Below are 69822 nucleotides of genomic sequence, written 5' to 3' on the forward strand. Positions count from 1 at the left end.
CAATAGCACCAGGAATATGCCATTGCTTCGCATGGACTTGGAGAGAATCATCAATGGCACACCTTGTAAAAAGAAGGGGCATTGCCTTGACTACAAGAAGAAAGAAGCAAAAAATCTGGGCATTTGGAATTTTTTGTTCAAAGATATTTATTTTCTTCCAAGTTTTATTTGTATGGATATACAAATGTAGGGCTATTGTTTATTGAGGTATCTTATCTTCCAAACTTGTTTGTTTGGTCCCAAAATCCCCCTCTGCAAAACAAGCATTTGAAAAAAAGAACCAAGGGCGCCAAATTGAACACTACTCTGAATTTGTTTAATCTCATCAATGGCTTCCACTTCAACTTCTTCAACAATTTATTTGCAAACCAATGCTCAAAAACTATCTTTCCCCTCAAAGCCGGCAACCAAAACATCCCACACAAACCTTAGCTTTCCGTACTCATTGCGATTCGCTACTAAATTTGTACGTGTGAAGTCTTCTAGCACTGCCTACAATGAAGTTGTGGATGAAGAGATGGACAGAATCAGAAGGCTCCAGAACGGGTCTGATGTTCGCGGGGTAGCCTTGGAAGGCGAGAAGGGGCGGATTGTGGACCTAACACCACCGGCTGTGGAGGCCATTGCGGAGAGTTTTGGTGAGTGGGTTATCGACGGCTTGGAGATGGAGCAAGGACAACTTGTGGAGAAAGTTAGGGTGTCCCTTGGCAAGGACCCAAGGATTTCAGGACCAAATTTGAGTGTAGCTGTATTTTCGGGACTAGGTCGTGCAGGTTGTTTGGTATTCGATATGGGACTTGCAACTACACCGGCCTGCTTCATGAGTACAATTTTGCCTCCATTTTCCTACGACGCTTCAATCATGGTATAATATATTCAGCAACATCTACAAACCGGCACTGTTTGCACTAGTAAAATGTAAAGTTAGACTAGGACTTATGAGGCATTTCCTAATTTATTGGGACGGGACCGTAAGTCTCCTTTCCTTTGGGAGTCAAGGGTGGATGCTTATTTCTTGTGACCTTAAGAGCTCATCTCCCCTAATTCTCTACTTAGAAACAAATCGAAGCATGTTAAATGTGAGGTTGAAATCACAGTTCCTTCAAGTCAATTCTCATATCACATAAGATGTAAAACAATTACTATGATCATTTGATTTCGAACGTTGTACTGCAGATGACCGCATCTCACTTACCCTACACCCGAAATGGTCTCAAATTTTTCACCAAGAAAGGAGGACTAAGCTCGCCAGAAGTCGAAGACATATGCAATAGAGCAGCCCGAAAGTATGCCAATAGGCTCGCCAAAGTGTCAACATTGCTCAATGTCCCTCCATCAAGAGTTGATTTCATGAGCTCGTACGCAAAGCACCTCCGAGACATTATCAAGGAGAGAGTGAACCATCCGTTGCATTACGAAACTCCACTCCAAGGATTCCAGGTTCGGAATTGAATTAGCTCTTGGGAAATGAATTCTGCACACGTCTTTTCTCCTACTGTGCACACCAATTTATTTATATCTCTTGATTCTTCATTGATTTATTCACTCGAAATGATGACTAATTGCTTTTTAATTAATGCAGATAATAGTGAATGCAGGTAATGGATCAGGAGGCTTTTTCACATGGGATGTGTTGGATAAACTTGGGGCAGACACCTTTGGCTCTCTATACCTTAATCCAGACGGAATGTTTCCGAACCACATTCCCAACCCTGAGGACAAAACCGCTATGGCGGTAACCAGAGCTGCAGTGCTAGAAAACTCTGCTGATCTTGGGATTGTATTTGACACTGATGTGGATCGCAGCGGCATTGTGGATAAAAAGGGCAACCCCATCAATGGCGACAAGCTCATTGCTTTGATTTCTGCTATCGTATTGAGGGAACACCCTGGAACCACCATAGTGACCGATGCGCGTACAAGTATGGCGCTTACAAGATTCATCACGAATCGGGGGGGTCATCATTGCTTATATCGTGTTGGTTATCGAAATGTGATTGATAAGGGAGTGCAGCTTAACAATGAAGGCATTGAAACTCATCTCATGATGGAAACATCTGGACACGGTGCTCTTAAAGAGAACCATTTCCTTGATGATGGTAATTAGCACTGTTGTTTTTGCATGTTCTGTTTTCTACTTCCTTAATTTTGTTCTAATTTAAATTCTTATGTAGCTTATTTATCGTGCTCAAATTAAATAATTGTTCGTAGGAGCTTACATGGTGGTAAAGATCATCATCGATATGGTGCGAATGAAGCTTGCAGGATCAGACGAAGGGGTTGGAAACATCATAAAAGACCTTGAAGAACCGTCAGAGTCCATAGAGCTGAGGATGAATGTAATTTCTGAGCCTAGATATGCAAAAGAAAAGGCAGTGGAGGCCATTGAAACGTTCCGAGAGTACGTTGAGGTAATTGTTTTGAGCAACTCCTTATTAGTTCATGCAAAGTTCCTATGACTTTCGCGCATTCAACAACTCTTCACATCCTTACCTTGTTTGATACGAAACACACATTGACTTTTAGGAGGGGCGGCTTGAAGGGTGGGAGTTAGATTCGTGCGGAGATTGTTGGGTCAGCGAGGGCTGTTTGGTAGACTCAAATGATGCGTCAGCTGCTGCCGTTGACGCACACATGTACAGGTGCTGTACTAAATACATTTGAATTTGACGATTGTTTGAATTTAATCATAGCTACATTTCTTCAAATTTTAATTAAAACTTGTATGTTTCAGAGCAAAAGTATCAGATGAGGAACATGGACAGCATGGTTGGGTGCACATTAGGCAGAGCATTCACAACCCGAATATTGCAGTGAACATGCAATCAACTGCGCCTGGCTGTTGCCGAACAATGACAAGAGTTCTTCTAGATAAGTAAGTCATGTTGCTCCAAATTGACGTTCGCCCTGCTACGTATGCAAATTCATAGAATGGTAAATAGTAATGTTCTAGAATGATTGATTCAATTGACGATATGTTTCGTTGCAGATTTCTCATAGCAAGCGGAATGGATAGAATTCTTGACATTAACCAGATTGATAAGTATGCCAAGAGTGGAATTGTAGGCTGAGCTGCTATAATCTACGGTGAAGTTGCTAGCTAGGTATACAAACAGATGGATTACGTCACAAAACTTATGTATAATGTATAAATCTGCGACTTATAACGTGTGCCATGTTGAGTTATTTTTCGTATCCACAAACAATATGGATGCCAATCTCATCATGCCAAAAACATCATACAACAAAATCAAGCAGTTATTTGTGAAGGTTTTGGTTTCCCCCACGATATTGACTTGTATCCGTTTAAAGATGATGGCGATTTAACTGCAGGACGCAAGTACTCTTGTCTATTGTAATCTGTTGAGATTCGTATTTCTTGCTGGTCGTCTTCATCTTGTGTGGACAAGGAGTTTGCGTTACTGCTACGCGATGAAGTCGAGCCAGTAAACATACTGTCATCAATCACTTCCTTTCCCTTCCATATGATCTTAATATTGCAGCTGGTGTCGGGCGCATTTCGTAGAATCTGACTGGCTATTCCACTTCCTTTCTTGGACCTCAGTTTCCTCAGATTTGATTCGATGGTTCCAACTACTAGGTTTCTTATGTTTTGAGTCGGAATAAGGTCTAGGATTGCCTTGGCAACTGTATCGCTCTCAATGAGCATAATTTCAGTCTTAACCTGTTCGGTTAACGTCATATTCATCAACATACAGAGGCTAATCAGTACTAATAAACTTGTAATTAAATAGCTATAGAGGGCCTGTATTTTGGAAATCTGATAATACCTTAGCAGATGAGCAGGCATCAACGTATCTGTCAAGGAGCTTCCTCCTCCTGTCTCTTTCTAGGGCCATGCAATTGTTCACCATCTTTGGACTCACTGTATTTTTTGGAAGCATTCCTACTGCATGTCAGAAAAACCAAGACAGAAATATCTCTTACTAATCATCAATTAAATGTTAAAAAATCAGTTAATTAATTAAATGCAGTCATAACCCTATGGTTAATTAGTCGCCTTTACAGCTTGAAAATCTGTGTAATCTGAAACTTGTGTTGAACTCCTGTAGTGTAAGACTTTGATGGATTCAACTCGAATCAGTAACTTGTGCAATACACACACGCCAGATATGTCAACCCTTGTATCACTCTCAACTTTGAAATTTAGTAATCAACTAAATTATAAAAAGAATAAAAAATATATGTGATAATATAGATCAAATGTATGAATCATGACATCTGAGTCATCTGACTATACAGCATGCATGTTCATCGTATTAGGCTCTTACAATTTGGGATTGCTTTAGGAAAGGTTAAAACCGCTTTATGACAACCAAAAGAAGTTTTAACTGTGATTAATAGAAAAACGTAAAAGTGTTTCAAGATCTTAGCTAGAAGCCTAGAAGCGCTTTCTAAAAATTGAGGACGTGAACATTTACTAACAATAATTGACGTGTTTTTAATTGAAGAACACTTTTAGCAAACACGCTAATGAACTTACAAACAAGCCTTCCTCATCTGACCTCCCTCCAACTGACCGCCGGGCGGCGACATGCACACGCAAACACACAGAGACATGGTTCATGCCTTCATGGACACAGAGATGCACGTGAATGCAATTGACGATGATGAGAAGATGAATTAGATAACTGAACTTACAAGGAGAAGGAACAAATCGCATCGGTGGGAAGACATGGACGATGACTATTACTGGTGATCGATCATGATCATGTGTCACTGCGGCGTGACTCAGTGTCCAGAGAAGCGCATCCATGCTAGACTCGCTCTTCTGGCCCCCAACTGCTACATAGTATTGATAAGGACCGACCTCTTCCTCTCCCTTGGAATTATTCTTAAAGTTAAAATTAAAATCAATGGAAAACAGGCTTTCATCATCATCGTCCTCCTCATCATAAGCAGCTTCTAATTCTTCTTCGATGGACGTCAAGGCCAAAGGCAAAGGCAAGGGCATCCTCGTCTCTTCCTTTGTCATCGTCGTGCTTATAATAAAAGCGCCGTTAAACTGCTGGCGACCGACGTCGTATGCACCGGCAACCAAGCCCAATTGTTCCGACTCCGATATAATTGGATCTTTTGAAAGAGGCAGCAGAAAAAAACTAGAAAGTGAAGCAGCCTAGCTAGCCAGCTTGCCGTGTTTTGTTCGCACCGTAAGCGTAAAAAACTTTGATTTGTACCCTTAATTTTTAATTTCGATATATACCTTAATTTTAAATTTAATTTATAGCCACGATTTTTTTTTTTTTACATAAGTATGTCAATTACATGTCACTTAATACTACAGTATAATGATATTCTTTTCACTTAATATGGCTCGCTCATTAAGAAGTTTAGCCCACTCCATCACCCTTAGTGTAGCGAATATTGCTTCTTCTTCTTCTTCTTAAACGAAAGGGAATTGTTATTAGCACTCCAAAAATCTTATTTGACACTCCAAATTTTCTATAATTAGAAAGACAAATACACTTGTGAGGAGTGTAGAATGAGATTTTTAAAGTGTTAATAACAGTTCCTAAAAGAAAAGCCAATTATCTATTTATTTATGTTTTAAATTACTATGTGAAGAATAATAATAGGGTTTAAATAATCTTTTTTGTTCAATAATATTACTCTCTTATAGATTTTTAAGTAATTCCTAAATTTTAAAATATTATTTACTCTTATTTGAATTTGTTTAAATGTATAATTTATAGCACGTAGAAAGAGTTATCTTAAATAATGACAAGAATTTCGATCAAAATATTAAACAAATATGATTTCAATCCAACGATTAAGTTGACCAAGGACTGAAACTAAAATCACCGTTAATTCTATGTACTATTGGTTTCAGTCTAAACTTTTCATGCCGTTTTGTCTTTTGCGTGTACGCCGGCATCTAGGAATTTACCGTGTACTTTGTTGTGGTGAGGTCTCTCACTTCATTTCTGTTTGTTATTTGCTTTGCAAGAGATTTTTTCCTTCAAATATACAAAAGAAAAGGACTGAAATAGAATAGAAAACGGATCCAAATGGTAGCTCTGAGTATATTCATATGAAATTATGAATTATAACGTACTTAGCACAATTTTTTTTATATATTATTATTAGAGGAAACAAGAGTTTGAAACTATTATAATAAATTAGGAGAGGAAGAAGTTTCGAACTGGAAAGTAAGCCAACACTTCTATCTACTAGGATATTGTACCACATAAGTAGTATCAATTGGAATCTATAAATATATTCATTATAACACGGTATAACTAATTCACATGATGCTCTCCTAATGTTCTTATTTTGAGAACTTATGAGGGTGAAATGCATATTAGCCACAAAATTATATTAGGTTAGATAAAAAGGATTATAATACTAAAAATAATATTGGTATAAATTAAAAAAAGGGATACAAATTATAAGCAGAAATATATGGAAAAAAAAATACTAAAAATATATATATTTAAAAATGATTAATAAGTTTTTTATTTTTAAAATTGCCATATAATGACTTGTAAAAAATCTAACATTCCAATCATGACATGGGGAAACGTCAAGAAACTTTTATCAAAAATGAAAACAGAATAAAGTTTTAATTAATGAGAAAGAAAAATGATAAATAAGAACCTAATTTATCTTATGAAAATGGTAATAAGAGAAACATTTTTGGTATAGTAAGAGAGTAAATTATTAAACTAATATTAATACACTTATGGATGAAACAAAGGGATTTGGATCCTCTCTTAAGCTTAGCCTGCTGAGCATCTTGAGCAAATCATACAGACCGTTGGATTTTGATCCAACGACTATAAACAGGGGATCTCTCTAAAAGTTATAATAATTGTAGTCGTTGAATTAAATTCCAACGACCCTTATGATTTGCTCAGGAGGCTCAGTAGGCTGAGCTCAGGAGATGATTCAAATCCGAAACAAAGACAAGTTGGGGTAATTAATGGGTGGGACAGTCGATCACCTGACATTCTCAGTTTCTTAGTTTTATATTGAAATATGAGGGTAAAAATTGGAAGGGGATCCTCTCAGGATCCCTTCCTTCTAATCTACTAAGTCCGGGAATTCGGGTCATTAAAATTTGATTTAACGGCTAAAATTATTATAACTTTTAAAGTGAACCCCTATTTGTAGCTTTTGGATTAGATCAAATTTCAATAGTCCAAATCTCTGAACTTGGTAGATTAGGAGGAAGGGATCCGGAGAGGATCATTTTCCGTAAAAATTGCTTTCTGATTAGGATCAGACAATTATTAAGGATCGACCTGCTGCGCGCAATATATAATTTAAGAATTTGGTGTTACAATCATCTTAAACAAATCTTGCTTTATGTCCCCCACTTGTGCTTTTATTCAATCTGGAAAACCACAGTACAATATGCACTTTAGGGTCTATGACTAGATTTCCTGTCTGTCGTGTTCCCTTTTTTCTTTCCTGATTATATGATCACTATCGTATTTGAGGCTCATTAGTTCTTGATGTACTTTAGTCTTAAGAACCTTAAACATCTAATTAAAACATATCATCATTTTTTAAGGCACGCTTTTCTTTCCTCTGGTTCTGATACATATACATATATTTTGTTGGTTTATTTACCACTGGTACGAATTTTTTAAACTGGACTTTTGGTTGGAAATTTATATTTGATCATCAATGGATATTGGAAATTCAAGTCATAATTTCACATACAATAGTACTAGTTGTACTGAAAGCTTGGAAATTAGAAATATCGATATCCATTACCATTAATACATAGAAGAAGCAAGAAATTAAAAGGAAATGCTAAAGCTTCCCACCAGCACCCTGGCCAGCTTTTATATACGTACCATACTATATGACTATTTTTCTTCTTATTCACACCTCCTCGTGATTTTGGTCCTTGCTGTATATATATATTTTTGTGATTACTAAAAGAGTATGCCAGAAATAAAAAATAGTGTACATAAATCGTCTTCTAATTAATTAATTTATTATTGAGAAGGTGGGCATCAATACTGTTAGTCAGAAGGACCAAAAAGTCCATGTACTTCTGAGGAACCGGAACACCCTCCGTCAACTTCTCATACTCGACGGTCCATTTCACTGATGAGCTGCTGCATCCCCCACTAACCTTTGGTGTGACTTGAACCGTAGCCTTGAAACTCTTGTAGTATTTCGTCAACTGTCCTCCTACTGTTCGGAAAGTCACTGATTTGTTTTTCTCATCTATGGCTTCAATTGTCTCTCTAGAAACCTCAGAAACATTGCCTATCATGCAGGTATATAATTAATTAAGAAAATATCAGATCGCTGGGTCCAGGTTAGGTAATATAGTCGAACGAGTAGTATATATATAAAATATTTTAAGTTGGCATGCATAAATTTTTTTCCATTAATTGTTAGTGTTACCTGCAGCAAAGTAAGTCCATTGCTTGACTGAGCCCACAGAGCCCCAGTCACCTTGGATGACCTGAAGGTCCTTTATGACATTAGGGCACATCTTGGGCAACAGGTACCCTTTGCTAAGAAAGATTTCGTAGAACTTGTCGGCACTGGCTTTAATCTCAGCCTGGACCTCCATCTTTGCTATTTGAGCCATAGCGTTCGATCTTTTTAACTTTGTAATTTGTATGAAATTAGCTAGCTAGAGTCTGGTGAAAAAATGACTCCCCCTTGGTCTTTATATAGAAGAAATAAAATAGCTAGATAAAGTATAATATGCCTTCACTTCGAGCCAATTGCAAATGTGGATCGGAATTGGGGTGGTTTTTCTGACAAATTTAATTTAGGTTTGGAGTTCTGTTTGCTGGTCCCTCGCTAGCTAGGGCAACTGGGCAAGTAGATTTCTGTTTTAGCACTGTCGTGTTAATTTGATGCTCATGGCCACTATCTTACGGTGGATCAGATGAGGATTCTATTCTATCTTTTTCATAAAGAGATTATATACTTTCCTAAATTATACTGTTCTTTTCCTTTTTGTTGTTCCTGTGTTTCTATCAAAAAAGGAAAATACGGACAAGGCACTTAGTACTATAGTTAAGTAATATTTCTCTTAAGTATCAATTTATTATTTTCATCCCTTAGTGTAAAATGTGTAAATATATCGTTGTATCAACAAACAAAAAAATTATTTGAAAAGGGCAAAGCCAAAAGCATTTTGCCTTTGTTTTTTCTCCCACTAGCCTTTAATGCCGAAAAATCGAGTTTGTTTCCAATTTTATGTAAATCAAGCTCTTACAGTGGGCTGTAGACTTTGTGTTCTTTGAGAGTGGATCCAATTCTTGAGTTTAATATATGAAACTCATGAGTTAGAAAATTACAACAAAATTCTCCACCACACCTGTCATTTTTCAGGAATAAACGATTGAGATGATATTTAGTTAAATATCAACCATTTGCCTTTGTCCTTTCATGAGCATTAGGCCAAAATTCGTATACGATAGGTGACCAATCATTTAGGAGTGAATAAAGGGAATAACCCACCATAAAATAGGAAAAATAAAAAATAGGTGAGTCCTACCGCAGTAAACAGTAGAACTCAAGACAAACTCTGAAACTCACACGGTTGTAGTAATCAAACTGAAGATGTTTCTTATATAAGAAATTACACAGAAGATGTTTCTTATATAAGAAATTAAACAGATACAAATACAAATGTTGTTGCATGATGAGTCCATATTATACCATATATTTTACCCTTATCTTAGTATTAATATATTAGTTATTTTGGTAGAATTTTAATAATTTGTTATACATTTTTAATGTAAAATATTCAACGTCATTTGGAGCAAAAAGTGATCAAACAGATGAATTTTGGAGTGATTCCAATTGGAGGATGTTCATGAGTTTTTCAAGATAACTGTATCAAAATTCCAGATTTTTCTACCAAGCTGTTTGATCGTGGCGATGAAATAAAGGCCCAACACGTAACTTTCCCAGATTGACGTTTCTGGATGTTTTGGATATTTTGGAGGTCAAAATGGCATATTTTGAGAAAGATTCATTCTGAGGATTTGTAGGGGACATCTCCAACTTTCAAAAGAGACATTTTGAGACCAAATCAGAGTTGATTTGGTCGGTAAAATTCTGATTTTCTAAAAAGTCCTAATTTCAGTTTAAATAGGAAACCTTTTATTTTCTGTTTTATTATTTTATTATGTTTCCTAGTTTTATTCTAAGACTGTTTAGGGTTTTATTTTTTAGTAGTATAAATAAGACTTTTTAGCTGTTACGGTTAGAAGGGAAGGAGAGGAGGAAACGCACGCACACTTTAGAGAGTTTTTCAAGTTTATTTTCTAGGTGTTTTCTATCCTTATTCTCAAAAATATTTTGTTTTATGATTGTTTGTAGCTAATTTCTTTTGCTAGGGTGAAGCCACAAGCCTTAGCATGAATATGTGATTTTATTAATTTGCTTATGAATAGATGCATGCTTGCTTTGAATTATTAATCACCGTGATTAAACTATTTAATTGTCATAGTGATTCGCGGTCATTAGGGTTTTTAGACAAGTAATTTGATGCAATTTCTGTTGGAACATCACCCTAAAATTGAAGAGGGCTTATTGATGCAATTTCTTTTAGGTTATGTGCCCAATCCTCTATCTGTTGTGGTGAATTTTATTGGTAGTTATGCCTTTTCAAACTTTTGGTGTTAAGAGCACAATGCTAAATATTTTAATGTCACATAAATATTCCAAGTCGTCAATTTTTTGGATGAAATTCCAACTGCTAATCTCTTTATCATTAGACAATTGGACTCACAATGCGTTAGGGCCAGTTTAGCTATTAGTATAGTTAGCTAACTCTAGAAATGAATCAGGGTTAGAGATTTTTTCTAGTGTTTGTAAACTTCTAACGCTTCGTGTATCATTGCTTCCCCTTCGCTTTAGATTTCAACTAACTATTAACCAAGTATCTATTAAAATTAGTGACCATGGCTTCTTCTATGAGACGCTTAACTTGTATTGAACCCGAGTTCTTGTGTTATTTATTCTAGAGAGATTGTTAGGCCACTTTGTATTGAAACATTCTTCTGTTTTGAGAAAATTTCTACCATTTTATCATTGGGAAGTCGATTTCACTTTGTCTCTGGGGGGTATATGTCCACTACCATGCATATAGTGATACCATTTTGAACAATTAGATTGAAGTCTAAAGCGAAATGGAGGTTTTAATTGATTGTGGTTATGTGTGTAGGTTAGTATTATGTACGTTCAGTTCAAGGAGGAAGAACATGCTCAAGATGCGCTTCAGAATCTCACTGGGAGGTTCTATGCAGGTTAGTTCCCTTCTTTTTCTTATCTTGATATGTTACGAACAACGTGATCGATAGTTGCGATGGTATGATGGTTTTATCGTCGCTGTAATATATTTCGCCGAAGTCACTTTCCTGTCTTTTGATTGATTCGTGATTGGTAGATGTATTGTGCTACATGACAGTTCAGTGTTAATGGTTGATAGTTGTATGGTTTTTCCATATGTTAATTGGGGTTCAGACTTCACTACGATCACTTCGAATTTCGTCCAATTTTCTCTTATCCTCTGTTTGGTTCTTGAGAAACTGTATTGTGCTGGATTTACTTCATTTAGCAGTTTACATGTTTTCTTATATTTATTTATTTCTTTTCTTTTGCTGCAGCCATGTCTGTCGAAGAAGATAGAATGTGAAACATTGTGAGGGCCAGTTCCTTGGATTTCAATGCCTGGACTTCTTTAATTGAAGAGACAGAGGGTTGTAGAGGTGCGTTAACTGGATTTTTGTGTCATTAGATGAATTGTTTGGGTGAGTGTGAATCATCTAAGGTTGCAAAAGATAAGGTTTTGCCAGAGAAATTGTTGTTATTTAAATGTGAATAATATGAGGTTGCAAAACTATGAACTTCATTGTACTTTCTACATGTTCTTAGATATTTCTGTGATTGTCAGTTGCCTTAGCATACCATGGTCTGCCCATGGTTTCGCATTAGTGATTGCATGCTACATTTTCTAAATAAGATTTTTCTTATCATTATCTATTCGAGAGGCTGTTTTTTGGCAAGAGATGTGACTATGATTTATTGTATAGGATATTATCATCACATGGATGCTTGAAGGCACATAACAGTTACCTTGACCTCTAAGAATATATGTATGGCAAATGAGCGTTGCTTAATCAAACTTACTGCTATATGCTTGATATTATTAATACATGAGTACATGCTTTATCATCGAAGAAATGAAATTCAATTATGATATAAGTACATACTTTCTTGTTGACAAATTGGTTAAGATTCATGGCGACAATTTGATTATGGATTAATGATGCTTTTGTTTGTGGAACTGATTTTTATTCTATTTGCAGAATTAGGCGGGTAGTTGTCATCACACAAAAGTTCGTCTTTGAGGTCGTAACTGATGCTCTTCACTAGGCCACTAAATTATTCTCCTATTTTCCTCTTGCCTCGTGGCACACTCCTTTTCTAATTTTTCTGTCACTTACTAGCTAAATGTATTGTGATCTTACAGGCTTGAGAATTAGCACAACACTTAAAGACTTGCTTTGTATTTTGTTGGTATGGTGCTTTTTTGTGATCAAATTGGTTGCCCTATGGATACAGAGGATGTGCTTGGGAGATTACTTTGTGTTTTTTGGTATGATTTTATTTTGTAGTCATCATTAGGTACCTTTGTCAACTTTAGGATGTGCATCAATTGTAAGAGCAACAAAACAATTCAAATTTTTTGTTTGTGCCAAAACTTCCAATTGTATTGTAATTGACAATATTTACTAATTAATCTAAGTATTTGGAGTTTAATGTGTTTATGATGATTATTGTTATCTTTCTATTGTATTCTTTTCAATATTAATTTAGATGTTATGAAATGAGGTCTGTCTAAAATGAATTGTTAAAATAAAAATTAAAATAAATGTAAACTACGGCATGCAAAATCAACATTAACTGTTGATGGTAGTATTCTTTTAGGATGTACGACGTATGCCGTAATTGCCTTTACAGTGTTACGACACTTAATAAACGCCGTATCTAATATAAATTACAGCATATATGTATGCTGTAATTGGTTTTGCAGTATTACGACTCTCCATTAACGCCGTATCTAATACCAATTAAGGCTCACAATGCACGTCTTAAAGATCGTTTATGATGTGTTTTGCTTAAATTATTCACGACTACTAGAGTACGTCGTATTTGACAAAACATCTTTTATGACATGGGCTTTTATTGCTTGGGGGCTCACGCCGTGAGTAACCGTTTACGGCGCTCTTTATGCGCCGTAAAAGACCAGTTCTGTTGTAGTGCATAAATAAAACTTCCAGTATTGAGATAAATTGACTCTGAATTCTCTTCCCAATTCCAGGCAACTTCTTCATCAAATACAATGTCTCTTGATAATACTAGTTTCTTGGATAGTGGATCAAATACCCTATACCCCTTTTCACAAGTTGCACATCCCACAAATACTCATTTGAAGCTTTTAGGCTCAAGCTTATGTCTGTGTTCACTTGGAACATGAACATAGCATAGTGAACCAAATACTCTCAGGTGTGTTATTCCTGGTTTCCTCCCAGAATAAGTTTCAAAAGGTGTGATGTTGTTCAAAGTCCTTATGGGACATCTGTTTAGAATATACACTGATGTGTGAACTGCTTCTGCCTAGAGAAAGTATGGCATTCTCTTCTTATGCAACATGGATTTAGCCATCTCAATCACAGTTCTGCTCTTCCTCTTCACTACTCCATTTTGTTGTGCAGTATATGCAAGAGTGAACTGTCTTTGTATTCTTTTTTTTTTTCACAGAATAGATCGAATTCAAATGACTTGAACTCCCCTCCTCTATCACTTCTCAGACATTTAACCTTGAATCCACTTTGTAACTCTGCCATAACTTTGAATTTTTTAAAATAATTGAATGTTTCAGACTTGTATCTTAGAAAATAGACCTAAGTTATTCTGGTGAGATCATCTATTAACAGCATGAAATACTTATTTCTAGCAATTGAATCATTCTTCATAGGTCTACACATATCAACATGAATTAGTTCAAGTGGAGCAGTTGCTTTTTGCACTTAATTTCTTGGAAACTCTTTTATGTGTTGTTTTCCAAATTGGTAACCTTCACAGATTGTAGTCTTCAAGCTGAGGCAAACCATGCACCATTTCTTTGTCTCTCAATTGTTTGAGACCATTAAAGTGTAAGTGCCCAAATGTCCTGTGCCAAGTCTCAGTAGAGCGAGTGACACTAGCTTTCAAAGCCACCTGATTCTCAGATAATAAAGTCAATGAATAACACTTATTCACTTTCTTCTTCACTTTCACAACCAAGTATTCTAGTGATGGACCATCAAACACATTGCACATTCCACCACCAAACACCAAGAAATATCCATGCTCATCCATTTGACCAACACTTAGCAAGTTTTCTTTTAAGCTAGATGGGTACATTACTTCTCTAACATACTTTCTGCCTTTGTTTGTATCAATCACCAATGAACCCATTCCTGCAACATTCACAAGGTCTCCAGTTGGCATTTGAACTTTGCCATCTATGTTGGTTCTCACATCAACAAGCAATTCCACATTTCCTATCATGTGGTTGCTACAACCACTATCAATGTACCACTCTTCATTCACCTTTGGTTCTGTGACTGTGATATTTGCATAAAACAGATTTCCTGTCATCTCTCCACTTGATTAGCATTGTTTGCCTTTTGCACTATTTTAGCCGCATTACATTCTCCAGCCCAATGTCCAAATTTATCACAATTGAAGCATTTTGGCTTCCCTTTGTATCTACACTCACCAAAATGGTACTTAGAACACACCTTGCACCGAGGCTTTGCAACCTTTTGACTCATTGACTGAGATACATTCATATTTTGATAAGTATTCATGGGAGATTTCTGCTGAAACTTAGGTTTTGATTCCCATTTCTTTCCTTTAGAATTCCAGTTTCTCTGAAATCTGGATGAACCAGAATGAGCACCACCTTTGTTTTGTTCCTTTGGATTCACAGAGAGTGAAACAAAGGCTCTCTCAGTGGTATCAACACTGTGCAAATCGAAACGTTGTTCTTGGCTTTTCAAAATTGCCACAACCTCCTGTAATTCTACAGTCTTCAAACACTTTGTATTCTCAATGACTAGACATATGGGATCATATGGTTTAATAAGGCTAATTAGAACTTTTTGTACAAGTTTTTCATTAGACAAAATTTCACCAAACGTTTTCATCTGATTAATCAAGTCATTTAGCCTAGTAAGATAACCAGATAGAGTTTCATCATCACGCATTATAGCATATTCGAATTCAGGTCTCAGATTTTGCAATTTCACAGACCTTACCTGATCACCACCATGGTACTCACCATACAATAAATCCCATGTCATCTTTGCTGATTTTGCATTGGCGATTCGTGGGAAGATTTGATTTGAAACTACATTTTGTATGATTCCCAAAGCCTTTGGGTCTTTCATCAACACAACAGCCATTTCTTCATCTCCATCATCCTCCGATGATCCTTCAACCTTCTTCTTATTTGAATCAGAAGTTTTAACTCCATTCTCCACCAGATTCCATAACCTAAGTGATTTGAAAATTGTCACCATCTTGATTCTCCAGAACTCGGAGTTCTCACCTAAGAAAATTGGAGTTCTCACTTCTGAGTCTCCAGATCCAGACATCTTTGGCCCGAATGGGTTGATTTCTCTTCTCAGATGATAACTGGACTCTAGTGACCTTCACTGAGCTTCAAGTAAGCTTCGATTCAGCTCAGTGGATTCACAAATCTATGCCCAGGCTCAGATGATTGAACTTGGCTCTGATGCCATGTTGGGTTTTTAGATCACTAGGCCTGCCCTACTCTAACGACATTGATACTGTCCCCAACTTAACCACCTGCCCAATCCGTCAGGTGTGGGGTTTTACCATAAAATGCCTCGATATTAGTTAGAGTGGCGTAATACTATTTAAACCCCTTGGTTTCTTTTCACCCCACCGATGTGGGACTTTAACAAGTTATCGCAGAAATAGTTGGCGACTATAATGCTTTCCTTTTTAGATCATCCCTGTACGTAGGGCCTTTATGAACTTCTATGGCAAGAAATATGCTTGATCGTTGTTGATAAATTAGAATCATCAAAATATTTCCTCGCTGAAAGTTCGTCATTTTGTCGGTAAAAGTTGCTCCTTGCTGTTAGACAGAGGAAAATAGAAAAAATTCTGAAAACATTGTGAGGAAATTAGGATCTATTTATTGATTTGCAAAAACTCCCCTCCAAACTTGTACAAAGCTAGCAATTTTTTTCTTTAAAATTTAATATTAACCGATTAACTCTCTAAATTATTATAAATAGCCAATTTCTCCTATGCATTTAGATTTTGAATTTTTTTTCATCCAAGTTTTCATCATCGTGGTCACTCAGACATACATGGCAAATGTATAAGGGCAAATTGGGCAAAAAGCCATTATTTTGCAGCTGCTAATTGGACTCTCGGGGCTAATTCAAACATAAGTACGAAGTCAACTAGCAAAAAAGAAGACAAGAAAAAATAATCCGTTGTACACATTAGGAATAAAATTACTTGATTGCCCCCAAACATTTTCCGTGTGACCAAAAGTGATTAGAAAATTGGATGGAAAATTTCAAAATCTAATGTTAGGGGAAAATTGGTTAATTATAAACTTCAAGGAGGTAGGTGGCTAAAACTTAAGTTCAGAGGAAAACTAGCAATTCCGTACAAGTTCGCAGGGGTGGAGGCCCCGGGAAAGGAGGCGGAGGGGGGAGGGGAATTGACAAATACCTCTTGTTGTTATTGTGGGCCGTTTGAATAATTTTTTTTTTTATATTTTAAAGAAGCCACTTCCTAAATTAATCCCTTAAAAAAGTTTGTACAACCCAAATATGTAATGTTTAAACAAAAATACTACTCTTACGACATTTTTTTTTATCTCAATTGTACCACCTCTAATAGAGATGAAACCCACTTATGTGGTGAACCCAATCTCTATTAAAGAGATGATACAAATATGATAAATGTATCATTACTCTTAAATATTAAGCTTTGTGCACGATGAAATTTTTTTTTTTGGATGATTAACCATTGGGGATATATGAGTGAGGGGAATGCAGGTTTCAGCGATAAAACAAATTTTTTTTTTTTTTTCAATTTGATCGATATAGATAGTAAATTTTTTATTTTTTATTTTTGAACAAATATAGATAGTAAATCATTTAACTAATAATATACGGATCGATGAAGGAAACAAAAAGGTTTGGGTGGGTGGCTGAATCTCTTTTCTCACTAATTTATGGAGTGACAAGCTTCTATTGGATGACGGTTTTTTAGTTTGATGCATGTAAATAGTAAATTATTTAACTAATAATACATGGTTTTTTCGATGAAGAAAAAAAAGAGAGAGAGAGAGGTTTGGGCTGTGTGGCTGGGTCTGTGAATCTCTTTCTCACTAATTTATGGCTTGTGGCAAGCGTTTGGATGGTGGTTGGACCCATTGATAAAATGTGCTTGAAAGTCCACCCATGGATGGCAAGGGCGAAGGCTTGAAACATGCTCTCCAACCCAAAAACCCTCATCCAGCAGGCCAAGAAGAAGAGGGCAGCGTGAGCAACTTATGCTCAGCCCTTAAGCTAGCGGGCAAGGCTAGTGTCAACATGATGTCAGTCATGTTGTTTATTTTTATTTTTTTTATTATTTTTTTTATTTTTTTGTGTCTGGCGTGTGCAATGAACACATGAACTCGGCAAGTGAGCCAACAACTTCGGTTGTCATGGGGCCCACTGCATAATCTAACAGCCACCACCAACGACTCTATGACATGGCAATTTGTAAGTCATTAAATTTTAAACAGCCTGATGGTCTGGACTATTGGATTTCCAACAGTAAAAAATCGAAAAACTTATCATTTTGACATGTGTCACGTTCTAATGCATATGATTTTAGATCTGTTTGGAAATGAATGGCCATGATTAATCCAACAGTTCAAAATTATTAAAAAAAGGGGATATTTTTTTTTATTATTCTATAAATACTAAACCATCTTTTGCATTTCTCTCATCACAACTCCATATTTATTTTTACTCCAATCTTCTAAATTTGTTTTCAACTTTTCAAATCCTTTTATTACTAAAAAAATGAATGAGAAGGTACTTTGTTCAGTTGAGGAAGATGTTGCTTTGCTTTGTTTTTCACTTTCCAAATCCTTTTATTACTAAGAATAACATTGTTTCAATATCGTAGTTGGTTATCTTAGTATGCTATGCTTTTGCCTTGCATTTGAAATAAATTATTGAAATTAGACAATCGTTTTATTTAAAAAAAATAAACTTACCAAGTTCACACTTAAACATACTTGCACAAACTTACAAAGTTCAGCACACTTGCAAATAACACAATTAAAATTAAACACACCAACAAACATGGATTACACTTACAAGGCCAAACAAAGCATACATACATACATACATACATACATACATATATATATATATATATGTGTGTGTGTGTGTGTATTATATTTATGAACAGTATTTTCCTTACTCTTGTCTTTGCCCAACGGGTAGAGTTGCACAAAGACAAGTATTGTTCATGGTAAAAAGTACGGGCAAGCCAGCTGCCTTGTTCTTACACTTGCGCTCACCAAACGGGTGAAACTGCTATTATGATCGGTCTGAAGTAGACGCGCTTATTCTTGGGTGAGGAAATTATCAGTCTCCTTAACAAGAATAACAGCCAACTGGAGCTGAAGTTGTGGATCCGGAACCCCATCATGTAGCTTTTCATATTGTAGGACCAAATTCACCACGCTGCCCTCATCATGAACTCCTAATTTTGGAGTAACTTGTAAAGTGATCTTAAAGCTCTTGTATCGATCTAGAGGGTTTCCTTCAAGCACTGTGAAAGTCACCGAATGATTTACATCGTCTATGGCTTCAGTTAACTCCTTGGAAAAAGTTGGTTTCCCATCTGCTAACATTTAATCACAAAATCAATTACTTGCTTCATCCACAAAAAAACATGTCGACATATATAGTAAGTGTAGAAAAAGGTATGTAGGCTAAAAATTATATTTGTTATTGATACATGAATGTGGAAAAATGGAAGAGAATGCAAATGGAAGAGAATGCTTATGGAAGAGAATGCAAATGGAAGAGAATGCTTAATTTTTTCTCATTGTGTTTCTCTACAAGATTACAAGGATATATATACATGATACAAGTGTGTAGGTAGGACAAGGTAGCCGTCCTAGTGTGTAGGTAGGACGGCTGTAGAGGACAAGGTAGCCGTCCTAGTGTGTAGGTAGGACAAGGTAGGACGGCTGTAGGACGGCTTGACGGCTGTAGGACGGCTTATTCTTCCAATAATAATATTATATACAATTACACAAGGACTCCAACCATATTCCTTATTTGTCTAACACTCCCCCTCAAGTTGGAGAGTGGATGTCAAGAACTCCCAACTTGCGTAACATACCCGAAAACTTTTCTTTCCCAAGAGGTTTGGTAAACAAGTCTGCCAACTGTTGTGCCGTACCCACATGCTTGGTCTCTATTGTGCCATCTACAATCTTATCTCGTATAAAGTGACAATCCATCTCAATGTGACGAGTTCGTTCATGAAAAACAGGATTGGCAGCTATATGTAACGCTGCTTGATTATCACAAAATAAAATGGAAGGACCATCCAAAGGAATGTTCAAATCCTTCAACAAAAAACGAAGCCAAACTATCTCGCAACAAGCACCTGCCATGGCCCTATATTCTGCCTCTGCTGAAGAGAGCGAAACGGTTTTCTGTCGTTTCGTCCGCCAAGAAATCAAAGAACCGCCCAAGAATACACAATACCCAGTAGTCGAACGGCGAGTGATAGGGCAACCTGCCCAATCAGAATCACAAAACGCAGTTAACTTGGTCTGGTTGTTAGAACGAAATAATAAACCTTGACCTAGAGTAGCCTTCAAATAACGAACAATACGAAGCGCAGCATCCATATGAGATATCCTTGGCTCGTACATAAAACGGCTTAGAACATGCACAGAATAGGTGATATCCGGCCGAGTGATAGTGAGATATATTAACCGACCTACTAATCGTCGATACTTTTCAGGATCCTTGAGAAGTTCTCCTTTATCAGATAATTTTGTGTCATCCATAGGAAAAGCAATGGGTCGTGCTCCCAAAAAACCATAGTCCTTGAGAATCTCTAATGCATACTTGCGTTGAGAAATATAAATCCCTTGTTTGGAACGAGAAACCTCAATACCCAAAAAATATTTTAAATCACCAAGGTCTTTTATCCGAAAATGATCACGGAGAAAAGACTTCAGAGAATTAATGGCACTAGCATCATTGCCTGTAATCACAATATCATCCACAATGGTTAAGAAATAATGAGCACCAGAAAGAGAAGATTGACGATTCGGGCCCCAAATATCACAATGAATTAAAGCAAAAGGGAAAGTTGATGAAATTGAACTCAAAAGAAAAGGTTGACGAGTTTGTTTTGCCAACGGACAAACATCACAAATATGACTAGAATCAAAAGTACAATTAAGAGAGCTAGACGCTAAAGCTTGCAAACGAGTGGAGGAGGGGTGACCTAGACGCCTATGCCAGAGGGAGGAGGGGATGGTAATGATGTTGCAAAGAGGTTGACGGGTGGGGAGAGAAGAGGTAAGGGCCACAAGGTAATACAGATCGCCACGTCGCTTACCCACACCAATCATCGCCTTCGAAACCAAGTCCTGCAAAACACACCAAGAAGGAAAGAAGGTTATGGAACACGATAATCCATCTGTAAGTTTACCAACCGATAAAAGGTCCACTCGGAAATTAGGGACACATAAAACATCCTTCAAAGTAACTGATGAATTTAAAGGAAGAGTGCCGGTAAAAGTAATGGGAGCGGAAGCACCACTAGGCAAAGAAACAGGTGGCAAATGTGAAGGAGAACGATTAACCAAACATGAAGCGGAAGAAGTAATATGATCCGTAGCACCACTGTCAAGAATCCATTGACCATGACGAGAGGTGACAGGTAACAAACCTTGGGCAAAATCAGTAGTGAGCACGACATTGGCCTGAGGAGGGGTGGTGGTGTCACGTAGAGCAGCTAGAACACGGGAGTGCTGCTCGGCAGAGAGGTCAGGCATGGCAAGCTGCAAGTCATGCAAAGTGGGCTGGGCCCCGTGCACTTGGTGGGTCGCTGGAGTAGAAGAGGAGGCGGGGGCCTGGGTGCCTTGCACGTGATGGGCCTGGGTGAAATTATGGGGCCGGGAAGCAGAAAACCGTGGCTGCCGGGGAGGACTGGAAGGTGCATGGCTGCGGGAAGAACTGGAAGCAGTGGCACGGCACGGTGGTCGCCACGGTTGGCCATGGAGGGGATGGCCAACGGGATAGCCATGAAGTTTATGGCAGGTGTCTCGGGTATGATAATCAAAATTGCAGTAGGTGCAGTGGAGGGGAGGACGAGCAGAGGAGGGACGGGACAGGCCACGAACAGCTATGGCAGCAGGTTGATCGACAGAGCGGAGGACGCCCAGGGAGCGTTGTTTTTCAGCTTGAGACACCGAGGAACAGGCCTGACGAACAGTGGGAAGGGGATTCATTAAAAGAATCTAGTCACGAACAGCAGCAAAGGATTCGTTGAGGCCCATTAAAAATTGCATGAGTTGTTGACGGTCATGCTTGGCGTTGCAAGAGCACGTGCAGCCATCATTATAAGAAGCATTATTAACATCAAGCTGATGAAGAGACCAAGACTGACTAGCAGCAAGAGCAAGAAGACAACGCACCGTAATCATCTTAGCAGTAGGAGAAAAAGTGTCATGATAATCAATACCTTCAGCCTGAGTGAAGCCTTTAGCAACCAAACGAGCTTTGTAGCGGTCAATAGAGCCGTCGGAATTGTGCTTGAGTTTGTACACCCACTTGCAACCAATGGGAATTTTGCCAGGGGGCAAGGAAGTTAAAGTCCAAGTACCATTAGCATGTAAAGCTTGAAGCTCCTCAGTCATAGCACGTTGCCAATTGGGGTCAGTGGCAGCCTCGGCAAAGGAGGAAGGCTCCACAGTCCGACTGACAGAGTTAATGTAAGAAAAATGCCTGGGAGAGTAACGGTGATAAGAGAGAAAATTATAAAGTGGATATCGCGTACCTTGTGTAGAACCGGGTTGCGAAGTCGAAGATGGGTGGGATGGCAGAATCACCTGCGAGCAAACGTAGTCTTTTAAATAGGATGGAGGTTTATGGGCACGGGAAGAGGTGCGGGGAAGGGGAGGAACGGGTAATGGGGCAGCAAGGGAATCTGTGGGAGGCGTGGAAGGGGAGGAAGGTGGAGGAGGGTGAGGCGTCGGGGCAGGAAGGGGTGGGTTATATGTAAAGTCCAGAGGGGGTGGGATGGGTAGGGTAGGCGAAGAGGAAGGGATAGGAGGGTGAGAAACGGCATAAGGGAAAGTAGTTTCGTGAAAGATGACGTCTCGACTAGTGAAAATGCGGTGATTGTCGAGATCGTAAAGGGTATAGGCCTTTTGTCCATGAGGATAACCGAGAAAAATGCAACGATGAGCCCGAGGGGAAAATTTGGTGGTGGGAGTGACAGAGGTGGCATATACCAGACAACCAAAGACGCGGAAGTGGTCATAAGATGGGGTTTTCGAAAAGAGAACCTCAAATGGGGATTTATGATGGAGAAGACGGGTAGGGAGACGATTGATGAGATAAGTAGCGGTAAGAACACATTCCCCCCAAAACTTGATAGGAAGATGAGATTGAAAACGAAGGGCGCGAGCGGTTTCAAGAAGATGACGATGTTTTCTTTCAACAACGCCATTTTGTTGGGGGGTATAAACACAAGAAGTTTGTAAAAGCACCCCATGATCAGAGAAAAAACTACGAAGAGATAAAAATTCACCACCATTGTCAGTACGAATGCATTGGATGGTACTGTGGAATTGGGTAGTGACATAAGCAAAAAAATCCTTAATTAATTGTTGAGTGTCAGATTTATGTTTCATGAGGAAGACCCACATAAAGCGAGAAAAATCATCCCATACAGCTTGGACAGAGGTGGAAAAAAGCACAGATTCTTGAAGGTCAGGTTCCAAGGAATGCAGAAGCCAAGAGAGAATCATGTCATTGCAACGACGCCAAGCCGCGTGAGCATCAGGGTCGTCGGAGGAAGAAGGTTCTTGGATATCGCCAGTGATGAAACCAAGTTTATTCTTGGCACTCAAGGAAAGCTGCATGCCACGGGCCCAGGATGTGTAGTTATCACCATTCAACTTCTTGGATACAAGGACAAGATTCGGGTGGTCGGAATGATGAAGGGAAAAAACACCATCGGAAGAAGAAGAGTCAGCCATGGGAACGGCAGAGAAAGCTGCCGAAAAAAAAAATTAGGGCTAGGGTTATAAACCTGCTCTGTATACCATGTAGAAAAAGGTATGTAGGCTAAAAATTATATTTGTTATTGATACATGAATGTGGAAAAATGGAAGAGAATGCAAATGGAAGAGAATGCTTATGGAAGAGAATGCAAATGGAAGAGAATGCTTAATTTTTTCTCATTGTGTTTCTCTACAAGATTACAAGGATATATATACATGATACAAGTGTATAGGTAGGACAAGGTAGCCGTCCTAGTGTGTAGGTAGGACGGCTGTAGAAGACAAGGTAGCCGTCCTAGTGTGTAGGTAGGACAAGGTAGGACGGCTGTAGGACGGCTTGACGGCTGTAGGACGGCTTATTCTTCCAATAATAATATTATATACAATTACACAAGGACTCCAACCATATTCCTTATTTGTCTAACAGTAAGAGAACGATCTTTGAGCCACACTTACCTTCAATATAATCCCACAAGAAGACACAACCCACTTTACCCCATTCACCTTCAAGTAATTTATGACTCGGAACTTTGTCGGGGCTGATGTTGCATATTTCGTACGGTGTTCGTGCGAAGAATTCATGGAACCTGTTTGCTTCAGACTTGATTTCAACACTCGTCTCCACCTTGCTAGAATTTGACATTTTCCACCAGTACCAGAGTTGAAGGAAAAACAACTTTGGCCCTTACACTTATATAGAAGAAAAGAGGGAAACAAAAACTTTACAAGAACCTAACAATTTGCCCATGCCATCAGACATGGATGTATTTATTCACTAAAAAAAAATGCGTTAGTTGTATTATTTTACTAGAACCGAACAATTTGCCCAGTAGACATGGATGGTGGAATATCTTGATCAATATTATTCCTCGTTTGCTCTCGTCGTTTCTAAGAAAACAATGTTTTCTGGTTTTATTATATAACTGGACACAAAATGTTTTGATCTTGTTCGTTTCTCTGTTTGTATGCTTTTATACATGTTATTTCTAAACAATTTGTTTGTTTTATGGTGGGCATCTTTAAAAGTAAGATACCCATTTGTTTTTAGAGAAATGTTGTTATCACCTAAAAGTTTAAGTGTGTATTTGTAATTATTTATATTTAAAAAGAAAAATATTTTTACAATGAATGCACAATTAGATTTTTGTAGTGTAAATTTTCTGCCTTCAATTTCGACTACTCGAAATATATGATCCGATTGACCCCCTAACATTGAGGTTTAAATATTTACGGCTAGGGAAGACGAATTCACCCAAACCACGAACTCCTTTTCTTAGGAAATAAATTGAAAGTTATAATCTAAGGCCAAATTCAAACCGAAACAACAACATTCTATTCTATAATTTCTCCTAGTCCTGATCGGTTAGGGATTCTAGTTAGTTCGTTTACAAACTACGTTGGCTAATATATTTCAGTTACAACTTCATATATAAATGCATTCTTCGTCGAATTAACAAATAATCAGTTTGTGTAATTAATTAAGAACAAGAGGACTCGAACAGAAGCAGCAAAACATGACCATGACCAACATCGACAACGTTTTGGAGCGGCCCATCAATTTCTCGATGGTGGATGAGGGCGTATTCCGATCAGGCTTCCCGCAGCCGTCAAACTTCCCATTCCTCCAATCCCTTCAACTCCGTTCCATTATCTATCTCTGCCCCGAGCCCTACCCGGAGGAGAGTTTGGAGTTTCTTCGGTCGCAAGGCATTCGGCTCTTCCAGTTCGGAATCGAGGGCAAGAAGGAGCGGTCTACGTCTCCGCTGATTCCAGCAGAGACCATCTCCGAGGCACTGAAAGTTTTGGTTGATGTTGAGAATCATCCGGTGTTGATCCACTGCAAACGCGGCAAGCATCGGACTGGTTGTCTGGTGGGTTGCCTGAGGAAATTTCAGAATTGGTGTTTGTCTTCGGCGTTAGAGGAGTACCAGCGGTTTGCCGGCGAAAAATCTAGGAGGACGGATTTGAGATTTATAGAGACGTTTGACGTATTGGGCCTCAAGGGGGACGCTTTCAGGGCATTCTCCGCCATTATTATTAAGCTTATGCTTCCGGAAAGAGGCGGTTGTTGTACAAACAAGAGTTGCAAATCCATAAACCCTAGGTGATGTTTTAGTTTTTACATGTTGAAATTTTATGCCCTTTTAGTTGTACCAAAAAGAAAATTCGTTCATTCGCTTAGGTACCGTTTGGTACGTGGGACGAGACGGAACAGAGTGGGACAAGGCGTTCCGTCCCACGTTTGGTGCGCTTAAAACGGGTGGAACGAGCTGTTCCACGAGACGAGTTTTGGGTGAATTTTCGTTCCACCTCACCCCCCTGGAACGACTCGTTCCACATCTGTGGAACACAAAATTATAACCTCTCCGTCTCCTTCTTCTTCCTCCCTGTTTCCATCCGAGGGCATCTTTGCTCCCGCTTCGTTCCGTCCCGTCCCATTCTGTTCCGTTCCGTCCCGTCTGCATACCAAACGGATACCTTAGTGACGGGTCCATATATGAGAGTGATTTTTTTGTTGTTGATTTAGCATAATCACGAAATTTAGACATGCTTATAAATTTAGTGCTCAATTTAGGAGTGGGACATTTTTATGAATATATGACATGCATGTTTACTTAAAAAATTAGAATGAAAAATCATGAATCGAGAAAGTCAAAAATACAATGAAAGAAATTCACATAAAATTAACTACCTCTGATAAATTTGTTTCCTGGAATGTGAATAAAAGGTCATGAATTAAGAAGTTGGAAATAAGATAGAATAAATCCGTATGAAATCAACTACTCCCTGATAAATTTGATTCTTGGCATGAGAAGTCATGAATTGATACGAAGTCTAATTCTAATTCTTTTGACCTATTTTTTCTATTTTTATTTTATTTTTTAGTTGTTGAATTATCAATGTAAAGTAGAACTCAAATACTTTTTGATTCCACGTAACCACATAAAAATCAAGAATTGAAACAGAGTAATTCTAATACTAATTCGTACTCTTACCTAGTGCAAAAAGTTGGAATTGTAAAAATTTAGAGCTGATCTTGGTGAAATATAGAACGTCATAGGACCATGATTCTGGAACTTCTTTCCCTCCTTCGACTGTGGTCGGCCTGGGTCAGATTTCTTCGTTCAGGGATTTACCTCTTCTGAATAGTCCGCCCTTGATGGGTCAACTCTAGCTAGTTTATCCAAGCATAGGAAGATGTGACAAAATACACAGAAAGTTGTTAGGATATCTTTCCTTTTTATAGTTGAGCGATGGTCTAGTCTAATCCAAATTTAGGGAAGGGGGATTCAAACTTGGCTACACTCGGATTCACATATTAGGATTGATTTTTAAATTAAATCCAGGTTTATCAAAAAATTTCAAAATTTTTAATGGAAACTTTTTTGTGAAGGTATTGAAGTTGGGATTGAAACAGAAGATAAAGCGTAATATAAAGTTACATTACAATTAACATGTTTATTAAATGAAAGTGACTAAATATTGAAAAAAAATGCTACACTGCGTGATCAACTCCGGCAACGAGTATTAGCACTGCATCCACGGTTGTAGGGGTTGCTCTGACTCTGAGCACCCGGCTTGCAGTTGTTGGAGGAAGCACCTCTCTGAGAGCAAGGCACAGTGTTTCTCTGCAGAGCGTCATAGCTTATGTTTCGTGAGGTGGCCAAGATGCGCCTGCTAATCTCCGAGTCCATGCCAAACTCATCATCACGATCATCCATGCACTCTGCTACAGAACCCTCACAGCGAGGTCTCACTGGAACCCAGCTCACACCATGATCGCCGCCTGCATCAACTGAGATGATCAGAGCGGCCACGAAGGCCAAGGAAAAGATAATCGCATAGGAATTGGCCATAGGTTTTGGTATGGTCTTTGTTTTTGGCTGCCAACTTGTATTTTGTTGTACGCTTGTTTAATAATTACAGAGGGAGACAGATGTGGCGGCAAGAGAGAGAAGAGAGAGTTGGTGAATTCTGATGTGTATATTATTGCACCCTAGTGTTATTTATAGTAGTAAAAAGTAGAAAAAAAGGGAAAGTCCTTGTTCTTTAATTAATCCATAGTAGTAAGAAGGGAAAATCCTTGTCTTTCAAGTAATCCATCTTAAATAAGACACAATCTAAAAGATATTCTGCAGTCCCAGGTGATCACTTAAATGACTTGCACTAATAAGCCTTATTCTAATTGCAACAAAGAAAGCTGAAATTGAATAATTCGTGATTTGTTCAAACCAAGAATACGAAATCAACAACCTACTAGAAAATATGCTCGTAGAGATTTATAGGTAAAAGCGCTTTTATCAGAACGATGTTGAGAAAACAATTTTATAATGATATAAGCATGTCAAGAGATTAAACTTGTTTACAACATCAATATTATAATGATAGGACTCTCACTTCATTCTTGCTCATAGAATTAAAGAGAGAAACCGAACTAAACAGCAATGCGGACTAGCTTGGTCAACTCTCAGGCCTTTATTCTTGAAGATAGCAATATTACTCAAAGTTCCATATCATATGTATGCATAAATCTTGTGCTTGGCACTTATTCCTTGAGAAGATGTGCATCAATATCTTTAATGACATTGACCATAAAGCTGAGGTATTTCTGTGGAGGCGGATCGTTCTCGTTGAGTTTTTCATATTCTAAAGTAATTTTCACAGAACCTCCTTCACTCTTTGGAGTGACCTGGAAAATGATCTTGTAGCTTTTGTAATTGTCCAGCACATGTGATCCTTCCAGAGCTGTAAGACTCACCCACTTGTTTGCTTCATCTATTTCCACCTTTTCCTTGAAAGTCTCGACATTTCCATCTACACGTCACATGGAAAATTACAATTATACACACATATTATTATACAAGTGAAAGAAAATTATTTTCAAGTGTCTTTTCACTTTTATAATGAAATATGATTTATGTATCTGTGTTCTGAGTATATTAAAAGTTGTCTCCTGTCCATGATCCAATTCTTTATATATTCATCGTCGGGTAATGCAAACCTAATGGCGCCTGGATGGCCTGGTCAATATATTTCAGTTTAATTCTAGAAGAATCTTATACGTACAAATACATGAGGTAATGCAAACACCTAGCTAGATATCACGTTAGAATGTTTATTTCATAGCAGGTTAGTTTGTGTTATTAAAAAAAAAAATAATAATAATAATAATAATAATGTTACAATATTAACTATAAACGTAACATTATTATACAATTTTTTAACAAATAATATTATATACATTAAAATAGAGGGGTAGGCTTAGCCTCACAATATTTGAATGATGGAAATAAACTTGGACTTTTGACAAAAGTTAGAATTTATAAATTGACATGCATCAATTCCCTTGTTTGGATTTATAAACATAGAAATTTATAATTTCTGCGTGAAAAAAAAAAAACTTAGAATTTGAGACCTCCAATTCTCAAGTTTAAATTGCATGTAAATAAGTCACTCAGCACTATGCCCTGGTGGTATTCCTCTTCACTTGGAAGTAAAAGTCTTAGGTTCAAATCTCGTGGATGACGAATTCGATACCAAATTAGGCTGCCCATTGTGTGGCTTTGCCGAACTCCCCCTCCCCTTAGTGTAAAAATATTAATGTACTAAAAAAAATTCATGTAAATAGGTGTCATTTCCAAATTTTTATGAGCGAGAGTTTAAAAATAACAAATTCTGTATTGAATTTCTATTGTTATTTTGAGTTAGTCAAACAAGAAAATTTACAAATTCTAGAAATAAAATTTCATCATTTTAAAATTTCATAGTAATTTTAAATTTTCTCATCCAAACAGTATTAGCGTCATGTGGCTTTTTATGTAACAAAATTAATTATTAGTTTAATTAGGTTAGGAGGAGAGAGGAGGGTGATTAATTTCATATTACCTAGGGTGTATTTCCAGAGCTTGACAGAGCCAGACGTTTCCCAATCACCTTCATGTACTGCAACATCGTGTATTTTATCAGAGGCTGCTTTGGGGACGTCGTGGTGCTGGTTGCTGATGACTTTGTACAACTTATCAGCGTTGGCTTTGATCTCTACCTCAGCCTGCACAGTCAGCTTGCAAGCACCAGCTCCACTCACTGCCATTTTCTTTTATTTGTTATTAGTAATATGTGATTAACAATAATGTAGGTCTGGGGAAATTGTAGGAGACGTATACTAACCTACAGGTTTCAACTTCTTATATAGAGTCGCAAAGTTGTTAATTAACATGTTATAAACTTAAAGTTATGGGGCAGCGTGTGGATATGATCCGATCACTTAATTAAATAGTTATATAATAATGTTGTGTCTGTGGATCTTCCACGTAGAGTTTTATTATTATACCTACCAAAATTTAATGATACCCGCAAACTTGATGAGACATATATCAACACGTGAGAATAATTATTGATCAACTTTACCTCCATGGTATAATTGGAGTGAATGATTGTATGATATTAAGCGTTAAGATCTTTAGATTTGGCATGCGGAAGTGTGTGTATTTGTATATTATATAGGGATAATACTAAGTTAGGTTCATATTATCTTAACTAGTGATAAATCAAGGGTTCTTTCGAGTTATTCGAAACAGTGGTTTATATTATCTTTGACATACGTGCAACCTAGACACAAAAAAGAGAGGTTGTGTTGGCATCCAAAATAAAACTAGACGCAGACAATAATGTGGAGTTCCTGTTACTCTTTTGGAATCAACCAAAGCTGAATCATTAATACCTAATTTCAGAAAGTTTTCCTTTTCTGTGTGCAGATCTTCTTAATGGATGTAGCTCAGTTTTAGGAGGTTAACCACTTATTTCTTCAAACCTATTAATTTTAGTCAATCTAAAGTAATTTAATTAAGTTTGTTAACCTTACAATTTTGAGCGTTAATACCTAATTTTGGAGGAATTGCATCACGTTTACATAAAAGTAATCGAAATAATAGAGCGGAATTAGATTCCAAGTACGGAATATTTCAGTGTTTACCAAATATTGGAAAATAAAAATTTTGATAGCACCTACTCAATTTTTTTTAATCCAATACTAATTCATACTCAAAATTTGGAATAAAAAATCTAATACTAATTCGTACTCATCAAATGAAAGTAAAATCTAATTCTTTATTTTTTAAGTACTGAATTATTGTAATGTGAGTAAACGCATGAAAATCATGATTTAGAATATTTTCTAAGTCTGAAATTGAAGTATAAAGATAGCCCTTGATTGGTCCATTCTGGTTAATTCAGGCATGAGAACACGGAGAAAAACACACAAAGTTATTGAGATAGCTTTCCTTTTTTATATTTTAGTGATAGTCTAGTCTAATCCAAACTAAAAAAAAGAAGAATTCAAACTTGGCTACACTCGGATTTGCATATCAAGAAATTTCTAAATTTCTGACGGAAACTTTTTTGTGAAGGTATTGAATTAGGGGAACTGTAATGAAAAACTATCGGTACTGTTCACTTTAACGACAAATCATATTTTTACACTAAAAAGTCAATCCTAGTACTATTCACTTTACCATTTATTTTGTCCTTATCGTTAAAACTCAAAGTTTTCAAACCCTTTTCATTAGTTTTCCTTTGAATTAGTTGGGAATGAAACCAGAAGATAAAGCATAATATAAAGTTACATTACAATTAACACATGTTCTATTAAATGAAAGTGACTAAATATTGAAAAAAGAGAAATTAGGTTCCCATCCCTCATTTTACTACTTTATTGATTAAAACCATATTCATTTTTAATTTTTGATCAAGGTTATTGGGTATTAATAACATCATTAATTATTTCAATAATAAAATATTTTTTATTTTTAAATATATTCATTTAGTGTTAAAAATGTTACAATTAGTATATTTAGATTTATGTGACACACCCCGACCTAAATCAAGACGGCTGACCCACTGGGAAGTTCTCGTGTGAGTTCCCAAAAACAAAACCGTGAGGGTGTGCTGGGGGCCCAAAGCGGATAATATTGTGCTACGGTGGAGTCAGGCCCGGGAAGTGGTCCCGCCCGGGCGGGAATGTGATATTATGGCTAAATTTTTTATCATATATTTATATTTTTAGTTTGTACCCATTTTTAATTTGCAAACCTTTTTTTAATTTGTACCAATTTTCTTTTCAGTTTTTATTTTTAACCATATATTAATTTCTTTTTGTGCCCATATTTTTTTAGTTTTATTTGTATTTGTGCCCATGTGTTAACCGTCATGACATTGTATAATTAATCAATGATAGAAAAATTACATATGGTATATTTATGTTTTATGGCTAAACTTTGTATCATATATTTATATTTTTAGTTTGTACCCACTTTTAATTTGCAACATTTTTTTTTTTAAATTTGTAGTATTTTCTTTTTAGTTTTAATTTGTACCAATGTATTAATTTCTTTTTGCGCCCTTATTTTTTTTAAATTTCATTTGTACTCATTATTTTTTAATCTTTTATTTGTACTCTAATTTATTTATAATGTACCCATTCTTCTTTATTAATGTACCACTTTGTTATATGTGAAATGTACCAATTTTTTTTAACACTATGGATACATTCTTTTGCCATTTATTATTTCTTATTGTTACATAGTTTTTATCCATTTATTCAATCAAAATGTTTTTTTTATTTTTTATTATAGCTGTTTCTAATAGTATTATAATGAGGAATTTTAAATTTATAGGATTATAAATCTCATAAAATATCAAACAATTAATGTCAAAACTATAAAAATATAAATATTAATAGTAATATAATAAGGTGTACAAAGTGAATGAACTTTGATCAAACTTTGAAAACCATTAAGGTTTTAGTAAAAAAGTGTTAGAGACTAGGGACCCGCATCCAAAGTATTTAATTGAAAAACGTGCTACACCGCGTTGATCAACTCCGGCAACGAGCATTAGCACTGCATCCACGGTTGTAGGGGTTGCTCTGACTCTGGGCACCCGGCTTGCAGTTGTTGGAGGAAGCACCTCTCTGAGAGCAAGGCACAGTGTTTCTCTGCAGAGCTTCATAGCTTATGTTTCGCGAGGTGGCCAAGATGCGCCTGCTAATCCCCGAGTCCATGCCAAACTCATCATCACAATCATCCATGCACTCTGCTATAGAACCCTTGCAACGAGGTCTCACTGAAACCCAGCTCACCCCATGATCGCCGCCTGCATCAAGATGATCAGAGCGGCCAGGAAGGCCAAGGAAAAGATAATTGCAGAGGAATTGGCCATAGGTTTTGGTATGGTCTGTGTTTTTAGCTGTCAACTTGTATTTTGTTGCACGCCTGTTTATTATAGAGGGAGGGAGATGGAGAGGCAAGAAAGAGAAGAGAGTTGGTAAATTCTGATGCGTGTATTATGTCATCCTATTGTGCTATTTATAGTAGTAAAAAAGGAAAAAATTTGTCCTTCAAGTAATCCATAGTAGTAAGAAGGGAAAGTCTTGTCTTTCAAGCAATCCATTTTAAATAGGACAATATCTAAAAGCCATCTACAATTCCATGAGGTTTTATACAATCATGTTCCTATTTAAATTAGGTATGCAATATATTTAAATTTGATTAAATGGAAAATTGGATGCTGATTTCTTCAAGGAGTTGATTACTTAATTGACTTGCATTAATTCAACACCTTTTCTAATTGTAACAAAGAGAGGATAAAGATTTAAATAGGAAAATAAAAGGGAGACAACAAATTTTTATTGAGAGATAGAGGATTAGGGTGTCATTATTAAGTACATTGTACCCAAAGCCTATCTTTTTGGTTCTAAACTATTATAATAATATCTATTAATTAATGAAACTCTCTTTGTTAATCAAAAGATGGTGAAAAGATAATTTAGTATTCGATCACACAAATAAAAAAATGATGGGTAATAATGTAATTTTATAGATGTGAATTTTACTGTTTTTATTGAAGTCCCACTTACAGGTAATGTTAAAATATTTAAAAATTAAAAAAAAAAAAAAAACCTCCCACTCCCCCACATTCTCTCTCTTTTTCTTATTTTCTAAAAAAATGTGTTCATACATACAAAATGTGTAGGTAAATGCTAGTATATAAATAAATAAATAAAAAAAAAAAGAAACACACGTTCTATTCTATAATTTCTCCTAATCCTGATCGGTTAGATTTCTAGTAATTTCGCTTAGAAACTACGTTGGCTAATATATTTCAGTTACGAACTTCATACAAAATGCATTCTTCGTCGAATTAACAAATAATCAATTTGTAAAATTAATTAAAAACAAGAGGACTCGAAACAGAAGCAACAAAATATGACAGCCGCCCATCAATTCTCGATGGTGGATAAGTTCATATTCGATCAGGCTTCCCGCAGCCGTCAAACTTCCCATTCCTCCAAACTCTTAAACTCCGTTCCATCGTCTATCTTTTCCCCGACCCCCTACCCGGAGGAGAGTTTGGAGTTTCTTCGGTCGCAAGGCATTCTGTTCTTCCAGTTCGGAATCGAGGGTAAGAAGTAACCATCTTCGTCTCCGCAGATTCCACCAGAGACCATCTCGGAGGCACTGAAAGTGTTGGTTGATGTGGAGAATCATCCGGTGTTGATCCACTCCAAACGCGGCAAGCATCGGACTGATAGTCTGGTGGGTTGCCTGAGGAAATTTCAGAATTGGTGTTTGTCTTCGGGGTTAGAGGAGTACGAGCGGTTTGCCGGCGACATATTTAGGACGACGGATTTGAGATTTATCGTGACATTTGACGTATTGGGCCTCAGGGGGATGCCTTCACGGCATTGTCCGCCATTATTATTAAGCTTAGGCTTCCAGAAAGAGGCGGTTGTTGTAAAAACAAGAGTTGCAAGATGTTTTGAAAAAATTAGAATCCCCTACAATTTTTCTATATCATTTAGATTAAACATTTGTGCTTTTTTTAAATTTGATTTAAGTGCTTTAACTAATAGCAACCTTAGCTAAATCACATGTCATTATTATATTTTTTTTTAAATTAAGGGGTGTATTCAATTGAGATTTTGAGGGATTTTAATTCTTTTAATTAATCTAGGGGTATTCAATCAGGGTTTTAAGTGATTCTCTGAAATTCAATGTGCATTCAATTAGGATTTTAAAATAGTTTATTAAAATCCTTAGAAATCCAGGTGTATTTAATTAGAATTTTAAAGAAATTTATAACATTTCAGGTGTATTCAATTAAAATTTGAATTTAAAGAATTTGGAAAAGTTGAGGAATTAGAGAGATTTTGTAGTGTATTTTAAGCATCCACAAATCTCACATTTTCCCATGAGATTTCGAGGGAATTGAATCAAAATTTTACATGGAATCTCAACAAATCAGTTAAACTCCATAAAAATCCATGGATTTATAAATCCATTAAAATCTCTCAAATTCCCAATTGAATACACCCCTAAAATAATTTTTAAATTTATCCCTTTATATGCATGATGCATTTTGGGGACTTACTGGCTTCGGATTCCATCCGAACTCCGAAATTAAACGAGTTCGGGCGAGAGCATTCCCAGGATGGGTGACCCTCTAGAAAGTTCTCGTGTGAATTCCTAGAAACAAAATCGTGAGGGTGTGGCTGGGGCCCAAAGCGGAGAATATCGTGCTACGGCAGAGTCGAGACTAGGATGTGACAGAATGGTATCAGAGCAACTCTGCCGTTCAGTGCAAGTGTGCCGACAAGGATGTCGGGCCCCTAATGGGGGTGGATTGTAACATCCCACATCGACCAATGGAGAGGGGGTGATGTGCCTTATATATACATGCCCACCTCCATATAGCACGAGGCTTTTTGGGGACTCACTGGCTTCGGATTCCATCGGAACTCCGCAGTTAAGCGAGTTCGGGCGAGAGTATTCCCAGGATGGGTGACCCTCTAGGAAGTTCTCGTGTGAGTTCCCAAAAACAAAACCGTAAGGGCATGGTCGGGTCCTAAAGCGGACAATATTGTGCTACGGCGGAGTCGAGACTAGGATGTGACATAGTTGGTGATCAACATAAAAGCTTCATGTAATTTTTTCAATTTTTTGGTGAAATTATATTTTTTTTGCTGTTTTTTTTAAGTATAGTTGTTGACGAATTATTATTAGGTACAATACATTACGTATATATTATCTGCGGGTATGTTTGAATTTACAAAAATCATTAATTGGTACGTTTATTTGCAATTTTGGTATGTTTGATTTGATACATGTTACTGGGATGTGACATAGTTGGTGATCAACATAAAAGCTTTGTGTAATTTTTTCAATTTTTTGGTGAAATTATATTTTTATTGCTGTTTTTTTTAAGTATAGTTGTTGACAAATTATTATTAGGTACAATACATTACGTATATATTATCTGCGGGTATGTTTGAATTTACAAAAATCATTAATTGGTACGTTTATTTGCAATTTTGGTATGTTTGATTTGATACATATTGTTTATATTGGTACATTATTTTTATTCTGGTACGTTTTATTTTGTACACATTGTGTATTGGTATGTACTAAAAGAAAAACTTATTTCAGCACGTTTGATTTTGTGGGATTTAAAAATATTTTAAACTATTTTGGAAAGAAAATATCTTAAATCATAGCTAATTATTGCTAAATTGTACCATTATTGTGAAAATAAATTGAATCTGACCAACTTTTTTTTATTTATTTATTTATTTTTTTTTTTACAATTATCTCTAACGGATGAGAGTATAATCAAAAGGTTATATTATAGGAAATTTGTTACAATATAATGTGCCTGTAGCACCAAAATTATGACAAAAAAAAGTTTAATCAAATCACTAAAAGATATGGATGTTTGATCTAAAAAATTCAAAACTGAGGCACCTATATCAAAATATCTCTTTTAGTTTTTACATTTGAAAATTTATGCCCTTTTAGTTGTACCACAAAGAAAATTCATTCATTCTCTTAGTGATGGGTCCCATACATGGGAGTTTTTTTTCGGTTGTTGTTGATTTAGCATAATGATCACGGATCTAGTTTTTTTGTTTTTTTTTAATGTACATTCGGTATTATCTATTGTAAGAATAGGAAGTAAGATTAGCCTTACAATAGGTTAACAATAATGTGATTTAAATTCGATTTTTGAGAGAATCGAACCTAAAACTTCATACTTACAAGTTAGAGATGCTTATAACTTTAATCCTCAATTCACGAGTAGGAAACTTAGATGAATATTTGACACACATGTTTACTTAAAAAATTAGAAGGAAAAATCATGAATTGAGGAAGTAGAAAATATGATGAAAGAATTTCGTATAAATTCAACTACTCCTAATAATTTTGATTCTTGGAATGAGAATGAAAAGTCATGAATTGGAAAGTTGAGAAGTCAAGAATTGATACGAGTCTATTCTATATTATTAAGAGAACCCTCATTGTCATCTTTTTTTTCTTTTTATCCTCATTTTTTATGCATACTATTGACAAAAAGGAGGGCAGAATAGTAATTTTATTCCTTTTGACAAAATGACAATCATGTCCATATTTTTCCTATTTTATCTTTTTTTTTTTTTGAGAAAATAACAATCATATACTTATTTTTCCAATTTTACCCCCACTTTTGATACACAATATTGACATAAGGAGGACAAAATACAAATTGTTCACACACACAAAGTGTGTGCTCTCTGCTAATTCTAATTGTTATTGAATAATTTTTATTTTATTTTTAGTTATTGAATTTCAATTCGAAGTAGAACTCAAATACTTTTTCGATCCATGTGTTATAACTCAAATACTTTTTTAATTCTAGTAAAATCTAACTCTCCATTTTTCAGGTTTTGAATTATTGTAATGTGAGACTTATATATATTCTTTATTTTTTTATGTACAATAAATACATGAAAATTATGAATCAGAATATTTCTAATGCATAAGTCTGAAATTGAAATACTTCTAAAACGTAAGCGAGGGTGAAGCCACCATTAGGCTAGGGTTAAACCCCAACCTAGTGCAAAAAGTTGGAATTGTAGAAATTTAGAGCTGATTTTAGTGAGGTTCATTGTTGTTAATGAAAATCGGTCCACCTTTTCCTTGAAAGTTTTGAAATTTCCATCTACACCTCACAAAGAAAGTTTTTTCTTTTTTTTTTGTAATTTTTTTTGAAGTGTCGTTCGATTATATATATGTTTTCTGTTGGTTGCTGGGAAAACTTTGACACTTCATTACATCTTTATATTTTATAAAAATATAGACAGAAGCGTCCTAGGACCATGATTCTGGAACTCCTTTCCCTACTTCGACTATGGTCAGCTGAGGTCAGACTTCTCGTTTTCCCATGCCGGTTAATCCAGGCATGGAAAAACAAGAAAAAAAACACACAAAGTTACTAGGATTGCTTGCTTTTTTATATTTTAGCGATATTCTAGTCCAATCCAAACTAAGAGAAGGGGGATTCAAAATTTCAAACTTGGCTACACTAGGATTCTCATATTATGATTGATTCTAAAGTTAAAGAATATAACCAAGTTGATCAAGAAATTTCAAAATTTCTAATGGAAACTTATTAGAAATTTTTTGTGACGGTGTTGAAGTTGGGATTTTTGTTGTTTTCGTATTGCAGTTGGGATTGAAACAGATGATAAAGCATTATATAAAGTTACATTACAATTAACATGTTCTATTAAATGAAATGGCTAAATATTGAAAAACATGCTACGCCGCGTTGATCAACTTCGGCAACGAGCATTAGCACTGCATCCACGGTTGTAGGGGTTGCTCTGACTCTGAGCACCCGGCTTGCAGTTGTTGGAGGAAGCACCTCTCTGAGAGCAAGGCACAGTGTTTCTCTGCATAGCTTCATAGCTTATGTTTCGAGAGGTGGTCAAGATGCGCCTGCTAATCTCCGAGTCCATGCCAAACTCATCATCACGATCATGCATGCACTCTGCCACAGAACCCTCGCAGCGAGGTCTCACTGGAATCCAGCTCACCCCATGATCGCCACCTGCATAAACGGAGATGACCAGAGCGGCCACGAAAATCAACAAAAAGATAATCGCAGAGGAATTTGCCATAGGTTTCGGTACGGTCTGTGTTTTTAGCTGCCAACTTGTATTTTGTTGTACGCCTGTTTAATTACAGAGGGAGAGAGAGTGGGAGCGGCAAGAAAGAGAAGTGACAATTGGTGAAATTTTGATGGGTATATTGTTTCACCCGATTGTGCTATTTATAGTAGTAAAAAGAGAAAATATTTGTCTTTCAAGTAATCCATAGTAGTTAGGGAAAATACTTGTCTTTCAAGTAATCCATCTAAAATAGGACACTAAGTAAAATATATTATACAATTTCGGAAGGATGTACACAATCACATTCCTAATTAAATTAGGACTGTGACATATTTAAATTTGGTTAAATAAAAATTGGATGTTGATTTCTTCAAGGAGGTAATTACTTAATTGACATGCATTAATTCAATCTTATTCCAATTGCAACAAAGAAAGCTGAAATCGGAATAATTCGTGATTTATTCAATGCCTACCAAGAAAACAAAATCAACCACCACTAGAAATTATGCTCGTAGAGATTTACGGGCTGTTTCTGCTCTTAAGTGCTTTTGCTAAAAGCTCTTTTATCAATACGACATTGAGACTTTAATTAAAAAACTAAGTCCTTCTCGAAAAATATAAGCATGCATGCCAATAGATTGAACTTGTTTACAACATCAGCATTATAATGATATTACACTCAATTTATTCTTGCTCATAGAATTACAGACAAAACAAATCGGAAACCGAACTAAGCAATAGTGCTAACTAGATTGCTCAACTCTCAGGCCTTTATTCTTGAAGATAGTAATATTACTCAACGTTCCATATCGTATGTATGCATAAATCTTGTGCTTGGCGCTTATTCCTTGAGAAGATGTGCATCTACATCTTTAATGACATTGACCACAAAGCCGAGGTACTTCTGTGGAGGCGGATCGTTCTCGCTGAGTTTTTCATATTCTAAAGTAATTTTCACAGAACTTCCTTCACTATTTGGAGTGATGACCTGGTAAGTGACCTTGTAGCTTTTGTAATTGTCCAGCACATGTGATCCTTCCAAAGCTTCAAGACTCACCCGCTTGTTTGCTTCATCTATTTCCACCTTTTCCTTGTAAGTCTCGACATTTCCATCTACACGTCACATGGAAAATTACAATTATACAGCTATCCGATCCTTTATATATTCAATGTGAGGTAATGTAATCCCTATGGTGCTTGCTCCTTCATGCAATCTCACTACCACCTCCACAAGTCTGCGGAGTAAGCTGCTACTCTTTCATTCGCCCCAAAAGGGGCTCATTTCACTATCTTTTACACAACGGAGGCTGTATACAGCTACGAAAGAACATAATTTGGCACCCGGGAGAGGGACGATCTCCAGAGATTCTTTTACATTTTTTGTATTTCTTTTTGGTTGAATCATTTCTTGTAATTTAAACATTTAGTGTCATGTTGTTACACCCATTGCTTTTTTCTAAGGTTTACAAAATTAATTGTTAGTTTGATTAGTTAGGAGGAGAGAGGAATGTTATTAATATTACCTACGGTGTATTTCCAGAGCTTGACAGAGTCAGAAGTTTCCCAGTCACCTTCATGTACTGTAACATCGTATATTTTATCAGAGGCTGCTTTGGGGACGTCATGGTGCTTGTTGCTGATGAATTTGTACAGCTGATCAGCTTTGGCTTTGATCTCTACCTCAGCCTCCAGAGTCTCCAGCTTGCAAGTACCAGCTCCACTCACAGCCATTTTCTTTTATTTGTTATTTATAATACGTGATTAACGATAGTGTAGGTCTGGGGAATTGTAGGAGACGAATACGAACCTATAGATTTCCACTTCTTATATAAAGCCATGTTATAGTTATGGAGGCAGTATGTGGATATTATCCAATCACTTAAACAGTCAAATGATAACAATGTGACTGGATCTTCCACGTAGTGTTTTATCACCACTACACCCACCAAAATTTAATTAGTACCAGCAAAACCTTTTTTTTTTTAAATTAAAAGAACAATATCTCTTTCACTCCAGCATTGCTATCATGAAATAACATATTATTGTGAATACAATAAAGAAGCAAAAAAAAAAAAAAAAAAAAAAAAAAAAAAATATATATATATATATATATATATAATAATAAGTTAGAGAGGACATGAAGCATAACCCTAACAAGAAGTAGAAAACTATTCGAAAAAAACAACCAATTAAGACAATTCTTAAGAAAAACGAAATTTGGAAACTTGACTTGATGAGACCCAAGTGGTCACAAATAATACCACAAAAACCAGCAAACTTGATGAGAGATATCAACCTATACATAAGAGGATCAATGCTTGATCAACTTTACCTCCATAGCATTATTGGAGTGAATGATTGTACGATATTGAGGCGTTTGCTTGGATTTGGCACGAGAAAAGTGTGTGTGTGTGTGTATTGTATAGTGATAAAACTAATTTAGGTTTATATTATCTTAACTAGTGATAAAATTAAGGGTTCTTTAGGGCTAATAGAAATCAATGGTTTATATGATCTTGACATACCTGTAGCCTAGAGAAAAAAAAAGCGGGGGGGGGGGGGGGGTGTTTTGTATTGGCATCCAAAATAAAATTATGACACAAAAACAAATAATGTGGAGTTCATGTTACTTATTTGGAATCAATCAGCCGAATCATTGATGCCTAATTTCAGAAAAGTTTTTCTTTTCTGGATGCAGCATCATTTCACGGCATTTTTTTTTTCGGTTGTTGTATTGCGAAGGAACTTCTTGTTGTGCGGAAGCGTCAACCAAGTGTGAGTGAAAAATAAATCACAATAACTGACAAAAGATAAATGGAACAATACCAACAAGAACACCAAGATTTATACTGGTTCGGCAATGCCTACATCCAGTTTGGAGACGACGGAGTATTCCACTATAATCAATGAGAACATACAATAGTGTTTATCACTCAATTTCCCAAAGACCCGAATAACCCAAACTCTCACACTTACAATAGGAAGAGAAAACCAAAAATACAAAGCAAGACAATTTGAGAAAATTCTTCTCTATGCCAAATGGCTACTTGCTATTTTTCTTTCTTCCTTGTTTCCTTGATGTGTTTGAGTTATGCCTACACCTCCTTTTATAGGCCAAAGGCCTCTCATCAAGTGGACAAGAATTAGGCATAAGTGCATCCATTCTTTGACCACAAATTAGGCATAAGAGCATCCATTTTATTTCCCACATGTAGCATGCCAACCATCAATTTTGACCACAAAAGTAGCCAACATCATTTGTTGGTTTTAGACTACTTGTTTGAGCCAATAATCAACAATCTTCACCTTGGCGCAAACCCTCTAAGTAGAACTTCCAATAGTCGTCTCCTACTCCCCCATGGGGCAATCAACAAATTTTACAAATGCCAATCAAGTCTAAGCAGTGCTTAAACTTGAGCAACTTAAGCCCGATCGTAAATCGATCAAATCGCTTGTACCATTGTCTTGGAGACTGCTTCAAGCCATACAATGATTTTTCCAATTTGCAAACCCAATTTTCCTTTCCAGCAACCTTAAAACCTTCTGGCTGAGACATATAAATCTCTTCCTCCAAATCACCAAGTAAGAATGCAGTCTTGACATCAAGTTGGGCCAACTCAAGATCAAACTGCACAACCAAAGCCAACAGAATACGAATAGAAGAATGTTTTACTACAGGAGAAAATACCTCATTGTAGTCAATGCCTTCTTTCTGAGCATAGCCTTTAGCTACCAATCTAGCTTTGAATCTTACATTGTCTTTTCCCAAAGATTCCATCTTTTTGGCATACACCCATTTACAACCAATTTCTTTCTTCCCCTTTGGTAACTGAACCAGCTTCCAAGTCTTATTTTTATGAAGAGATTTCATCTCCTCATCCATAGATTTCTTCCACAACTCGTACTCTGAACTCATGACAGCTTCTTTGTAGGTGGATGGAATATCATCTTTAATAACGGGAAGTGCATATGCCACAATATCAGTAAATCGAGCAGGCTTTCGAATTTCCCTTCTCGATCTTCTGGTTGCAATATAGTCTTGTTGCTGTGGAGGCTCTTGGGTAGGTGCCTCCTCTTCATCATCCTCGTCCTCATCATCATGATTAACTGTAGGACTAGTGTTTGTAACATCAAACCTTACTGGAACAACTGGAGTCTTCAGTAACTCCACCTGCTTTGAGCTACTCATGGTCTCGGTCGTTTCAGTTTCACCTTCATGCTTGTTCTGATTAACCATAGCAGCCTCATCAAAGGTCACATCTCTGCTTACAACAAATTTCTTCTCATCTGGACACCAGAGTCGGTATCCCTTCACGCCAGTGCTAAAGCCCATAAATAGAGCTTTCTTTGCTCTTGGATCCAACTTGCTTTCTCTGACATGATAGTAAGCAGGACAACCAAATATGTGTAAGAACTTGTAATCAGTACAAGGTTTACCAGACCATACCTCCATGGGCGTTTTGCCCTCATTCGCAACAGCTGGCAATCGATTAATGAGATGGCTTGCATAAGTAATTGCCTCAGCCCAAAACGCCTTGCCTAATCCAGCATTAGACAACATACACCGAACTTTCTCAAGCAAAGTATGGTTCATGCGCTCCGCCACCCCATTCTGTTGCGGTGTCTCCCTAACCGTGAAGTGCCTCACAATACCCTCATCTTGACAAATTTTCAAGAAAGGATCAGACTTATATTCACCCCCATTGTCTGATCTGAGAGTCTTGATCTTTCGACCGCTTTGCGTTTCAATCATCTTTTTCCACTTCAGGAATATCTTCAAGACTTCATCTTTACGCTTCATGGTGTACACCCATATTCTTCTAGAGAAGTCATCAACAAAAGAGACAAAATAATGGCTACCTCCCCAAGATGCATTCTTGGAAGGTCCCCAAACATCAGTGTGAACATAATCAAGAATGCCTTTAGTGTGGTGAATAGCAGTGCCAAATTTTACTCTAGTTTGCTTACCCAACACACAATGCTCACAGAATTCCAATTTGCATGCCTTTGCACCTTTCAATAAGCCTTGCTTCACCAATCCTTGCAACGCTTTTTCACCAGCATGCCCAAGACGCATATGCCATAATCTCGTGGTGTCTGTGCTATCTGCGTCAGCAGCTTCGGTGACAGCTGCTTCACCAATAACTGTACTCCCCTGCAAGAAATACAAGTTATTTCGTCTTGTACCTTTCATCACCACCAGTGCCCCGTAAACAGCTTTAAGAACTCCACCCTTCATGGTGATCTTGAGACCCTTGGATTCCAATGCACCCAGTGAGATAAGATTTTTCTTCATATCCGGTACATACCGAACATCACTTAATTCTCTGACTGTTCCATCATGCATCTTCAAACAGATTTTGCCTATCCCTTGTGTTTTGCAGGCATTATCATTACCCATCAAAACAACTCCACCATCCAGCTCCTCGAAGCTAGAAAACCATTCTCGAATGGGACACATATGATAGGTGCAACCTGAATCCAAAATCCACTCCTTGGAGTGACCATCAGCAGATGAACTAGCCAAAACAAAGTCGAAATCATTATCTCCAGATTTTGCAATATTTGCTTCAGAACCCGCTTTCTCCTTCTCTTTGTTCTTCAATTTGGGGCAGTCTTTCTTCCAATGACCCTTTTGGTGACAAAAGGCACATTCATCTTTAGCAGGAAACTTCCCTTGTGACTTTGAACGAGTTTTTCCCCGCTTCCCAGATTTTCTTTCCTCTGTTCGACCCCTTGCAACAAGTGCCTCGGTTTGTGAATTGTGAGTCTTTAGTTCCTTCTTTCGACACTCATGATTCACCAATGCCGCAGACACCTCATTAAGTTTCACCTCGGATTTCCCATACAACAAAGTAGTTGTCAAATGATCATAATCATCAGGCAATGAATTTAACAAACATAGTGCCTTATCCTTGTCAGGAATTTTCACATCAAGGTTTGCTAAATCAGCAAGTATTTTATTATAATCATTGAGGTGTTCATGCATAGAAATACCTGGACTATACTGAAAACGGAAGAGTCGCTTCTTCAAGAAGAGCCGATTTTCTGCGCTCTTGGTCATATACTTCTCTTCCAATTTTGTCCATAACTCCTTAGCAGAAGTTTCCTTCATATACGGGTATTTCAACTCCTTATCAAGGAACGATCGAATAGCAGCACAAGCATGAAGATTAATTCGTGTCCACTGCTTGTCATCAATATCTTCTGGTTTATCTTCCAGAACCATATCCAACTCTTGTTGATACAACACATCCATAACTTCACATTGCCACATACCAAAATTATTAGAGCCATTGAATTTATCAACCTCTAACCTTGTAGTAGCAATTTGATGTCTATTGGATGTAGATGCCGACGAAGACGATGCCGACTCCTTCCCCTTCACAGATTCATCTTTATCTCCAGCCATCTACTCAGCACTATTCACGGGACTGTAGCGCCAGCAAATTTTTCACTCCCACGAGAACGCCTAGTCGAAACACTAGGCTCTGATACCACTTGTTGTGCGGAAGCGTCAACCAAGTGTGAGTGAAAAATAAATCACAATAACTGACAAAAGATAAATGGAACAATACCAACAAGAACACCAAGATTTATACTGGTTCGGCAATGCCTACATCCAGTTTGGAGACGACGGAGTATTCCACTATAATCAATGAGAACATACAATAGTGTTTATCACTCAATTTCCCAAAGACCCGAATAACCCAAACTCTCACACTTACAATAGGAAGAGAAAACCAAAAATACAAAGCAAGACAATTTGAGAAAATTCTTCTCTATGCCAAATGGCTACTTGCTATTTTTCTTTCTTCCTTGTTTTCTTGATGTGTTTGAGTTATGCCTACACCTCCTTTTATAGGCCAAAGGCCTCTCATCAAGTGGACAAGAATTAGGCATAAGTGCATCCATTCTTTGACCACAAATTAGGCATAAGAGCATCCATTTTATTTCCCACATGTAGCATGCCAACCATCAATTTTGACCACAAAAGTAGCCAACATCATTTGTTGGTTTTAGACTACTTGTTTGAGCCAATAATCAACACTTCTTGGATAGTTTTTTTCCCTTTTACACTAGCTTAGTGTCTTTCCGCCAAAATAATGACTTAGAAATTTTCATCAAAAGGGTTGGCGACGTCAGACAGCAAATATAGTTTCCCGTGAAATTGCAAAATTTGCTCACAATCTGATGATTTTGTCTCTTGGGTTGGCTCTCGATCCCTTCTCCTAAGTGCTGAAGATTGATGAAGCAGAAATTTAATCATCAATGACTTTCCTTGACAAATCCATTATCTTTCCATTTCCCGCTCACTTTGATTCGTTCATAATCTCATTATTGTTCATTCCAATTCCAAGTGTGTAAACGTGCCCTCATAATTATGGACTTGTTCTCATCGTTTAATACTCCTTGAATACCCGACTTCATCGCCTATGGTTTCACAAGAAAATAAACTCTTTATTAAACCAGAAAGTTTAACGGTTCATTTAATTAGTAACCATTTCATTTTTTTTTTTTTTTTTTTTTTTGTGTTAGTGATAGTATGACAGAGAGCAATAATAAGTAAAGTGTGAAAAGAAAAATATTGTACAAAAGGAAAAACAAACAAAATGAAAAGGAGAACAAATTAATATTTTTAAGTTGTTTTCACTTTGAAGGTTTTGTTTTTATTAATTCCCTCTTTTGATCTAATTCTTGACCTTCATGTATTGAATTATGCATTGTATTGTAGAACTCAAAAAAACTTTTTGATTCCATATGTGTGTAAGCATGAAAATTACAGTCCACCCACATTAAAATTTTGATCCCGCCGTTAACGATAAGCGTGCCAATAGGCAGGGCCGGTCCTGAGATTTTGGAGACCCTGTGCGAGACTCAAACGGAGGCCCTTACAAGGTCTAAATTTTGGTTGCTATATTTTCCTTTATTCTCTTGTGTATAAATTGATATAAATGCAAAAGAAAATAAATAAAAAAGAAACATGGTTTGGTGGCTATGTATCTACATTTTTTATGTTTTTGGGTTCGAACTTACTTTTTAAATACAAAAAGCATGGTGTGGTGGCTATGTACATATCATATCACTGTACATATATCATAATCAGAATAAGTCATGCTCTTTATTATGAACTAGTTAAACAAATCACTGGTTATGATATTTGTAGCATCTTATAATGAACTGTTAGTTTTTTTATTGCATTTTTTCTCACTCCCCAAAGTGAGGATGATTCTAACCCCCACTCGGTGGATTGTCGTTAGATTAGTTAGAATTCAAGATTCGTGTCTTAAATCAATTAAACTAAATTAATTAACGGTAATCAATAGGGGATGAGCATCAACTGCTCACCTCCACTTTAGTGTTGTGAGCAAAGTTGTATTTTATATGGATGACTAAATAGTCTTCAAATATGATGAAAATTAGATGATCCTTAAAAGCTGACCAAAAGAATAAATGAACGACATGTATTCGATTAAATGATGTCATATATGAAAAGGGGGTTTAAAGATTATATCTTCAAACTTTTAAGGATTTTAATTAATTATGATATTCCTAATCATAGATTTATCATCAAAAGTTCTCTTTTATAATGATAGAAATTAAACTACAAATATTAAAGAGAAAAGAAAAAAAAATTAATGTAGTTCAAAAAAGGAAAAGAAAAAATTAATGTACTCTTTTATAATGATAGAAATTAAACTACAAATATTAAAGAGAAAAGAAAAAAAATTAATGTAGTTCAAAAAAGGAAAAGAAAAAATTAATGTAGTTCAAAAAAGGCCCCAAATGGATCTGCTACTGCGAGTCGAACCCGTGCAAACACAAATGTAAGTACCAGCGCTTGACGACTCCCTTTAGGCAACAAGGTTATTTATCTTCACACATTTTTTTATATGTAGTACATTACAAAGGTTATTAAAATTCAGGAGCCCCTAAAAATCGGGCCCCTGTGCGTTTGCACGCCTGGCTCCCCCTCAGGGCCGGCCCTGCCAATAGGTTAAACTTATTCACACCATAACATAAAATGCTATTACACTCAATTATAGTTGCTCATAAAATTAAAGGCAATCCGAGTCAGAACTAAACAAGAAGGCTATAGCTTGCTCTTCTTCCAGCCTTTATTCTTGAAGATATTAATACTACTCAAAGTTCCATACATGTATATGTTAGATATTATATGCTTGAGGTAGTTAAGTTTGTTTAGGATATGTGAGTAGAGATTATGACAAGTGTCAAGATCTTGTGAGTCTTGTAATAGCTTAGTACCTAAGCAATGTAACTAGATATATACAACATATAACTGAAAAGCAAATTAACAATTCATTCAATACAAAAGAATAACTTTCTTTCTGTGTAAGTTTTCTGCACTTCTTTCTGTTCACATGGTATCTTTCGCCTGAAAAGCTTCGTGCTTGAAGGTTTTTGATCTTGGTTTTTCTGTTTCCGCTCATCTATCTCTATTGACGGTCATTTCTCTTCTTCTTGGGATCTTGATCGTTCTCTGCTTCCTCGACTGGGTGCATTCTCTTTTCTGCACACCAACTGTTTGTCACAAGTTCTTAGAGAAATTTTCATCTGGGTTTTCTCCTGTTTTTGCTACAATGGTGACTTCTGATCAGCTGACGATTCTTCAGTCTCCTATAATGTCTCTTATATCAACAATTTCCTCTTCTGTCACTGTTAAACTTGATGATTCCAATTATCTCACTTGGAATTTTCAGATCGAATTGCTACTTGAAGGTCATGGTCTCATAGGTTTTGTGGATGGGTCGCATCCTTGTCCCGCTCGTTCTGTTGTGACTAGTTCTGCGGATTCCTCTATTTCTGCTGACACTGATGAGTTCAAGATTTGGAAAATGCATGATCGGGCGCTGATGCAATTGATTACAGCGACTTTATCTCCTTCTGCTATTTCGTGTGCAATTGGCAGTGCTAGTGCTTCTGACTTATGGATTCGTCTCAAGGAACAGTTTTCGATTGTTACTTGGGCCACGATTTTTCAGATGAAGTCAGAATTGCAAAACATTAAGAAGGGCACTGATTCGATATCAATGTATTTGCAAAGGATTAAAGAAGCTCGTGATCATCTTGCTGCTGTTGGGGTTCACTTCGATGATGATGATATTGTCATCTTAACATTGAATGGTCTCTCCTTTGAGTATAATACCCTGCGATCCATTATTAGGGGTTGAGAGAATGTTATTTCCATGAAAGATCTTAGATCTCAGTTACTTGCTGAGGAAGCAATGGTTGAAAATATTCCTGTTACCCCTTTCTTGTCTGCGATGGTTGCCAGAAATAATAGCACTGACTCAAAATCTTGTGGTGACTCTTCCAAGGCTGAAACCTCCCTTAATGGTCATTCATACGGAGGCTCCTCTAGGTTTCGATCAAACTACAACAAAAACAAAAACAAAGGGAAATTTCAATATGGTTCTCAGAATCGGTTTGGGAACTCTAAGCCTAACTATGGGAACTATACTGTGAATCACGCTCTGGGTATTCTTGGTACATCTCCACCAAGGCAACAGAGTTTTTCTGGTATATCTTGTCAGATATGTGGGAAGTTTGGACATCTGGCTCCCAATTGCTGATTCCGGAACTCTGAAACTGCAATTTCTGAGGGGTGTCAAATCTGTGGGAAAAAGAATCACAGTGCTAAATATTGTCATTTTAGGAATTCCAATGTGTCATCTTCAACTCCTACAACTATGCATGTTACCAATACTCAGTCAAGTGACCCAAGTGCTTCTCCTCAACAGTTCTGGCTCACTGATTCAGGAGCATCTTCACACATGACTACTGATATTAGTAATCTGTCCCTGGCTTCTCCATATCCCATTAATGAAACAATTCAGACTGCAAGTGGTGCAGGTTTATCAATATCTCATATTGGTTCTTCCACACTACACACTCCATTAAAACCTTTGCAGCTTAATTCGATTCTATATGGTCCTAGATTGTCTCAGAATCTATTATCTGTACATAGATTATGTCTGGACAATAATTGTTGGCTGATATATGATGCGTTTTGCTTTTGGATCCAGGACAAGGCCACATGGAGGATTCTCTTTCAAGGACGTTGCAATAATGGATTGTATCCCATTCCTCTTCCGGTTAGGAGTAATGCTGTCACTACAAAGTCTCATGTTGCATATCTTGGAGATCAAGTATCTTCTAGTCTCTGGCATAATAGATTAGGTCATCCCTCCAATTCAGTGGTCTCTGTCATGTTAAAGAAATGTAATCTGTCTATATTACCTGATTCATTGTCTGTGCTCTGTCATACATGTCTGGAAGGCAAGTTTTGCAAACTGCCCTTTGTTAATTCTGTTGCTAAGTCAATTCACCCCTTTCAAGTAGTTCATAGTGATGTATGGGGTCCATCTCCTTGTAAGTCTGTAGATGGTTTTAGGTATTATGTGACATTCATTGATGAGTGCACAAGACACTGTTGGCTGTTTCCCATTCTCAATAAAAGTGATGTTTTCTCCACCTTTGTTGGTTTTTATAACTATGTTTCAAATCATTTTGCCACTTCAATTAAAACCTTACAGAGTGATGGTGGGGGTGAATACTTAGTAAATCTTTTCAACAATTTTTGTTGACTAAAGGAGTGAAACATCAATTGTCCTGCCCTTATACCCCTGAGCAAAATGGTTTAGCCGAGAGAAAACATAGGCATATCATTCAAACAGCTATTACCTTGTTACAAACAGCTACCTTACCTCCATTTTTTTGGTCATTTGCATGCCAAACTGCTGTGTACCTTATCAATAGAATGCCATCACCTACACTTCACAATCAGTCCCCATTTGAGCTATTGTTTAATGTTGTTCCCGATATTAATCATCTCAGGATTTTTGGGTGTTCAGTCTTTCCATTGTTAAAACCATACAACAGTACCAAGTTACAACCCAAAACTACCAAATGTATTTTCTTAGGCTATGCTTCCAAATACAAGGGGTTCATTTGTTATGACTTTCTCCATGCCAAATTTTACATTTCCGGACATGTGATATTTGATGAGTCTGAGTTTCCATATTCCAGCTTCTCTTTAAACAGTCATGTTCCCACCACTCCTACTTCTAAACCGGTCTGTGTTTCCTCATCTCCATCTATATCCATTAATCAGGAGAATCATGTAGTTAACTTCCATTCCCTAACACCACTATTATGCCTAGCTCAGATCATCACAGTGGTTCCCACGATGCTTCCTTACAATCTATTACTGCATCCACAGATCCACAATTCCCTGTGGCTCCTGAGATTCCATCTGGATTCTCCAGTAGTGAATCTGCTTCTGAAAATAATCGTGAGTATGGTATTGCGGTTCAGCATGAGTTTCAACCTGATCATTTGCAGGTTATCCTTCCCATTCCTCCTATGAATACTCACTCAATGCAAACACGAGCTAAAAATGGTATTTCAAAGAAGAAAGCCTATCTTTCAGTTGTACAAGATGATTGCTCATTGGCTATGTCTCAGATTGAACCTGCAACATATAAGTCAGCTCTCAAGTCTCATTTGTGGTTGTTTGCTATGGAAGAAGAGTTGCAAGCTCTTAAAACTCAAAATACTTGGTCTTTGGTTCCCTTGCCTCAAAATAAGAACTTGGTAGGCTGCAAATGGGTGTTTAAAATCAAGAAACATTCTGATGGCTCTATTTCTCGGTATAAGGCACGGCTTATTGCCAAAGGGTTCAATCAAGAAGAAGGCATTGATTATGGGGAAACCTTTAGCTCTGTTGTCAAACCTACCACAGTGAGGCTGATTCTAGCTTTGGCAACTCATTTTGGTTGGTCTCTGCAACAACTTGATGTGAAGAATGCATTTCTTCATGGCGTTCTTCAAGAGGAAGTTTATATGTCGCAACCACCAGGCTTTAGTGATCCTAATCACCCCACACATGTTTGCCGATTACATAAGTCCTTATATGGCTTAAAACAAGCTCCAAGGGCTTGGAATGAGAGATTTACCTCGTTTCTTCCTTCTCTGGGGTTCCTTTCCACATATTCAGACCCTTCATTGTTTGTTAAGCATGATGAACAGTCTGTGATTATTCTTCTCCTGTATGTTGATGACATTATAATTACTGGCAGTGATTCAAAGGCTATTACTGCAGTAATTACAGCTTTGACTAATGAGTTTGATATTAAAGATTTGGGTCCGCTTCATTATTTTCTTGGAATTCAGTTTACTCAGACTTCCAGTGGCTTGTTTCTTTCTTAATCCAAATATGTTTTAGACTTGCTGGTCAAGGCAGATATGGTTCATTCCAAACCTTGTTCCACACCTTGTTTACCATATAATAGGTTACTCAAGGATGATGGTCACCCTTTCAATAATCCTTCTTTATATAGAAGTATTGTAGGTGCTCTTTAGTACCTTACTTTCACTAGACCTGATATAGCTTTCTCAGTTCATCAAGTGTGTCAGTTCATGCACTGTTCTATGGATTCTCATTATGCTGCTGTGAAACGCATTCTCAGATATTTGAAAAGTACTGCGGAGCTTGGCATTCAGTTCACACATGGGGAATTGGATTTACATGCATTTAGTGATGCTGATTGGGCTAGCGATCCCAATGACAGGAGATCCATAACTGGTTCAGTGGTGTATTTAGGGCCTAATCCTATTTCTTGGTCTTCGAAGAAACAAAATACAGTCTCTCGGTCCTCAACCAAAGCTGAATATAGGGCACTCTCTAGCACTACTTTTGAAATTGATTGGATCAAACAACTTCTTCATTTTATGAAGATTGATGTTCCTTGTCCGACTACATTGTTTTGTGATACTATGTCCGCAATAGCTCTTGCTTATAATCCAGTTATGCATCAGCAGACGAAACATATTGAGATCGATGTCCACTTTGTGCGTGAAAGGGTTGCAAACAGGCTTCTGCAAGTGCATTTTGTTTCTTCGAATGAACAGTTTGCTGATGTCCTAACCAAGGGTTTGTCTATTCCCTTATTTCAAACGCACTATTACAATCTCAGACTTGGCAAGCCTCATCTTGAGATTGGGGGAGGATGTTAGATATTATATGCTTGAGGTAGTTAAGTTTGTTTAGGATATGTGAGTAGAGATTTTGACAAGTGTCAAGATCTTATGAGTCTTGTAATAGCTTAGTACATAAGCAATGTAACTAGATATATACAACATATAACTGAAAAGCAAATTAACAATTCATTCAATACAAAAGAATAACTTTCTCTCTGTGTAAGTTTTCTGCACTTCTTTCTGTTCACAGTATAAACCTTGTGCTTGGCGCTTATTCCTTGAGAAGATGGGCATCAATATCTTGAATGACATTGACCAGAAAGCTGAGGTACTTATGGGGAGGCGAATCGGTCTCGTTCAGTTTCCATATTCTATAGCAATTTTCGTGAAACCAATTCGCTTTTTGGACTGACTTGGAGAATGATCTTAATGCTTTTCTATACCTCAAGCACATCTGATCCCTCCAAAGCTGCAAGACTCACCCACTTGTTTGCTTCGTCCATTTCCCCTTATTTCCTTCAAAGTCTCGGCCCTTCCATCTACACGTACGTATATATGTAGATCATTCACATAAATTACAACTATTCATCCACCAATGATCCGATCATGTTATTCATCGTGAGGAAGTGTAAACCCAAGGTGCATTGCATGCTCAATATATTTCAATTTTAATTATAAAATTAAACCTTATAGTTAACCACATAAGAGGTGAGGTTCATGTCTCCCTATTCTCTTATAATAAAGCATATCTTGTTTTGAATTTTTTATACAGAGAAAAAGACAAAAAGAAAAGTGTGGGAGGAGGGAAGGGAAGGAGATGGTAATGGGAGGGAAAAGAATTGTATTCTGAGTGTTCATGAGGGAACCTAGAGAGCACACGACTCTTCGTCTTCAGATTTGAGAGTGAACGCTTTGCACCTACATCATTCTAATGATATTGCCCAATTCTCTATTTTATTTGAAGAAAAAAAAAAGCATGAGGTAACGCAAACCCTAGCTAGGTTTCAAGTTAGCATGTTTATTTTGTAGCAAGCCAGTGGGAATTAATTAAGAAAATTTCAGTTTGGGTTAGGAGGATAGATGAGGGTGATTAATATTACCTATGGTGTATTTCCAGACTTGACAGTGCCAGAAGTTTCCCAGTCCCCTTCATGTACTGCAACATGGTGTACATTATCAGAGGCTTGGGAACGTACACGTGGTGCTGGTTGCTAATGACTTTGTACAAACAATTTATCAGCGTTGGCTTTGAACTCTACTTCAGGCCCCAGTCTCCAGCTTGTAATCACCAGCTCCACTCGCAAGCCATTTTCTTTAATTATTAATTAATATTAAAGTTCGTCTAAGATTATTTTGAAAGAAAACTAATGAAAAGAATTTGAAAATTTTGAGTTTTAACGATAAGGATAAAATAAATGATAGAGTGAATAGTATCAAGATTGACTTTTTAATGTAAAAATGTAGTTTTTCGTTAAAATGAACAGTACCATGAGCTTTTCGTTAAAGTTCCCCATTTTTAAAGGAGATATCAAAACTATCAAATAGAAAAACAAGACAGCATCGTTCAAAAAAAGGAAAAGGGGTCATCTTCGGATCCGTTTTACCTAATCTTCCTCATCAAACAATTCGGACTCCTGAAATTTGATCCAACGGCTAAAGTTATTATAACTTTTAGAGTAGGTCCATATTTTTAACCATTTGATCAAATTTTAAAGACCCAAATTATTTGATGATGATAATTAAATGAAAGGGATCTGGAAAGGATCCCTTTTCCAAAAAAAAGAAAAAGAAAAACAAGACATCAGGAGGGCATTTGTTTACCCTCACTAAAGTGTATTGGACTGGACAGTACTAAGGGTTAGTCTAGTCCCATGTTTGTTTCCGACAGGGACTAGGTTTAATGAGACTAAGTCTAACTCGCCTAGACTAAATCAGGGACTAGCTGGTCTTAGTGAGACCCCTCGAAAACCATGGCACTAGCTAAGATTGTCCCCTCTCTCCTCCTCACCCTGCTCCTCAACCACTCACCCTTGAAAACCATTGGACTATCACAACCAATTTCATATAAAATACCAAATTGAATATGGGAGTGAGAGGATTACGATTCTACCTGAATCGAGGCCAAAATGTGATCGGAGGTAGCCGAAAAATGGCCTGGAAGTCTCAGCCGGTTTGGGTTTTTTTGAATCCATGACAGATTCAAGCATGCAAAGCTCGGATATGGGACCAAAGATAAGGAAGAGTTTGTTAGTGGTGCAAACCTCATCTAATCCAACGAGGTTTAGTCAAAAAACTCGCGAGAAACTTGCAACTCATAAAAAAAAAATGGAGTTGTGACGGTTCTATTCAACTAGTGCAGAGCTAGAGAGAGAGAGAGAGAGAGAAAGGGAGGGGAGAGAGAGAGAGAGAAAGGGAGGAGAGAGATACAGATTGAAATCGAGAAGGAGGGAGGAGAGAGAGGTTGGAATCGAGAGGTTTAATCTAGGGAGGAAAAGATTGGAATGGAAAAGGAAGAAAAGAAGGAGAAAAAGAGGGACAGAATGGGACGGTAAGGGAGGAATAGAGGGATAAAAAAATAGGATGAAAATAAAATATTAATAATTATGGATTAAATAATATAATATTAGAGTTTGTTAATTATCCTGGTTGTTAGTTCAATACTGCACCGAACGCTTCACTAAGTTAGTCCAGCTTAGTCTAGTCTAAGCCAGTCCAACTTAGTCCCTAAAACTAGTCCAGTCCGAAATAATCCGGTGCAACAAATGCACCCCAAGTTTCTTTCAACTAGGGGTGGGCAAACGGGTACTAGACCCGCGGGGCGGGTTGGGTACATGCGGTTCAGGGTGGGTACGAGGCGGGTTTTAAAATTGTAAAACACAAACAGGACGGGCCGGGGCGGGTTCAAGAAACTAACTGGGCAGGGCGGGTCCAAAAGGCCCAAGAAACAGGGCCCCCGCCGGACCCGTTTCTCCCAAGCCCACTCAATTTTCTGGTCCAAAAGTCCAAGTACTGCGTTGGTTTTATGCAGGTACACTAGTACTTGTACTACATTTCACTTATTGCTTTCACTCATTTCACCCCTCTTTTTTTTTTTCACTCTTTCTTTCTTTATTTTTGTTTCATTTTTTTTCACTCATTTCACTTTCTTTTTTTTTTTTTTTTTCACTCATTTCACTTTTTTTTTCCCACTCAGACCCTCTTTTTCTCCATCCCAAGAGACCCACAATCCCCAAACTCCATTAAGGACAAGAAGATTGCGGACTCAATCGAGAGACTGCCATCCAGTGGTTGGACAACAACCAGTTATCGGATGTCGATGAGTTCAAAGACAAGATGGAATTGGAGAGCATCTGCAACCCAATCACAAGGTGAAATTATTTAGGTTTTGTGAACTTGAAATTTTATGTTCTATCTGGGACTTGAAATTATAGATCAATGCTTCTTTTTTTTCCCTATTTGCAAAACCTTTTGGTCGATGAGTAGGAAGTGGAAATCACAAGGGAATTGATTGAAATTGCTTAGATTCAGAAACCCTAAGGTATTCCCTTTCTTTTATGATGAGAAGGCAAATTGGATTCGTGGGTTTGTATGAAAGAGTTATGTGAAATCCCTAATTTAATCGCTAATTTGCCTTAAGAGTGTAGATCTTGCGGTGGTTGTTTTGATGGAATCACCGTTAACGATGTTGTTCGAAGAAGTGAATCTTCGAATGAGGAGAACAAAGAGGAAAGACCACCAGACTTAAGGCGTGAGTGAAAGATTTGGACCCGTGGGGACCCGTAAGCACTAGCCCGTTTCAAAAGGGCCAGGTTAGGTCCAGATCTTATTTTGAAAAATCCAAAACCCGCCCTGCCCTGCCCTGCCCTGTTGTATTTACGAACGGATCCGATCCGGTTTCTTCAATTTTGGATCCAGCCCGGCCCAGCCTGTGCCCACTCCTACTTTAAACAGATGAATTTTATTAGAGGTGGGATTGACGTCCAATATCACAGGTGTTTTCTGACAGCATAACCCAATTACGTCAAATCCATTAATTTGATTATTTAATAAATGGCTCCCACAGTACACCAATCACGAACCCCACCCAACCAATTTACACAATTTTTGTAACAGTAGGTCCCACAATATATAATAAAAAAGAAATTTGATTCATCATTTGAATAAAATAAAATAAAATAAATTTAACATTTAACTTCAAATTCTCATTTTAGTCATTAAATAAAATTTGACATTTTATAAAAGAGTAATGCTAGATAAATTATGTTTTTAAACTAAATTTTATAAATTATATGTATTTATTAACGATTAAATTATTATTTAATTATTGATTAATGTTTATATAGAGCTACAACTCACAAAGTCCTACACAAATAACATGTTTTAGTTATGGAGGCAGTTGTGGATAACGGATATGATCTGATCACTTGAAGAAGATGACAAGTCTGCGGATCTCTGTGGATCTTCATCTTTCACATTGGAGGTTTTATGACTAGGCCTACCAAATTTAATCGCCAGCGAACTTGATAATGAGACATCAATAATTCAACAATTCAGAAAACTTCAATTAAATTGTGACCCATAAATAAATATGTGGAATTACTATTACTCCTTTTGTAATCAATCAAAGCTGAATCATTGATGCCTAATTCAGAAAGAGAAGTATTATTGACACTCCAAAAGTCTTATTTTACACTCCTCATAAGTGTAATTTTCTTTCTTAATATAGAAAGTTTGGAGTGCAAAACGAGATTTTTGGAATGCTAATAATAATTCTCTTCAGAAAAGGTTTTTCTGTTTTGCATGCAGCATCTGGACACAGGAATATTCTTTGGGATTCTAATTACGCACACGTATTATTTTTTCAAATATAGAAAGTTTGAAGTGCAATTAAATTTTTAGAATGTAAATAAAATTAACTTCTTTTATTGGTTTTTTTTAAGGCTCACAAAAATGGTTGTCTTTGTTGTTTGGCGAAGGAACTTGTTGGATATCATCATATTGTTGTCTTCTTTTTCGCTTGTATTGCTAAAAAATAACTAATTACAAATCGATTTTCATCAAAAGGGTTGTTAAATGAGATATTAATTAATGCTATTTTTTTTCCTTGATACTGTTTCGGTCTCTCAACCTCGATATATTATTTTGCATGTGTTGCATGATTTGGTTTTTAAATTAGATTACCCACTATTAAAATATTACGAGAGATTTTTTTAATATCCAGAACACGGGTACATACGCTATATATCATACACAAGTATAAGAACACTTGAAAGAAAAGGAAAAAAAAAACTTTCCCTCCACTTATATTACATATATATGACGTGCCGCATTGTGTTCCGGACACATAATTTTATCTCGCAATTTAACTTTAGCCGCTTGTATTTAAGGAGGGTAGGAGCCCAAATTATACATATCCCTTAACATTCTTCTCTTATAATTTCTTAGTAGCACCCATCAAAATTGCTCAGTAGCACATATCAAAATTGCTCATAAACATGGTTCTGCATGGTAAAATTGGGACCGAAATAGAAATTAAGGCACCAGCTGACAAGTTGTACAACATGTTCAAGAGCGCCCACCTCATCCCAAACATTTCTAATACCCATATCAAAGGAGTTGATGTGCATGAAGGAGACTGGGAAACACACGGCTCTATTAAGATTTGGAAATATGAATTAGGTACCACTACTTCAATTTTCCTATTTAATTATTCACTTTATATGTATGTATACCTTAACAGATGTGCTCAGATCATCATACACTCATAGCATGAGTTTCAATGTTTACAGCTTTCTAGCAGGGATTCTGATTTTTTGTAGCAAAAACAAGGTCGAGATAGAACAATCGTAGAAATCTTGTATTTACCATATATGACCTCTTATATATTTCAGTGCTTGCTTCAATTTTTGCTCTAGACAATGAGAGCCCTATACCGTAAATACATGTTTCCTAAATAAGTCATATTGCTCTCTTTTTGCTACGGTGGAAACAAGATCCTAATGAGAGAGGGTGAGAAAGTTTATATATTTTGTTGTTTTGAAATTAACCATGAATGCATGCATGCATATATATATAGGGGACCATGTCGGGATATTCAAGGAACAGGTGGAGCTAGACGATGAGAACAAGGCCGCAACTCTGAAAGGATTGGAAGGAGAAGTGTTCAAGTATTATAAGAGCTTCAAGGGTGTCTATAAATTCACTCAAAAAGATGAAAGCACCTGCATTGCCAACCTGTGGATCGAATACGAGAAACTGAATGAGAATGTTGAAGCTCCAGATAGATATGTCGGTTTGATGGTTAAACTCGTCCAGGATCTTGACGCTCACTTTCTGGGAGCATAAATAAATTAATTAACGAATAAAAACCATATCTGCAGGCTGCAGCATATGCAACGGTTGGAAAGAGCTTTTGCTGGTCTTGTTAAAAAGGGTTCAATTATATGTAATCATGCATGCATATGTTCATCAATGCGTACCTAGTTAAATAAAATGCTTTTCTTAATTAGGTTTGTGCGTATTGTAAAAGATGTACGAAGGATGTCATATATGACATTATGATGTAATAGATTATGGTTGTCGATCATCTATAAAATAAAATGTGGTGTACTCTACAATATTTGTTCAATATTTTTTTTATCAACTTACTTATAAGTCCATATAAGGTCCATCATCTCATCAATATGAGATTCATTCTCAAAACACCCCGTCACGTGTGACAAATTTTCAAGCCTAATACGTGAACAACACAAAGGGGTGACATGGAGTGCGCGTGGCCATTTGGCTTTACATGTGGGACAACCTGCTCTGATACCATGAAGAAAGTTGAGGTTCTATAATAAAACCAATTGGCAATATAAAGGAGTAGCCCAACTTACTTATAAGTTCATACAAGGTCCCTATTCCCATCAATGTGAGATTCATTCTCAACATTATATATATATATATATATATATATATATACATACATATATATAATTTTTTTTTAATACAAAAGATATTCTATACTAATCTACTTAGGACTGGCTATATTTTAATGACTCACTTTCTAATCCATTGGAGATTTACTCATATCTTTTTTTTATATAACTTTTGAAAATCATGTTCTTCGTCAGGCTTTAGTCTCACTGTTAATTATACAATGAATTTTGAGTTTTGCTTTCGACGGTTGTCCAGCATTCATCCTGGTTAATTATATGGCTTTTAAACATGGGGAGTTATTTTTACTTGATAAAAATAATAGGGCAAGGGAGTTGGTGATGACTTCTTAACGAAAGAACAAACGCAATACCTAAATTTTCATACATCCAGAAGGAAAAAAATGTGGTAGTTTGAAAATGTAAAAGTATAATATTGCAAAAACACCCTAATATTATTGATCCAAATCATGTTCTTAATCGAACCGAAAGTGATTACGTACGTTTGTCTTATATATTTTCTTTATCTGAATCTTTTTAATAAACAAATATTTTTCATGCGACTCTTTGAAGCACTACTTTTTCTGTGTTCTAAAAATCGACCTAGACGGCAGTCTAGGCGTTGGGCGGTGGAGCTCGGACCCGATTTAAACCAAAACGTTCAGTTAGGTGGGGAGGACATAGGCGGCCGCCTAGGCGCTCGCTAGGCGCCTAAGGCGGGCTAGGCGGCAGTCTAGGCGGTTTGAATCTCTCTGCAAATCCTAAACTTGCTACAATTTTCGCAAAGGATCTACAACTTCCGATCTCGTACGTAGGAGCAAAGCCCCGAAATTTTTTTGTAGCTCGTCTATGTGAAGATGAGGGAAGAGAGAGAGAGAGAGTGCCGGTGAATTTTTGCAACTCGTTTGTGAAGATGAGAGAGAGAGAGAGAGAGAGAGAGAGAGAGAGAGAGACTTAAACATTTCAACATGTGGTGGTGCAGAATTGGGATCTCAAATCCAAGGTCAAAAGGTGATGGTTTTAATTATGAAAACCATGGACTCGATGGTTTTAATTATGAAAACCATCCAAGGTGGACAGGTGATGTGAAGGAGCAAAGGTGAGATGGACGGTTTGATGGTTTTAATAATGAAAATCACCCACTACGTGGGCTTTTTATATTTTTAAAAGTTTGGGATATATATTGTGTGTGTGTCTATATATCTGATATAAATTATAAATTATTTAGATAATATTTTATTTTTTTTCCTAAGTAAGCACATATATGTACATAAAACATTCACATATGTATGTTCTTTTATAAGAAATAACATAGTAGTCAATAATTATTTACATTTGATATAGTAAATTTAATTAATTAATAAAATATATAAGAAATTTATCTAAATCCGTCTAGACACCGCCTAGCCGCCTAGGCGTTAGGCGCTAGTCCACCGCCCGACTAACGCCTAGCATTTTTTAGAACATTTTTTCAAAGTTATCGCATAAATTAATAGAGGTATTCATAATTTACCCCCGAACTTGTAAGCATTGGCCAATTTCCTCCCTCAACTTTAATTTTGATTAATTTCCCCCTCTCAATTCTCATAATTAATCAATTTACACCCTACTGTCAATTTTTTTAATTTTCCATCTATCCTTCCGTTACGTAGGTCACGTGCTATCCACATGACTACCCTTTAAAGGGTAAAAAAGTCATTTCACTACACCTTCCATTCCCTCCACCAACACTTTGTACTCCCCACAGATTGTTCTCTGTTAGAGAACGCTCATTTTCTCAGTAACCAGTTACCAAACAAGACCTTTAAAGGAAAGAGAACCCATTAGACCGGAAGCACACAGAGCTCAACTTTTCAATAAAATTTGTGAATAAACAGAGGAAAACCCTCCCTTTAAACCCCCAAACCCCAAAAGAAAATGTGGTTTTGCAGTAAATGAAAAACTCACTTGGGGAAAATCGCTGAGAGTAAAAAGCGCAGGGAGGTGTCAGAGGAGTAGTTGTTTTCTTACAAGGAAAGGAAAGGAAGGAAGAGAGCAGCTTCAACGTGTTGGAGTGGTTGGGGGTCATCAATGAGAAGCAATGTGAAAAGGAAAAGCAGGCAGAGAGAAGAGAAGAGAGAGAAAGGGGAATCTGGTGCAGTACAGTGTGTGGAGAAGAGGTGTACTCCCCAGATTCTTCGGCAAGTCTTTGATCAAATCCATCTCATCTTCTCCCCACATCGCCAAGCTCGGGTCTTACGCGCTATGCGGCCTCCTCGCCTCCTACTCCACGCGCTTCGTGGATCCGGGAGAGACAAAGTCCAAGTACTCGATCATAATCGGGGGCGCCAACTTCAGGTGCGGGTCTTCGCGGGAGCACGCGCCGGTGGCTCTGGGAGCGGCGGGAGTGGCGGCGGTGGTGGCGGAGTCGTACGCGCGGATCTTTTTCAGGAACTCGGTGGCGATGGGGGAGGTGTACCGGCTGGAATCGGAGGGTAGGGTTTGCGAGTAGTGCAACAAAGGGATGTAGAGAACGCGGATCTACGAGCTCAGATCCCTCCCACTGTTTCTTTTGGTGTTCGCCGGGAAAATCGTGCCGGTGGGGCACGGTGGAATAGCACGGGCTCGGCTTGGAGAAAAGGAAGAAGAAGAGAATGTTCGGAGAAAAGAAAGAAGACAGAAGGTGTAGGTAAAATGATTTTTTTACCCTTTTAAGCCAGTCATGCGGATAGCACTTGACCTGCTTAATGGAAGAAACGATGAAAAATTAAAAAAAATTTAAGGTATAAATTGGCTAATTATGAGAGTTAAAAGGAAAAATTGGTCAAAATTAAAGTTAAGGAGAGGAAATTGATCAATTCTTACAAGTTCAAAGGTAAACGGATGAATACCTCAAATTAATATTACATAATTTAATTGTAGCAGAAAAAGGCTGCCCATAAGTTTCTTTAGAACATGCCTTGAACGCATTGTTGAGTACCATATAAATTTAGAAAACTGACAAAAATAACTTCAATTTTCATTTTTGTGAAAACCTAAAACAAATTATTTATCAAACGCTCCCTTTATTGTTCCTTGGTCAATATAGAGACCACTTTCTTGTGAATACATAGGGGACGAAGTTGGAGTATTCAAGGAAAAAGTGTAGTCACACAACGAGAACAAATCCATAACACTGAATGGACTGGAAGGAGATGTCTTCCTGTATTACAAGAGCTAGAAGCCAGTCTATCAATTTACTCAAAAGAATGAAGGCAACGTTGCGAAATTGTCGACTGAGTATGAGAAACTGACTAAGGATATTGCAGTCCGGACAAATACGTTGGTTTGATGGTTAGCATCAACAAGGATCTTGATGCTCACTTTATCAAGGCATGATAAATTAAGGAAAGGAAAAGAATGCAATGGTGAAACGGTGTGACATCCATTGTTAGTATATAATTTTTGTGTTAATAATGCGTGCCTTTTGATTGATTACAAGTAATTAAAATGTTTTGCTTTGTAAGTTGCCTTGTAACAAATGTACGTGAAGGGATATCATATGTGAGATTGTAATGTATGAACTATGGTATGCAAAATAAAAGGTGTAGTGTACCATCTCCACTTTGTTGCTCATCGGCATATAAAATCGCCTTAATCAAATACATAGTACTTTTTTAAAGAAACAATAGTATTTTTAGTTGTTAAACAATGGAGATACATATGATCGTGGAAGAAATAAAATGCAAAATAATATATCGAGGTTGAGAGACCCAAACAGTATCAAGAAAAAAAAAGAAGCATTAATTAATATCTTATTTAACAACCCTTTTGATGAAAATCGATTTGTAATTAGTTATTTTTTAGCAAAACAAGCGAAAAAGAAGACAACAATATGATGATATCCAAGAAATTCCTTCGCCAAACAACAAAGACAACCATTTTTGTGAGTCTTAAAAAAAAACCAATAAAAGAAGGTAATTTTATTTACATTCTAAAAATTTAATCGCACTTCAGATTTTCTATATTTGAAAAGATAATACGCGTGCGCAATTAGAATCCCAAAGAAAATTCCTGTGTCTAGATGTTGCATGCAAAACAGAAAAACCTTTTTTGAATGGAATTGTTAGTAGCATTCCAAAAATCTTATTCTACACTCCAAACTTTCTATATTAGAAAAGAAAAATACATTTGTAAGATGTGTAAAATGAAACTTTTAAAGTGCCAATAACACTTCACTTTCTAAATTAGGCATCAATGATTCAGCTTTGATTGATTACAAAAGAAGTAATAGGAATTCCACATATTTATTTATGGGTCACAATTTAATTAAAGTTTTCTGAATCGTTGAATTATTGATGTCTCATTATCAAGTTCGCTGTTGCGATTAAATTTGGTCGGTCTAGTCATAAAATCTCCCATGTGAAAGATGAAGATCCACAGAGATCCGCAGACTCGTCATTTTCTTCAAGTGATCAGATCATATCCACAACTGCCTCCATAACTAAAACATGCTATTTGTGTAGGACTTTGTGGGTTGTGGCTCAATATAAATATTAATCAACATTTAAATAATAATTTAATCGTTAATAAATATATATAATTGATATAATATATTCTAAAAAATTAGTTTATTTAGCATTACTCATTTATAAATTGTTAAATTTTATTTAATGACTAAAATGAGTATTTGAAGTTAAATGTTAAATTTTTTTTTTTTTAAATGATGAGTCAAATTTTTTTTTATTAGGGAATTTTAACGAAAAACCCACGATACAGTTCACTTTAACAAAAAACTACATTTTTACACAAAAAAGTCAATCATGCTACTATTTATTTTACCCTTTATTTTATCTTTATCGTTCAAACTAAAAGTTTTCAAATCATTTTCATTATTTTCTTTTTATTATATATTATGGGACCTACTGTTATAAAAATTGTGTACATTGGTTGGGTTGGGTACGTGATTGGTGTATTGTGGGAGCCATTTATTAAATAATCAAATTAATGGATTTGACGTTATTGGGTTATGCTATAAGAAAACACCTGGGATGTTGGACCTCAATTCCACCTCTAATAAAAGAGTAATGTTATTCATATTATATGTTTTTTTACCATATTTTTATACCATCTTAGATGGTATATGATGTGAACACCTTAGATGGTATATGATGTCGATAGTCACATCATTTGAAAAATTTGCAAAACCCAAGGAAATGAATAAGAAAGACTCATCGTATACCACAATCATAATTTAATTAACTAGTTTTCTTTAATTAATAGTTTATTAAATAATGAACTAATTTAAAAATCTGATTAATTCAAATGATGTGGCAGTCCACATCAAATACCACCTAAGGTGGTATGAAAATATGGTACAAAAATATGATATGAATAATATTACTCATCAAATTAATAAAAATAATCATGTTAATTAATATTTTTATAATAATTTAATCATCAATTATCATTTCAAATGATTTATAAAATATAATTTAGATAGATGATATCTTTTGCTCTTTAAGTGCTTTTTCTAAAGGATAAGGATTGTCCGTACTCCTACTTCCGGTGTTCTTCCGTGCCCTTCTGTTTGTTCATAGTTAAGTCGCGTTAACATTTTATATTATTATTCATTTTTGTCTTATTATCTCTATAGAAAAACTAATATAAAATGTTAACGTGGCTTAACCATGACCACACAAAACAGGAGGGCACGAAATGACCTTGTCCTTTTCTAGAAGCTCTTTTATCAGTACACGGTTGAAACTTTAATTAAAAAACTAAGTTCTTCTCGAAAAATATAAGCATGCCAATAGATTGAACTTGTTTACAACATCAGTAATATAATGATATCACACTCAATTTATTCTTGCTCATAGAATTAAAGACAAACCAAATCGGAAACCGAAATAAGCAACAGTGCTAACTAGCTTGCTCAACTCTCCGACCTTTATTCCTGAAGATAGTAATATTACTCAATGTTCCATGTCGTATGTATGCATAAATCTTGTGCTTGGCGCTTATTCCTTGAGAAGATGTGCATCAACATCTTTAATGACATTGACCACCAAGCTGAGGAACTTCTGTGGAGGCGGATCGTTCTCGTTGAGTTTTTCATATTCTAAAGTAATTTTCACAGAACTTCCTTCACTATTTGGAGTGATGACCTGGCAAGTGAACTTGAAGCTTTTGTAATTGTCCAGCACATGTGATCCTTCCAATGCTGTAAGACGCACCCGCTTGTTTGCTTCATCTATTTCCACCTTTTCCTTGTAAGTCTCGACATTTCCATCTACACGTCACATGGAAAAGTACAATTATACAGCTAGTGTCATGTTGTTACACCCATTGCTTTTCTCTAAGGTTTACAAAATTAATTGTTAGTTTGATTAGTCAGGAGGAGAGAGGAATGTTGTTAATATTACCTAGGGTGTATTTCCAGAGCTTGACAGAGCCCGAAGTTTCCCAGTCACCTTCATGTACTGTAACATCGTGTATTTTATCAGAGGCTGCTTTGGGGAAGTCATAGTGCTAGTTGCTGATGAATTTGTACAGCTTATCAGCGTTGGCTTTGATCTCTACCTCAGCCTCCAGAGTCTCCAGCTTGCAAGTACCAGCTCCACTCACAGCCATTTTCTTAACGATAGTGTAAGTCTGGGGAATTGTAGGAGACGTATACAAACCTATAGGTTTCCATTTCTTATATAAAGCCATGTTATAGTTACGGAGGCAGTATGTGTGGATATTATCCGATCACTTAAACAGTTAAATGATAACAATATGACTGTGGATCTTCCACGTAAAGTTTTATCACCACTACACCTGCCAGAATAAAACTTTTTTCTGTTTTTTTTAATTAAAAGAAGAATGTCACTTTCACTCCGCATTATTAATTATCATGGAACAAGACATTATTGTGAATACATTGAAGAAGTAAAAAAATATATATAATAAGTTAGAGGGGACATGAAGCGTAACCCTAACAAGAAGTAGAAAACTATTTGAAACAACAATCAATTAAGACAACTCCTAAGAGAAACGAGAATTTGGAAACCCCGAAAGATTATGAGCAAAAGTCGCAACTGCACATGACGGATAAGAATCACACAAATAATGAACACTAACATGATCAACATCATAGTTTGCTAAACAATTTGCTACCTATTTCCTTTGCCATAAACGTGAGAAAGCTGAACATGCATGGAAGAGAGAATGGTACAGTAATTTCTGGGAGTACCTGAAGGTACAATGTTTGGCATTTTCCTTTTGAATTTAACAGGTAGTTATTGTTCCCTTGCTTGATGGTATGTTAGGAGCAATAGTTCCTTCTCGTATCAGTTTTGGCTGTTAGTTTTATGGGATTTATTGCCGTCAATGCTTTATTGTTAGTTACAAACTACTCAGCCTCTTGGGAACCTTTTAGTGTTAAAACGACCATAACTTCTTCTAGAAAAATGATATTAACAATCCGTGAAATGCTCAAGAAAATAGACATCCGTAGCTTTCCAAGCATATAAGGCTCATTCTCTAATTCATTCTGAACTGTCCGCAACTTGCTTCCAAAGTCAGCTGACCTGCACAGGCAGTTTTGACGAATTTGTTACTTAAAATTCCACTTGTGCTATTTTTCTTTTATTTACTTGACAAATCCTACAAAACACAAAAACAAAGTAAATAGCTCAAAAATATAAGGAACTAACTAAGAAAAGACAAGTGAATTTGATGTAAAATATATATAGATATGAGCTTATTAGAGTTGCGATGGAGGGATCTCGACGTCCTTCTTTTTCTTTGTCTATCGAGGTGATTCTGATTATCTAAAACATGAGGACAAGGAGGAGAGGAGGAATACACTTAGGGTGTGTTTGTTTGGACTTCTTAACTCTCACTGGACTGGCTAAGACTAGACATTAGGTACTCTCGTGTTTGTTGCATACACGGACTAAGTTAAGTGGGATTAAACGAGACTCGCACGGACTATCTCCTTCACTAGGAGGTCTTGGCCAATCCCCTGGAAAACCATGGGATTGCTAAGATCTTGTTGCGTCCCATTCTCTCTCTGCGTCGCGTCCTCTCTCCTCTACCTTCTTGCTTCGTCTGCTGGTTTTGCCGTTGCCTACACTTGTGATCCCAGGATCTCTTCGTCTGTTCGTTTCGAATCTCGAAGAACACAAAAGTAAGTCGTGTCTTCTAGAGGGCCCACTTCCTCCTCATGCGCTCTCAATCATTTACTTTACTCAATTTTGTGGGTGGAAACTGATTTCTGCAAATGTTGCAAAGCTTCGAACGAAATTTTAGATTTGCAATTTGAGTCTGGGGTTTGCATTTCGAGTTTGGGTTTCATGATTCGAATATGGGATTTGCACTTCCAGTGAAGTTGGGTTTTGTGATTGAAGCGAATTTGGGATTGAATCTGGGTTTTGTGATTTGAATATGGGTATTTGCAATTCTAGCGAATTTGGATTTTGTGATTTGAGCGAATTTGTGAAGATGTGCAAAAGATTGAGATGAAGTTGTGGATGTGGATGTAGAGGCTCCACATAGGGATTTATCAAAAGAGCCCAATCGAGCAGACGATGATTCTAGGTTGTGAGGATAACATTTCAAGAAAAAAATGGAGAACTTTCTTGAGAGAGAAAGTGTGTTGTAGAAAATGGTAAAGGAAAAAAAAAAGAAAAATATTAGTCCGACACTGAAACAAACGCTTCACTAAATGAATCCAGTTTAGTCTAGTCTAAGCCAGTTTAACTTAGTTCTTGAGCTTAGTCCAGTCCGAGATAATCTAGTGCAACAAACGCACTTGTTATGGTTACAAGGTATTTTGGTGCGGTTCGGTTTTTGAACTACTAAAACCGAATCAAATCGAACCGAAATTTTGGTTCAATTTGGCTTATTCAATTTTTTTTTTCTTGTTGTTTTGGTTTGGTGAATGGTTCAATTTTTTTTCGGTTTTCGATTTTTCGAAATCGGGCCTAACGAGTAGCGTGGTGTAATTTTAAAATCTAGAAATGAAAGTTGGTATAGAGTCATGACTAAAAGTTATACAGAGAAGCAAAATGATAGAGAGACCATCTTTTTAGACCAAATTTTTTAAACCAAATGATGTGGTTGTTGATGGTTGGATTACATTTTTAATGATTAAAAAAATAATCTAACCATCAACTGCTACATCACGTGATTTACAATTATAATTTAAAAAGATGGTCTTTCTAGCATCACCTTAGAAAAAATGGCCCAACATAAAAAAAAAAAAAAAAATCTTGTTATTATTGTTATCTATAAATAATGCACGTGGTCACTCAATATTACGGTATAGTGCTATTTCTTTTCACTTATAAGTAAGGGGTCTTAGATTCGATTCTCGCAAAAAACGAAGATGAATCACATTATTTTGCCAAGCCCATTGTAAGACTTAGCACACTCCTCCATCCCATTAGTGTAACTATTACCGTTTGTTAAAAAATAAATAATGCACCTGTTGGATAATCAATTGTCAATGATAGTCTTCAATGATCAATAAACTTTAGTGGAAAAAACTATGTTGTGGACCCTTTTTTAGGATTTGGATCCTCTCCTGAGCCTAAGGAGAGGATCTTTCTGACTAAGACACGTGGGCCGTTAGATAAACAGGTTTCCTTTAAAGTTATAATAATTATAACCGTTAGATAAAAATCTAACTGTCTACTTGTTTTGGTCAGGAAGATCCTCTTCTTGGACTCAGGAAAGGATCCATATCTCTCTTTTTAGTGGATTATCTTGGGGAAAAAATTAATATTTGATTGATTTGTTTGATTTTTTCAATTACTTTTAGTACAAGAGTTTGTGAACTGACATTTGTGGATACCTAATACCTCATCCCTCCCTCCCCATTTGATGGCTTTTTAACAAAAAAAAACCAGACGCCATGGCCCATACGTATCGATCTTTCCAAAAATATAATAATGATAATAAATAAATAGATGTGATCATTCAAGAGGTAAAACTTTTTATTCTAAAACATTTTGCAGAAGGAAGTGATGACACCTCACATTTTGAAAGCATTCTAAACGACACACGCAATTATTCATTCATTGACTAAGTGGAAGGTTGAATTTAGTGGAAGGGAGACGAACAAGGTGGCATACTGGTTAGCACGTATGAGCTTGAGTTATGGTAAAACTGTGGTTTGGTTTGAGGAACTTTATAATGTAATTCTTGATATTTTCTTTGAGGATAGCAATTCCTAATTAATCTCTTTTTCCCTTTGCCGGATTGAAAACCCCGGCAAAGTTTTTATCGAGGCCCCTTGTTTACACCTTATCCTCATTGATGTACATATAAATTTGTTAGTAATGAATATCGTACCTTTTCAAAAAAAAAAAAAAAAAAAAAAACAGTTTGCAGATAAATTTCATTTTATTTTAAAACATTTAAAGATAAATTTTTAGTGTGATCGTAGTAAACTAATTTTTATTGCATGCGTGAGTGCAAATCAAATGATATGTTATTAATAAGAAATAAACATATTAATCAACACTTAAGTAATAATTCAATCATCTACCCCCACATTATTATTTGATCTCCCTAACATTACTCATGAG

At 36.6% G+C, this 69822-nt stretch overlaps 11 protein-coding genes and 3 pseudogenes across 12 annotated transcripts; 4 read left to right on the forward strand and 10 right to left on the reverse strand.

Moving 5' to 3' along the window:
* The first annotated feature begins 223 nt into the window (after positions 1 to 223).
* Positions 224 to 3164, forward strand: LOC137732469 (uncharacterized). Its single transcript, XM_068471779.1, has 7 exons — positions 224 to 865; positions 1177 to 1440; positions 1583 to 2099; positions 2212 to 2411; positions 2527 to 2642; positions 2735 to 2875; positions 2990 to 3164. Exons 1-7 carry the CDS (start codon positions 329 to 331, stop codon positions 3069 to 3071), a joined length of 1857 nt encoding a protein of 618 aa, XP_068327880.1. The 5' UTR covers positions 224 to 328; the 3' UTR covers positions 3072 to 3164.
* On the reverse strand, positions 3113 to 5182 carry LOC137732470 (U-box domain-containing protein 36-like). Of its 2 annotated transcripts, none has more exons than XM_068471782.1 (3): positions 4663 to 5182; positions 3792 to 3886; positions 3113 to 3685 (listed from the first exon to the last, which is right to left on the reverse strand). In XM_068471782.1, the coding sequence occupies exons 1-3, from the start codon at positions 4994 to 4996 to the stop codon at positions 3251 to 3253; spliced, it is 864 nt and encodes a 287-aa protein (XP_068327883.1). In that variant the 5' UTR covers positions 4997 to 5182; the 3' UTR covers positions 3113 to 3250. The 2 variants fall into 2 exon arrangements, with proteins under 2 accessions (XP_068327883.1, XP_068327881.1); XM_068471780.1 differs by having other exon boundaries at positions 3792 to 3910.
* Positions 5183 to 7720: 2538 nt separating this feature from the next.
* On the reverse strand, positions 7721 to 8619 carry LOC137732548 (MLP-like protein 31). Its single transcript, XM_068471867.1, has 2 exons — positions 8389 to 8619; positions 7721 to 8247 (listed from the first exon to the last, which is right to left on the reverse strand). The coding sequence occupies exons 1-2, from the start codon at positions 8576 to 8578 to the stop codon at positions 7955 to 7957; spliced, it is 483 nt and encodes a 160-aa protein (XP_068327968.1). The 5' UTR covers positions 8579 to 8619; the 3' UTR covers positions 7721 to 7954.
* Positions 8620 to 14654: 6035 nt separating this feature from the next.
* Positions 14655 to 15659, reverse strand: LOC137731210 (uncharacterized). Its single transcript, XM_068470314.1, has one exon. It carries the CDS (start codon positions 15657 to 15659, stop codon positions 14655 to 14657), a length of 1005 nt encoding a protein of 334 aa, XP_068326415.1.
* Positions 15660 to 18679: 3020 nt separating this feature from the next.
* On the reverse strand, positions 18680 to 24023 carry LOC137730738 (MLP-like protein 43). Its single transcript, XM_068469696.1, has 2 exons — positions 23837 to 24023; positions 18680 to 18960 (listed from the first exon to the last, which is right to left on the reverse strand). Exons 1-2 carry the CDS (start codon positions 24021 to 24023, stop codon positions 18680 to 18682), a joined length of 468 nt encoding a protein of 155 aa, XP_068325797.1.
* Positions 24024 to 24900: 877 nt separating this feature from the next.
* LOC137731212 (inositol diphosphatase DSP3-like) lies at positions 24901 to 25484 on the forward strand. Its single transcript, XM_068470315.1, is given in 2 exon segments — positions 24901 to 25395; positions 25398 to 25484. Coding segments are annotated over 2 exon segments (582 nt in total).
* Positions 25485 to 26774: 1290 nt separating this feature from the next.
* Positions 26775 to 27237, reverse strand: LOC137730558 (protein RALF-like 33). Its single transcript, XM_068469540.1, has one exon. It carries the CDS (start codon positions 27235 to 27237, stop codon positions 26890 to 26892), a length of 348 nt encoding a protein of 115 aa, XP_068325641.1. The 3' UTR covers positions 26775 to 26889.
* A 496-nt stretch (positions 27238 to 27733) lies between these two features.
* LOC137732564 (MLP-like protein 329) lies at positions 27734 to 29522 on the reverse strand. Its single transcript, XM_068471880.1, has 2 exons — positions 29267 to 29522; positions 27734 to 28195 (listed from the first exon to the last, which is right to left on the reverse strand). The coding sequence occupies exons 1-2, from the start codon at positions 29469 to 29471 to the stop codon at positions 27927 to 27929; spliced, it is 474 nt and encodes a 157-aa protein (XP_068327981.1). The 5' UTR covers positions 29472 to 29522; the 3' UTR covers positions 27734 to 27926.
* A 4120-nt stretch (positions 29523 to 33642) lies between these two features.
* On the forward strand, positions 33643 to 34243 carry LOC137731213 (inositol diphosphatase DSP3-like; annotated as a pseudogene).
* A 3781-nt stretch (positions 34244 to 38024) lies between these two features.
* LOC137731214 (rapid alkalinization factor-like) lies at positions 38025 to 38372 on the reverse strand. Its single transcript, XM_068470316.1, has one exon. The coding sequence runs from the start codon at positions 38370 to 38372 to the stop codon at positions 38025 to 38027; it is 348 nt and encodes a 115-aa protein (XP_068326417.1).
* Positions 38373 to 39124: 752 nt separating this feature from the next.
* Positions 39125 to 40094, reverse strand: LOC137732563 (MLP-like protein 329). Its single transcript, XM_068471879.1, has 2 exons — positions 39887 to 40094; positions 39125 to 39476 (listed from the first exon to the last, which is right to left on the reverse strand). Exons 1-2 carry the CDS (start codon positions 40092 to 40094, stop codon positions 39205 to 39207), a joined length of 480 nt encoding a protein of 159 aa, XP_068327980.1. The 3' UTR covers positions 39125 to 39204.
* Positions 40095 to 52638: 12544 nt separating this feature from the next.
* LOC137731224 (MLP-like protein 329) lies at positions 52639 to 54408 on the reverse strand (annotated as a pseudogene).
* A 3351-nt stretch (positions 54409 to 57759) lies between these two features.
* LOC137732422 (MLP-like protein 328) lies at positions 57760 to 58984 on the forward strand. Its single transcript, XM_068471731.1, has 2 exons — positions 57760 to 58046; positions 58444 to 58984. Exons 1-2 carry the CDS (start codon positions 57863 to 57865, stop codon positions 58710 to 58712), a joined length of 453 nt encoding a protein of 150 aa, XP_068327832.1. The 5' UTR covers positions 57760 to 57862; the 3' UTR covers positions 58713 to 58984.
* Positions 58985 to 65027: 6043 nt separating this feature from the next.
* Positions 65028 to 65975, reverse strand: LOC137732424 (MLP-like protein 328; annotated as a pseudogene).
* Positions 65976 to 69822: the final 3847 nt, after the last annotated feature.

The sequence above is a fragment of the Pyrus communis genome, chromosome 4 (assembly GCF_963583255.1).
Source record: "Pyrus communis chromosome 4, drPyrComm1.1, whole genome shotgun sequence".
NCBI classification, from domain to species: domain Eukaryota; kingdom Viridiplantae; phylum Streptophyta; class Magnoliopsida; order Rosales; family Rosaceae; genus Pyrus; species Pyrus communis.

What these genes read in the sequence shown, in the direction of transcription:
- LOC137732469 (XM_068471779.1), top strand. Translation starts at nt 329, where the DNA reads ATGGCTTCCACTTCAACTTCTTCAACAATTTATTTGCAAACCAATGCT. An exon ending in GAACCATTTCCTTGATGATG is followed by an intron (nt 2,100 to 2,211) that starts GTAATTAGCACT and finishes AATTGTTCGTAG; the next exon opens with GAGCTTACATGGTGGTAAAG. An exon ending in ACAAGAGTTCTTCTAGATAA is followed by an intron (nt 2,876 to 2,989) that starts GTAAGTCATGTT and finishes GTTTCGTTGCAG; the next exon opens with ATTTCTCATAGCAAGCGGAA.
- LOC137732470 (XM_068471780.1), bottom strand. Translation starts at nt 4,996, where the DNA reads ATGACAAAGGAAGAGACGAGGATGCCCTTGCCTTTGCCTTTGGCCTTG. An exon ending in GCGATTTGTTCCTTCTCCTT is followed by an intron (nt 3,911 to 4,662) that starts GTAAGTTCAGTT and finishes TCTGACATGCAG; the next exon opens with TAGGAATGCTTCCAAAAAAT. An exon ending in ATGCCTGCTCATCTGCTAAG is followed by an intron (nt 3,686 to 3,791) that starts GTATTATCAGAT and finishes TTAACCGAACAG; the next exon opens with GTTAAGACTGAAATTATGCT.
- LOC137732548 (XM_068471867.1), bottom strand. Translation starts at nt 8,578, where the DNA reads ATGGCTCAAATAGCAAAGATGGAGGTCCAGGCTGAGATTAAAGCCAGT. An exon ending in ATGGACTTACTTTGCTGCAG is followed by an intron (nt 8,248 to 8,388) that starts GTAACACTAACA and finishes CCTGCATGATAG; the next exon opens with GCAATGTTTCTGAGGTTTCT.
- LOC137731210 (XM_068470314.1), bottom strand. Translation starts at nt 15,659, where the DNA reads ATGTCTGGATCTGGAGACTCAGAAGTGAGAACTCCAATTTTCTTAGGT.
- LOC137730738 (XM_068469696.1), bottom strand. Translation starts at nt 24,023, where the DNA reads ATGTCAAATTCTAGCAAGGTGGAGACGAGTGTTGAAATCAAGTCTGAA. An exon ending in CTTGTGGGATTATATTGAAG is followed by an intron (nt 18,961 to 23,836) that starts GTAAGTGTGGCT and finishes AAATGTTAGCAG; the next exon opens with ATGGGAAACCAACTTTTTCC.
- LOC137730558 (XM_068469540.1), bottom strand. Translation starts at nt 27,237, where the DNA reads ATGGCCAATTCCTATGCGATTATCTTTTCCTTGGCCTTCGTGGCCGCT.
- LOC137732564 (XM_068471880.1), bottom strand. Translation starts at nt 29,471, where the DNA reads ATGGCAGTGAGTGGAGCTGGTGCTTGCAAGCTGACTGTGCAGGCTGAG. An exon ending in GCTCTGGAAATACACCCTAG is followed by an intron (nt 28,196 to 29,266) that starts GTAATATGAAAT and finishes TGTGACGTGTAG; the next exon opens with ATGGAAATGTCGAGACTTTC.
- LOC137731214 (XM_068470316.1), bottom strand. Translation starts at nt 38,372, where the DNA reads ATGGCAAATTCCTCTGCGATTATCTTTTTGTTGATTTTCGTGGCCGCT.
- LOC137732563 (XM_068471879.1), bottom strand. Translation starts at nt 40,094, where the DNA reads ATGGCTGTGAGTGGAGCTGGTACTTGCAAGCTGGAGACTCTGGAGGCT. An exon ending in GCTCTGGAAATACACCGTAG is followed by an intron (nt 39,477 to 39,886) that starts GTAATATTAATA and finishes TGTGACGTGTAG; the next exon opens with ATGGAAATGTCGAGACTTAC.
- LOC137732422 (XM_068471731.1), top strand. Translation starts at nt 57,863, where the DNA reads ATGGTTCTGCATGGTAAAATTGGGACCGAAATAGAAATTAAGGCACCA. An exon ending in GATTTGGAAATATGAATTAG is followed by an intron (nt 58,047 to 58,443) that starts GTACCACTACTT and finishes ATATATATATAG; the next exon opens with GGGACCATGTCGGGATATTC.